This window comes from Talpa europaea (genome assembly GCF_964194135.1).
Source record: "Talpa europaea genome assembly, chromosome: 10".
NCBI classification, from domain to species: Eukaryota; Metazoa; Chordata; class Mammalia; order Eulipotyphla; family Talpidae; genus Talpa; species Talpa europaea.
The window spans coordinates 83,441,820-83,513,908 of NC_140077.1; the positions used below are offsets into that span (position 1 = coordinate 83,441,820).

Here is a 72,089-nt window from a genome sequence, read left to right on the forward strand (position 1 = left end):
TTATGGCAGAAAGAGTGTACAATTGTTTTGAAAGCATACTGTGAGCAGCAAGAACAATGAATGATACAAAATCGTCCATGGATAAAAGGCTGAAACAAAACAGAAGTTGTCACCTTCTAAATTCTGAAGGCAAATTGTCGACCCTTTGTTATATATGTGGCCCATTAAGCATGCTTAGTAATTTTAGTAATGACATCCTCATAAGTGCATGACGCCTATGTTTTATTCATTTTTTGTTTAATATTTTTACCATATTTTATGACTAAAATAACTTCCTTCTAGATTAAAAATAAATCTGTCTTGATTGAAAGAATATTAAATCTTTAGTTTTTCAACGTTTGTGCTGATTTGCATATTTGAAATGAAAGAAAACTGTGTGTTCCCACCTTTGATATTGTACAAGGTAATTAGATTATTTGCTAAGAAATTACTTTTTGGAATTAACTGTCTCTGTGGTTATTATGTTTTCCTTCGGCAGGACTTAACTGATTTAATGTGCTTCCAATACTTTTGGCAACCATATAAAATTTCCATGGTGGGATAAGTCACTGTGTGCACAAGTAGAACTTTAGAAATTATAGGACAGATATATGAACTTATGAAAACTAAAATTCTAGGAGAAATTATTCACCTTATTCGTATAGTGGTGCAATTCTCCTGTGGTGAAAGGATGTGGATTGCTATTAGTTTTCTAAACCACACACAAGTGCCATGTATATGGGCACAATGACAGGGTAATAGTGATCTGTGTCACAGTATAGCAAATCAGGGCAGCTACTGTGTGCTGAGCCCTCTTGCTCTTCTACCACTTGACCTCCTGGGAAATTGTGGGCATAAAGTTTATCCTTATAAAGATAGCAAATTTATATAGACTTGTTAGGGATTGTTAAAATATATTGCCACTGTATCTTCACACCAAGCCTGATGTCACCATTTTGGCTCCTTTTTGTCCCATATACATATGAAATCTCTTGAAGAGTCACCATTGCCATAACTGAAAGAGAAAGGAGTCCTTTATGTTCCTGAGATCATGTACTATTCCTTTTGTGGCAAAGTAGTCAAGTTCAACCCAGAGACTGTACATCTCACACCTGCCAATCTTTGAGATGTCTGTGAAAGCTTCCTGTATTGTTCTTGAAAAGATGTTTTCCCAAAGTCCCCAGGCACTTGTAAGAATCCAAGTATGAACTTGATTTCATAGTATGAGTGTGGTACAGCTGAGAGTATCGGGGTCCCTCCTCGGAGCTGGCATCAGTCTAAAAACACAATCTTCCTGTCATCTGTGGATTAACAAATTGTCTTCTGGGTAGATGTGACCATAAATACACAGGTAGCCTCTTGTGTGTATTTTTTTGCCCATTCTTTCACTTTCTAATTCTTCAGCATAATCCAAAATATATTATGCTAACTTGTGAGAGATTTTGTGGGTTTGCATGGGAATAAGAAGTAAATCTTAATGTTATTTACCTTCTCACTTTGATACTTTTTTGACTGCCAAGCAAAGGTGTGGGTGACATTTGAAGTATGGTTAACTGATTTGGAAGAAGATTTTTTTTTTTTTACGTAATTCTAGAAGCTTTTAAAAGTATGAGTGGGCTTTGCACAGCAGGTGGTGAATGACAGCTGTTTGGGCAGAATACAAATGAGAATATCAGACACCTCCACATTATACAAGTTTCAAAAACAAAATATGTTTCGTCTGATATATAACAATGTACTGAAATTGCCTATTACTTTTCTTTTCCTTTTTTTTTTTTTCTTTTCTAAAGTTCTGGTTAGATTAGTATATGTCTAAAATATTTCAGATAAAATTAACAATCTGAATTTGAAATTCTAAATAGCACTTTCATTGTTGATGTAATGTACTTTAATGTTTCAAATGTTACACATCTAATTTGTCATATGGACTGGAAAGTAATGGGGAAGGGACATCGTAATTGGGAAAACTCAAAATTTGGCTTGGTCTGCCTTCTAATCCCATTCAACCACAATTAACTAAAATAGTTAAAACAACTTTTAAGTTGTTGGAATATTTAAAACATATTTTAGTGTAGGGCCGCCCTGATGGCGCAAGGGGTTAAGAAGCAAACTATGAAGCTGTCTGCAGCCACTGCAGCACAAGTTCGATCCTTGGCCAGGGAGCTACCCACATGGTGCAGTTGACCTCTTCTGACTCATCCACTGCTCCCCTCAGCAGTGTATTTCGGTCAGTCTGCCTGTTCTGTTCCCCACTCTGTCTCTGGTAAATCCTCTCACCCCCCACACCTCTGGCCTGTACCCCAGTTCTTATATGTATAAATAAATAAATCTTTAAAAAATAAAAATAAAACAAATTTTAGTGTAAAGAATTGTAAAAATATATTTTTTTTTCTTTTCAGCTCAGACATTCACTCCTTTTTTGGAATTTTTTCCCAATTACCTATGTATGAGACCCTGTGTTGGATACAAAGATGGGTCAATCATAGTTAAAATCTTCACTGAGCCCTTTACATAAGAAGGATGAGACGACATAATGTAAATAACTATATGTGAAGAGGAAAATTGCTTCAGAATGTGATTGATGTGTTTTAGAATTTAGAGCATTTCCAACTAGCAGGAATTGAGATGTAAAAGGGAGGATATCATTGTATTGATCTTGAAGAATGCCTACTCTTTCTACAAAAGAAAAGACATGGAATGGGATGAACAAAAATTTGGAAATTAGAAAGTAATGAATATGTGCTGAGAACTGCACTATTTTCAATCAGAAGCAGGGAGGATTTAGCAGAGCATAGTGCTGAGACAAGGCTGGAAAAGGATATGAAGATTCCACCAGTACACAGCACAGACAATTCAAAAGGTGAGAAGTGGGTCAGACAATATAAAAAGCTTTTATTAATGATAAAATGAAAGGTCTCCCTTGCACTAAGTTCTATAAGTATTGAACAGAATGAATGTTAAGCAAATATTAATTTGATAAATGTATTATCTCATTTAGTTCTCCAAACAATTAAGTGAAGTAGGAATAATTATTTGCATTTTACAGATTAGAAAATTTATGCATAAAAAGGTAGTTAGCACCTTTGGTAAATCTATACAGTCATTAAGTTTTAGTTTAGATATTTAAAGTTAACTTTATTATATTCTAGTTTCTCAGCTTATAACCAGTATGCAATGCCCAGGGAAAGGAATCAAATGCCTTACTAATACAGACTCAAAGCTGTATCTGTCACTGAAGAACTAGAGACCAAAGCAGAGAAAACAATTGAGGGAAACAGTGTACAAGTTAGTGAGTTAGTGTCAGATCTCACAAGAATGGCTTAATGCAGAGCTGATTCAACCACAGATCCGAGGGTGCTAGTTTATCTGATACCAACAACTAAACATATATTGATTGTTCAGTCCACTCATACCTGATCTGTTAGAATGTGTCTGCCCTGGGTATAACTCTCTTAATTTATCCTGATTCATGACAATCAAAAGATAATAACTAGATAAATTAAGATGAATGGAACCCATATTAGAAAGAAAAAACTAAACATTGCTACCTCAATAGTTATAGACATGTTAATATATGTTTGTGCCATATATGAAAACATTACATAAATAAAATATTCCCATAAACAAAATTTAGAAGCACCTTAGTACGTACATGCTGAGTCATCCTTTCTTCTAGTCTACACATGTTTCATTTTAAGCCAGTTTCCAGTAACTCCTTGCAACCTGGACATAACTCTGCTTACATGACACTAATGAATTACGTGTTAAATAGAAGTTGCATATTTTCTGTTAAATAGGTTGTCCAATGAAACATATGACTGGAAAAAATCTCTTTTTAATTCAAACACTCACAAATGAACTTCTAAAATAGACATGAATAGAGCCACCCACCACCTTTACCACCTGGAAAGCAGTAACAGTGTTTTAGCAGGGTGTTTGTTTTTTTTTTTTTTTTTTGAGCAAATATATGTTCTATACATTCTTTGTGTAACTGATACTTATTCTGTGTCTGTGTCACTATGAGTCAGGCACTGTAATAGGCTTTTTATATCTAACACTTTATCATCACCCATTTAAAAATAATAAAATTGAATTCCAGTGTCTCTCAGCCGTCTGTGGTCATGGAACACAAGCTCTTCCTTTGGAAGAGTTTTGTTCCAGAAAGCAGAGTGATGCTCACCAGGGGAAAACTCTTCACTTTTGCTTCTCCACTCTCTGCTCGCTCTTGACCATGAAGACATAGAGGCAGACAGGATATTTCCCCTCTGCCTCTGGGTTTTCCTTGAGCTGGTCAATCAATCAAATTAACATCAGATAGGTTCACAGGAGGAAAGAACAAATTTGATTACATACATATGAAGAATCTACATCACCATAAATTCTAAAAAAATATAGGGCGACAGGGAGATATTTATGCTGAGCTTGTTAAAGTCACTGGTTCTGGCTCCTGGGTCTGGCTTCTTGCAATTGCAAGTGGAAACAAAAGTTCTTCGGTACAGCCAAAAAAAAAGAAGAGAGAGAGAGAGAGAAGAGAGAGAGAGAGAGAGAGAGAGAGAGAGAGAGAGAGAGAGAGAGAGAGAGAGAGAGAGAGAGAGAGAGAGAGAGAGAGAGAGAGAGAGAGAGAGAATTATTCTAACAGGGTAGAGGGAAAGGGAGAACTAGCAGAGTAGAGGAGAAGGGGAAGCCTCTAGTTACTGATGGGTGGTGAGAGGTGAAGTTGCCACTATCAGAGGTGGCAGAGTGGGGCCGAAGTCTGCTGCCGCTGAGGTGGGGGCTCTCCCACCAGACTGGGTGGCTGTCTTCCATAACAGCTCTGACATAAAGAGCAAATCCAAGAACTCCTCCCTCTTTTAAAGCCTTCCTCAACAATGTGGCCGTATGCCAACCTAGTCCCAGCAACCCCCAAGTCCCTAGCAGCCCCCTCACCTACGACTGATGCAGGAGCAGAGTTCAAGGACATCAGAAGCAGAGTTCAGAACAGGGGTCTGCTCCTAGCATGATATCCAGAAGTAATGGGGAGACTTGGGTCCATATTGCACTGCTAGTCCCCATGTTCTGTTGGGGAGGGAAGAAACAGCAAGGTTTGTACTCAGCTCAAGAGGCCCCACCAGTTGTCTAGCAGGCCCAGGGGTGCAGGACCACCCTAACACGCTAAAGAAATGAGATAGCAACTTTGGAATCACATGAACAAGGGGTACCCAGCAACCCCAAACTTTTAAGGGGTGCATGTTCTAAGAGTTTGGCTATCTGAAAACACAAAGGCAAAGAAAACAGATTCTTAGTGTGAAAAATTTTTAATCAGTTGGGGGACAGAAAGGGTTTCAAGTAACAGCAAGCTCTTAAAATTCCCCATCCTCTTGTGGGCAAATGCTCAAACAGGCTCAACCCAAAGTGGGGTGGCTGAGGGCCAAAAGCTTGTGACAAGTCTAAGGCTTTTTTTGGCAGGTAACCACAGAAAAGGGGTTTGGCAGATCTCAGAGAGTTGACACAGAATAAGAGACCCCAAATTCAAAACGTAGCATGTAATTCACCATGAGGTAAAATAATGACCGCCATTATCTGCCAAAATCTTAAAAGTCTTAGGAAAATCTCCCTGTTTCTCTCACCCATATGTTTTCTCTAAGTCTCTCCTTCAAGTATCTTTTCTGCAAGTCTCTCCCCCCTGTCCTTGTTCCAATGCAATTTATTTATCCACTTTACTACTTCCCAGTTGCTCCCCATCCCATTCATCATTGCATGCTGGGAATTGTAGTCTGCATGGCACTGGAGGTGAGGAAAATGGTGCTTGTTCCCTGTGCTGCGAGGCTCCTCCCCCTTTCACAGAGATGCATTCTCTAACAGCCTGAGACATCAAGGAGAAAGGATGGGAAGTCATGTCAAAATTCAGATGTTGTGTAATTAGATATTTGCTCTCCCTTATAGGCAGATTTTTTTCTCATAGAAAGATTTTTTTTTCTGGCATGAACTTTAAATCTGGGTAATATTTCCAATCTTCATTCTTCTAGGTAGTTAAGGGAGTGATAATACTTTTTCTCTTGAGTGTGTAAGATCTCCACTGAATTTAGTTCAGAATAATCTATGTGCCAAAGTGGCACTTCTTTGGGAATTCCTGTTTCAGACATCTTGGGAGGCCTATTTTTCAATGGCAAATGCATGCAAGATAAAATATAACCATAACCTAGCACACGGGTGACACATTGAACCACCAGACCAGTACTAGCCTACTTATTAAGAGAGCAAGTGATTTTTCTTAGCTATTTTTTTGTTTTTTTTTGTTTTTTAAATATTTATTTATGCATACAAGAACTGAGGTACAGGCCAGAGGTGGGGGTGGTGGTGAGAGGATTCACCAGAGACAGAGTGGGGAACAGAACAGGCGGAGTGACTGAAATACACTGCTGAGGGGAGCAGTGGGTGAGTCAGGAGAGGTCTGCTGCACCATGTGGGTAACCACCATGGCCAGGGATCGAACTCATGCTGCACTGGCTGCGGATACCTTCATAGTTCTTAACCCCTGAGCCACCAGGGAGGCCCCCTAAAGCCATTTTTTTTAAACCAATAAATCTCACGTATAGTAAGTGAAACTCAAGGCTAAAACCTGGATCTGGGGAGCTCCAAGTCAGTTAGTTTTTCTGTTTTCCCAAACTGTGTTCATATCATGGGGGATGAAAAATAATTTTCTTTCTTTCTAAGTTAGTGTTAAAACACCCTCATATAACAAAGAAATGATAAAATAACAAGAGAAAAACAAATAAGTGTTTAATATTATTTACAACTCCTGAATTGTGGGACTAGCCCAGGAAAACTGAGTAACTCTCTGAGATTATTCAAGTCTCTACCTTAACCATCATCTCCATCCACAGACTGAAGGAGATGTTGGGGGTAGGGGGGGAGATTATCAAGTATCCATTAAGCTACCTCCTCAACTGATAAATTCAAGGGGTTTGGTCATCCTCCACTTCCTGTAAGGGAAGGCTAACACACCTACAACTAGAGATTTCCCTTAAAATGTAAATTTCTTTGCAAAAGGGTAACTTCTGCTTGGTTTTCCTTTTCATATTTGATTTCTTTTAATAATAAGCCTAAAATAATCCTATGTCAGAAAGGCATAGTTTAAGGCAGCAGATTTTGTTCCCCTTCAATATTTTTTGTGAGGGTGCAAAGGAAATCACCCCTCAATTGGACTACATATCTGAGAAAAATCCAAAATGATGTTTAATGAAAACTTGTATACCTCCTGTATGTGTGAGAAAGACCCAGATTGACCAAATAACTCACCTAAGGGACTTTAGATACCATCTTCAGTAGTTTAGCAAAGACAAGGGAGTTTGAGAAAGAAAAGAGAAGTCAGTTTATGGGGAAAGCAAATTTAGGCAGATTTGAGTTCTGCCAAAACCTATATGTCCCCAAAACAGATGAGTGGCTCAAGATGGGGTATATAAACACACTGAAATACTACTTAGCGATGAAAAAGGATAAACTCATGCCATTTGCGGTAGCTTGAGTGGAACTGGAAAGGATTATGCTAAGTGAAATAAGTCAGAAGGAGAAAGATGAATATTAAATGATGTCACTTATATATAGAAAACAGAGAAACCAAACAAAGGGTCAGATAACAACAAACTTAAAAACGAACGCTTGAAAGCTAACTACAGAACTGAGGCATACAAAGGGGAAGGGGAAAGGATGTGAGTGCAGTGGACTATGGTGGTGGGCTATGGGTGCTTTGGTGGCTGGAACATTATGGTAACTACCTGAAAAGGGGGTATCCTATTCTTCCAAAATACCAACAACAATGTAATCAATGTTACCTCAATTAAAAAATAAAGAAAAAGAAAAGAGATAAGGAGATTAGGTCTTCCTGGGAGAGGTCTTTATAGAGAGAAGTTTACAGATATTTACAGATAAATACTGAAATCAACTCCACCCATCCTAGGAAGCCCTTCCCATGAAATAAACCTCTTGCTAAAAGGACATATTTTGGGGCGGCATATTTTTGCTGCCCTGCTTAAACTATCTCATAGATTTATAGAAAGATTGTCAAGTAAACAGGTGAAATAATGGTATGTAATTATTATAAGCAGTCACAAAAACACTTTAATTCCCCATGTTTGATTCTTTAATGGGAGAGACAAAGTTTTGGTCACGAAATGAAGCATAATGTTCATAAAAGTTAGAAAAAACATAGACGTTTACATAAAATATTTTTTTTTCTAAATTTATTCTTTTTTATATATTTGTTTTCAGAGGTCATAGAATCTCTTATGTTAATAATTTTTTAATGTACCTTAAATAATCGAGTAGAAGTTCAATTCAGAGGGCCATGCAAATTGCCTATAAGACACTTTTTACTAAGCATTGATCACCACACCACAGTGGCCACGGATGTTTCTGGAAATGTCAAGTGCTTTCTAGTTTAGATTCACTTCATAACACCAACAGGAGCTTCTAATTGACATTTCACTGCTTCAAAAGACAGATGGATGTGTGTGTGTGTGAGAGAGAGAGAAAGAGAGAGAGAGATGAAAAGCAAATGTTTTACCAATGACTTACAAATCAAGTCAGTCAGGTTTCACTGGACTTTTTGAAAAGATGTTTGTCTAGTCTTTATTTACAGTGCATTGTATTTCCATTCCCAATTACAACCTGACTTGCGGGTTTTGTTTCCTAGAGTCCTTAAGCATGGCAGGGGGCAATTGAAAATTAGAATATCAATATAATAAATGTCATTTTTGGAGGCCTGAAGGAATTGGCAGTAAAGCAATAATAAAGTGATTAGGTTAGACAGTAGTCCAGCCTGACATCTGTCTTGGGGAATACTCAATGTGAGTTTAAAGCTAGGATCAAGTATAAGATTGCATTTCCATTTATCCTAAGACTAGAAATTATGGACCCATAATCAACTGTCGGTCTTACACTTGTTGAAATTAGGTTAAAATAATGCTTATAAAAATATGTCATTTAACATCAATTTCTAGTGCTAATCATTGCCTAATATTGTTCGAAAAATTGAAGAAGATATTTGATCTGATAAAGTAACTTAAAATTAAATCTGTCCTTAAATAAACAGAACCGTATGGTAATACATTTGAATAAAAGTGAGTCTATAAATAAGATCATTAAAGTACCTTTTGTTAATAGCAGTCTTCTGTTGCATTTGCAAAGGTTCAAGAGCCTTAAAATACTTTTTAAATATCTTTGTACTGCTTCACATTTGCTCTGAAAAATGAAACAGATCTCTTATATAAATGTCATTGCAAGAAGAATTTTCACTATGGGAATAAATGACCTAAAGTTGAATAAATTGTCACCCTGCCCCCCAAAAAAGTCTATTGCCCCTTTGGTCTGCCTCAAAGTAGACATTCAGATCAATATGTTTATTGAACTTTGCACTAGTCTGAAATCAACTGATGTATTTGATCAATTTTGGGTATACTTTTTACCATTTTAAAAAGGAGTCATGCCTAATTTCTCAGTCCTGTTTCTTTCCCTCACGTCTTACTGCCATGTGCCCTGCCTCAAGTGCTAATTGGCTAGCTCTTTTATCCTCTAGGCACGAAGTCCAACACACTACTAGGGGTCTGAACTCGACCAGGGCATTGCTAAGTGGGTGGAGGTGGCTCCAGAAGAGAGGAATCTTTGAGAAGCAATAAAGTCTTTGTAAGAGGTTTAATAATTGTAACCTAAACCCACAGGAAGAAACCTGGAGCAGACTTGCCCTGCACTGCACTTTTTTTAGCCATTACAGCAATAAAAACAGAACCATGTCTCTGAATTAATATTTTGTAGGACCCTGCATAAAATTTCCAAAAAACATGTTTTACATGCTCAGTAGAGTTTGAGAAAATTGGATTCTTTATCAAGAAAGGCAGAGAATTGTTAGTTATTCTGATTTGAAGGGAACAGGGTAGGAATCAGTTGAGTGACCCTGAGAGAGACTGTAATTCTGATACTTTTATTAAAATACATGTGATTTTGGGATTAAAAAAATAAAGCAACAGATGTCTGCCACTCTATTGTGAATAAGAATGCAATTTTAATCCTTTTCAATTAAACATGGGACACAGTCAATAAAGAAATGTATGTTGGTTGCCATGGTTAAAAAAACTGTAATAAAATTTGGTGAGACTCAGAGACATCATCAGCATAAATATAAAGCTGACTTTGAATTACTTAAGTAGTAGAACTGCAATGGAAATTTTTTTTTAATTTTTTAAATTTTGTATTTTATACAAGAACTGGGATACAGGTCAGATGTGCAGGAGGGTGAGAGGATTCACCAAAGACAGAGTGGGGAGCAGAACAGGCAGACTGACTGAAACACACTGGTGAGGCCAGCAGCGGGTGAGACAGGAGAGGTCTGCTGTGCCATGTGGGTATCTCTGCAGCCGGCTGGGGATGGAACTCGCACTGCAGAGGCTGAAGACAGCTTCACAGCACTACGCTCAACCACCTGCACCCCCAGGGAGGCCCTGCAATGGAAATTTTTTTACTAATTGATAAACTTAGCATTGATAAATATTTTTAAAGTCAATGAACTTACAGAGACAATACAGAGGAGTCTTAATTCTTAGAATTTATTATTACATGGCATTATTGTCTCTTCATGGATCTCAGAATGAGAGTACATTAGTGGACACCTCAGAAAAAGCTTTTTTTTTTTTTTTGGTAATTATTGAGCCATTTCCTATAATAATTACTTTTCTTAGCCCTACAGTTGGTTTTAAAAGCTTGAATTATGAATATTATATTATTTTCACATTCTATGGGCATACCTCATACAAATTAACTTTCTTATAGCCTCACACTGGCCTTTACCTCATTGAAGGAAATTAAATTGTACAATGAATCTGCTTAGGAAAATCTTTTTCAGAAAATGTCTTTTCTTCATGGTTGAGGTTTGAGATAAGTCTTTGGCATTCAAGTCATCAATTCTATTATATAACATAATAACAATCTGGAAAATCGGTAAAAAATTAAAATATTTTGTCTTTCTTGGGGCGCAAATGAAAGAGCAATGTTTAAAATAGTAGGATACAGCAGCAAAAGAAAAAAGTGGGGCCTCCCCTGGTGGCGCAGGCAGTTGAGTGCCACGCTGTGAAGCTTTCCCAGCCTCTGCAGTGCTGGTTCGATGCTGGCTAGCGAGGGTCCCACATGGCCAGGCAGAACTCTCCTGTCTCGCCTGCTGCTCCCCTGAGCAGTGTATTTCATCAGTCTGCCTGTTCTGTTCCCCGCTCTGCCTCTGGTGAATCCTCTCACCCTCCTGCACATCTGGCCTGTACCCCGGTTCTTGTATAAATAAATAAATAAATCTTAAAAAAAAAGAAAAAGAAGAAAAGAACTAAGTGTCTGCAACTTTTGTTTTTCATACCCCATACTGGCATATTTGGCATTTTCCTCGTTACTTAAAATTGATGAAAAGCATTTATTGAGATAAAGGTGTTTCAATTCTGTAAATATCTGAAGATTTTCAATATGTGCTATCAATAATATATTCACATATTAAGACGCAAAATACACCTTAACTACCTAGAAACAAAAAAATATTTTGTATAGAAATCACCAACTATTTGCAATAGTTATAGATGTTATTTTCTGCTTTATCTGGGAGTGCTTTTAGAGCAGTTTTCTGTGTCCTGATGATTTCTAGGAAAACAAAGCTGCCGGTCATGTATTTTCTGCTCATGAAATCTAAGATGCTTCCAAAAATGCACAAATATGACCTCATGATTTCTTGGTGGTGCTGATGACTTGTCCACTAAAGGAGAAAACCTCCTGGCTTCCCATACATGTTCATATTAAAGTCACATCGCATCTTACTTTTAAAATTCTGAAAATAGTATTAATGGATTTTAATCCTTTATCTAAACATCCTGATTTAATTTTCATTTTAGAGTGTTTTTGAATGTACCATCATGCATGGAACAAAAAATAGAAGTATTGGCATTTCTTCTTGCACCCAGGAATAGTTTTGTTTGTAAACCAGGATTAAAGGGAACACATCTCTAAAGAGAGAGTTTATAGATTTTGGGATAATCTCAATAAACTATTATACTTGGTTGAAAAAGATAAAGTGTGAGAGTTAAAATAACCAAGTCAATAAAATTGCATGAGATCCAATTGGTTTCTCAGGCATTTTAATTTTAGAAGGTGTAGAAGAAAGAATAATAACACCTGAAGTTGTAAAATTGTCAAGTTTGTTCATTTAAGAGGTTATAAAACAAAAATGTAAACATTTAATAATTGCCTATAATCTAATTCAATAATTGCCCATAATTGTTGATAATTTACTTACATATAGCTTAATACCTGTGCAAAATTCCGTCCTACCTGAGGGAGTTTCATAGGGTTTAATTCACTGCTCTCCCACCTCATCACTTACCCTATCCCCCAGATTTCTATCAAAACTTCTATTTCTTCTGTATAATTCATTGTTTTCCAATGTCATGATTATAGTGCTCTTTTGCTTTATGTAGTATAATAAGAGCTTTAAAAATTGGGCCTTCCCTGGTGGCGCAGTGGTTGAGTGCTGGGTTGTGAGGCTGCCTGCAGCCTCTGCAGCGCCAGTTCGATCCCCGGTCACCGGCGAGGGTCCCACAAAAAAAAAAAAAAAAAAAAAAAAAAAAAGCTTTAAAATTTATATATTCATGAAAAATTTACAAATGTGTAATTGTAATTTTACATTTGATATCAGAACCTTATTATTTTCTTTCTTTTGATGAGACTTGAACAAACTGGTTTTGCCTCTGCTAAAAATTCAGCCTTATAACATGAAAGAAGGAAAATTAACCTCTGTGATCCAAATTTCTGATTTAAATTTCACTTTTTTTAAAGATTTATTTTATTTTTATGCATACAAGAGCTGGAGTACAGGCCAGAGGTGCCGGGCGGGGGTGAGAGGATTCACCAGAGACAGAGTAGGGAACAGAACAGTCAGATTGACTGAAGTACATTGCTGAGGGGAGCAGCAGGTGAGTCAGGAGAGGTCTGCTGCGCCATGTGGATTATTCCCTGGCTGGGGATCGAACTTGTGCTGCAGCAACTGCAGTTAGTTTCATAGTTTGCATTTTAACCCCTTGCGCCACCAGAGAAGCCCTAAATTTCACTTTTGATGCTACTAATTTTAACCGATCATAGTCATTCCAGCTTTCATTTTATATGTTTTATAATCATATGCATATACATGTATCATAATAATGATTAAGGAGAAGCAAAAGAATAAACTGATGGCAGCTCCAATTAACTCTTTTAAGAATCATTCAACCAAATATCTAAAATTAATTTCTATTTAAAAATTAGCATAACAGATTAATTCACTTAATATATGACACATATCTTCATTATAGAAGCCAAAGACAGAATTATCTAAACTTAAAATTTTATTTACTGACTAGAATTTTTGTATTCCTATGCGTTAAAACTAAAAAATTTGGATATAATGCCAATAAACATTATTAGTTTACTTCATTTCTTTCATAAAGCAAAATGACCTGAACTTTCATTGCTATAAGGACTACTGTTCAATTATAGTCTTTTAGCATTATATGAATAAAATAAAATTAAACAAAATAAAATTAAATCAATTGACCAGTTGGTATGTGAATGTGTATATTCAATAACACATTTAATATCAGCAAAGATAAATTTGAAGGAAAGGATCTACTTCTGTGTTAAGTTGTTATTAACATTTAATCCCAAGTAAAGTGAACAAGATGAGTTTTTGACAGTATGTTGTGTTTGGTATACTTACCTGGTACTGTGTTTAGTTAGAAGAGAATCCTAAAATTTTTTTAAGTAGTAATGAATCCTTGTTAATAAAGTTGTCTTGGAAATCCCCACCCTATCTGGAATATTCTAAGTTTGGAGAGCTGAGCAAATAAACATAGACATACTAGTTGGGTGGGGGGGAATTCAAAATTTAATGACATATTTATGGGTAATTTACATGGTTGTAAATTCTAAGAATAATGGAGCAGACTTGGCACATATATTCTATTTAGGGACCTGAGGTATCAAGGAAAGGGAGTCTTCACATGACATGTGATATTTAGTGGGGAGCCTCATCTTCATTCTAAGAGTAAAGATGAGAGTCTTGGGTGAAGAAGACATTTTTACTAACAAGCCTGCACTTGGAGAATAGCCCCCAAATTATTTTCCTAGGTCATAAAATAGGAGCAGGGATTGCTTCTTTGGTTGGGCAAAAGGACGAAGAACAGAGGGCTCCTGAAGTATTCACTGCTTTTCACATGAAATAATCTGCTTCCTCTAAGTAATGGTACTAGACTCCCAAGGCTCACATTATCTCCACTGACATTTAGTTCCTATCAAGATGACACTTACTGGAAAAGACCTCTTCTGATCTATTGAGAAAAGCCTATTTGACCATTCTTGGGGAGACTATTCCCCACAAATAATATCTGAGTTTTGATGAATAAATAGATGATATTGGTTGATATCTGAGTCAGTTTTTACTTACATTCTTTATTTTTCATCTAAATTAGTCTAGAGATGACTTCATAATTCTGATTTATAAAATGTGAATGCTTGATGGAACATTATCTTTAAATCTCCTTCCAGCACTAGTGTTTAGTGATGGAATGAAGTTTAGGAAATCTGCAGATTGTCTAATGTAGGCTTCCAGTAACGGAGCAGATTCCTCTTTACAGAAGAATGTTGTTCTTTAGGTAGAAAGTTTCAAATCTTGTTAATATTTTCTTATGTAAGAGCATCCTGCAATGCTTTCTTTGTAATAAGTTACTGCCTTTTAGAAACCATTATTTTATCTCTCAAGTCTTTTTTTGTACCTCATACATAATCTATCTAGGATGTATCTCAAATGTAGCGTGTTCTGTCAGTTTTGACATTTTGCTGTCTTTTATTCATGATTCTACTCTTTCAGTTTACATTCATATCATATGTTATAATTTTTAAATTAAGATAATTTTTTCAAACATTGACATCTAGAAATTATTTTTGTAATCAATAAGTAGAAATATCTGATAATTAGTATTCATGATCATAACCTATTGGTTGAATGATAAAAAATTTAAGAAGATTTTTTAAAGATTAGAAGGAAATATACATACATGTTGTAAATGCATATTTCTCATTTATTCTTTTCATATATTTGTCTTTAAGTCATGTACAGAATTAAGCATGGTTTCTCTTTGCTTGTCAACCGTTTAGTTTTTAAAACAATGTTGTGATATTAAAAAAGAGGTTGTAGTTCAGATTATCACATTTTCATTTTATAGGAATTTTTATGTCATATTATGATTCATTTTGCCCAGAATCTATATATTGTTTATGTTACTGATGTATATAGACAGTTGAAATTGAGATTTTTCTCCTATGAAAGGGATTAATCTTTATTGTTAGTGTCAAGATCACTTGGATATATCTCAAAAATATGTTGGACATTTAGCTTTGAAATATTAAGTATGTTGTAATAACTCTACCCTTAGAGAATACACTGAGCCACTCAATAAAATGATACCAGTCAAATACAAGTGTTTGATAAATATTTGTTCACTCACTCAACATCGTTGCATGGTTTGGATACATTGTTACCTTTTATCTTTATGTTTAAAAGACTTAGAGTGCTGTAGATAAACTGCACAAAGTGACAAGAATTTTTCTATTTTAGACAGATGAAAATTGAAGAGCAAGGAGATTAAAAATAAAACCATCAAATGTGACATGGTAAAAATAAATTTTATGTATTTAAATTTAGCTAATGCTGTGGTTAAGTCTGTGAGCATTTTGGGGGGGAGGGTAAATAGCTCCCGTAGGCATTGTCTTTTATTTTTTTTTCTGAAAGAAGGTCTGTACTGCATGTAAATAAAAAGTCTTTTTCAGCTGTCTTTAGAATAATTTTAAGTTTATAATGTCCCAATTTTTCACATGACTAAAATATCATTATTTACTTTTCCATGCAGTATTAAATTATAAAAGATCTGGTAAGAGCAATAGCTGTATCCCATATTTTATTCAAGGAAATCACATTATTCTAAAAGAACATTTGCTTTATTTGTAACCTAGATATTGTAAGAAAAATTTGTATTATAATTAAAATGTGATACTTAAATACAGAGAATAATTTCCAAAATCCTGTGCATGCACTAAAGTCAATTAATCTATAGTTGACACCTTATAATTATTTTTTAAATTTAATCAACTTAGGACACCATAATGTTTTATCCCAATATTACCAATGAAACATTAAAATTCAGACTATTGAGATAACTGTGCCAGCATACCGCATTTGGTAAGTGGCAGAGTCAGCATTCAAATAAAAAAAGTATGCCACATTTCAAAGCCTTTCCTCTGCTGAGATACCACCCTCCTTCCTTATGCTTCCATTTGATTCCAGGATCATGTGTTAAGCTTCTAGTATTATAGAAAATATAACAAGCTAGGTGTTGACTTTTGTCTGTGGGCTTCAAGATATGCCAGATTATCCAATTCAACTCAGCTCTGTCTTTAAACACATTCTGGTCTTATAGCTCGTCAAAAAATATAAGCCTTATTTCCTGTGATTCCTTTCACGTATTTCTGTCCACAAAATTGTTTCCTCCTAGACCAATATCCCATACTAATTTTTAATCTGGAAGTTTCTTCATTAACCACACTTGCTCTTTTTTCTTACTTGGACATCAATCAATAGGGGCTTTGGAGAATATCAGGTGATAGAATCAATAAGTGTGGGGATCATTAGAGTATGGAAGTGCAAAATCCCAAGTCTTTATTATTTAAAAATGGGGAGGATGCTTGGAAGTTAGCACATTTATGAGGATCTGAGTCTGGTGAGGGAGCCAGGTAGACCCCACTCACAACTTCCCTTCACTATTTCTGCAATTCCTTTGTCCAGAGCTCTGAGCGATCTGCGCATTGTCTCTTGACTTTCACTTTTCTAATCACTTCTTTCCTGCATTCGGTCACATTGTTATCTCCACAGATGCAGCAACTTGAGGTCAGGCATCAGATCAAAAAGCCTGGGCATGTTTTTGAAGGGTCTCATTTATTATTCTATAATTTAAGCAAGTGATTTGATCCTTTCAAAAAGTGTTCCAAAGGAGAAAGCTACATAATGCTTATCTGAGCTCTGAGAATATTACTATTAAAATCTACCCATGATTTTTCTGTTGAAATTGTAAAGTTTTTATCTTAACTCTGTATAAAACAATGAAGTTCTTTTTTTTAAGATTTATTTATGCATACAAGAACTGGGGTACAAGTCAGAGTTGTGGGGGGTTGTGAGAGAGGATTCACCAGAGATAGAGTGGGGAACAGAACAGGCAGAATGACTGAAATACACTGCTGAGGGGAGCAGTGGGCAAGACAGGAGAGGTCTCCTGCACCATGTGGTTATCTCCCACAGCACTGCAGAGGCTGCGGGACAGCTTCACAGTATTGCTCAACCCGCTGCGCCACAGGGGAGGCCCCAGCTTTTACATTTTATATGTTGATTAAAATAATATTAGCTGAACCAAATGTATGACATCTTGAAATACTAATATTTACAGACCATGCAATACATATCTAAAATTAAATACTCCCCTATAGTAGAGACATATCACATTTGAATAATATAGTATTAAATGAGTCAATGAGACTTGGAATGAGAATATGATCCATGTAGGAAGAGTTTCTGTAGATCAGCCAATGTGGCAAATGCATTAGTCTTCAAGATCTTCAGCTCTTTGCTTATTTACTATTACTCCTTTCGAATTCTGATCCCAATCAAAGTTCCAACTGCTGGTTTATAACTGGAAGTGATATATCACTGTTCATGATATAGGGTTAGTAACCCAAGAACAAATGATCAAATTATATACTGGATCATTTCTATGGTGGGGGAGGGGGAGGGAGAGGAAGAGGAAGGGAAGGAAGAGGAAGAAGGGGAAGGGAAGAGAAAGTGTTGATCATCATGGAAAATATTGTCTGAATAGATGGGTGTCTTTGTATTTTGTTGTTTACATCTAAAAAATTTCAAGCAGTTGACAATTTTCTATCTGTGTTTCAAGCAGTGGACAATTTTGCAAAAGCTTAACCTTAACTACAGTTTTATGAAAATACTGCCTTTTTTAAAAGATTTATTTATTTATATATACAAGAACTGAGGTAAAGGCCAGAGGTGTGGGGGGGGGGTGAGAGGATTCAACAGAGACAGAGTGGGGAGCAGAACAGGTGGATTTACTGAAATACACTGCTGAGGGGAGCAGAAGGTGAGTGAGAAGAGGTCTGCTGTGCCACATGGGTAGCTCAGTGGCCCGGGATGGAACTCGTGCTGCAGTGGCTATGGATAGCTTCATAGTTGTGTCTTAACTCCTTGCACCACCAGGGAGGCCCCAAAATATTGCTTATTTAATGGAGTGGTAAGTTTTTCTAATTATGAATGAAAGGAAGTCCAGTGGAAAACGTTAGCAGACACAATATATATTATTAGGATAATAGCTTTGATTTACATATTAAAACCCCTCTTGCTTGGTGTATTTTTGTTTAAAAGATGTGCCCATTTGTTAACATTAACATGCTATTTGTTGGAAGCAGATGTACAAGTTTGCCATCCATAAAATGAGCATAACTGATTTTTTTATAACCAAATGGCAACATCTGACTTTACATCCTGAAATTCATTGTAAGTAAATGAGCGAGAGCGTCTTCTAAGATTTGTTGGTCTCGGAGGTCTTCCTTCTATCAAGTCTAAATAGATGTCAGATTTCAGAAAACGTGTGTAACTGTCTTGTTCCATAAGCTGATATACTCTGCTTTGGGCAGCATCAAAACTGTGGAGGGTGGGTTGGGTGATGCTCTTAGTAATGACTTCTTTGGTGTGAAAATCAAGATTAACCTGTATCATAATAAGAAAAAAAAATTAAAAAGGTAAACTGTGAAGAGCCTGAGAATTTTATTTTTTTATTTTTTTTTAAATTTATTCATTTATGCATACAAGATCTGAGGTACAGGCCAGAGGTGTGGGAGGTGAGAGGATCCACCAGAGACAGAACAGGGAACAGAACAGGCAGATAGACCAAAGTACACTGCTGAGGGGAGCAGTGGGCGAGTCAGGAGATGTCTGCTGTGCCATGTGGGTAGCTCCCTGGCCGGGGATCGAACTTGCGCTGCAGAGGCTGCGGACAGCTTCACAGCACTGCGCTCAACCATTTGTGCCGCTGGGGATGCCCCAACAGCCTGAGAATTTTAAAGTCAAACCTAATCTACTTAAGCACCTTTTGAAAAACAAATAATGGAGAGCCACACCGCTGCAGGGGTGAGTGAGCAGTGTGTGCATGCGTGTGTGTGTTGAGGGGGGTATGAAAGAGAGAAAGAGAGATTGAGATTGGTGGCTTCTTGGTAGGAGTCTGGGGAGCTAATGATTTACTTTGGTTATTTCACTTGACTCTTTCCTCCATATGTTCCTGGTCCTTCTAGCTCTCTCTTAGTAATTTAGAATAATGGGATGTTTTCATGCCAAGCATTATTGAGATCATTAGGTCCAATTCATTTTCAAAGTGGAAACTAAACTCCATAGAAGTTGGAGTGAAGACAAGAGTGAGTGTGGGGACATATTTGGAATTTCAATGTGTGGCTTTTGTTTTGTACCAGTGTTCTTTTCATTGTGTTATTCTGCTTTCCTACAAGCAAATGCTTGCTGAAATTGAATATCTTTTAAAGATATAAAATCCTTTGATATTTTTTATCAAAGGACTAAAGATATATCCTGTTCTGATGGTGGTAATTTTTCAGATGGGTTTTTCCTTTTCCCACGTGGGAAAAGGAATTAGCTGCCCCTACCACACCCCTACTTTTTCTATCTGTGTTTGAGATTACTCTTGGGGTAAACAGACTTACACATTGAAATGCAGAACTTATTGAAATATATGCAAATAGGAAAACAATGATAATTTCATGTGGAAAAATATATACATAGACAATGCTACTCCACGGACATTCTAATTTATAGTCAAACAGAACTCTTAAAGTGATAGACTATCAGCTTATAACTTCAACAAAGAGATGCAATTTGTTAGCCACATAATAGAAATACTGAAACTAATTCTTATTTGGGAATAGTCAAGTAATATTTGCTACCTTTAGCAATTGTTTCTCATAATGATCTCATATTGAGCTTGAAGTCAAAGAAATTGTTTTTTCACTTCAACCCTTGGCACATTGGGTTGACCTTGTCTATTCTGAAATTTTCTTTTAATCATTTTAAGGTGGAGTGATAATTAGTTCAGGGCAAACAAAACTTTGTATGGGTGTATAACCTAGCATTAAAATTGCATATAATACAAACTTAGATTGTTCTTGCTTTCATCACTTATAGAAATCTTCATTACTATGAGATTGCTTATGCTAAGGTGCTTAATATGATAAATGAATGAATCAAAACATTATGATGAATTATATTTACTTTTAATCTAGAACAAAAACAACCTGAGGCGTGACTTTAATTATACCTTCCTTCCTTGGCAATGTGTTGCAACGTGTTCTCTTTGCTTGTAGAAATTTATATAAATAACCATCATTTTTGCTTCACCAAAATTCTGACTTTTCTGCAAGATCAGGGTACCAATTTGAAAATAACAGACTCAAATAATATTAAAATATAATTGTAAGTTTTTACTATCTTTACTATACCTCTTGTGGAGCATCATTCTGTATAAACTTCTCATATATTGCTTTTGCCTTAAGGAGAATTTGTTTGGGGTCTTTGCTTTTCTTGAAATCTTCACAGGCAATCCAAAACTCAATGTTTTCCTCACTAAATTCAGTTTTAAGAAATCTGGTAAAAGCCTCCAGTCCATCTACCAAGAAAAGAAGCAATATATTTTAATTACAAAATTTTTAATCTGAGAAAATATTCCACTTGATATTAAAATATCACAGCAAATATATAATAACATAATAGCCATGTTGTCCCTCTGATGCAGTGTGGTGGTGCACATTTTGCACATTATCCATGAGGGACCTCATATAAATTCACTGTAATCTCCATGACCATGGAAGGCAAGAATCATTCTTGTTTCAGTAAGGCTGTTATCTTAGACCTGGGTAAGAGGAGCCTCTTGCTTTGAGCCTTTTTAGCCTGTGCCTCCTCCTGGGGACCTTGAGGAGGGGGGAAGGATTCTATGGAGCTAGAAGCTGTTCCACCTGAAACTAATTACCCTCTTTCTAGATTTGCTTCTTAACTCAGAACCCTGGAATTCCCTGTCTAAAGGCTCTGTCTCCAAGGTTTGCATAGTCCTCTCTCCTAAGTTCATGTACTAAAGACACACTGATTCAGCGCTTTGCATATCTTTAGGCCTGAGTGTGCACAGAACTTGAATTGCCTAGGGGTATCCACCCAAATATGTAAAGAGGCCTCTTACACTTAGATAAAAACATGAACAGAAAGAAAAGAAAGGTAGGTCAAGCTTAGATGGCAGAACTGTGAAGAATTGGAGCATTTACAATTCAAACCTAGCCTTATAAGTGGTTATACACTATATTTGTCAACAATGGCAGGAGAAAATACATATTTTTAAACACTTCATTAGCCTGAGCTGTAACTCTTAAGTATTTGTTGTTGTTATTTTTATTTTTAATTTTTATTTTTTATATTTATTATTTTTTATTTTTTATATCATTGTTCATTTTAAAGGATAGAGTCTCCATTTTTACTTTTGCTTGAGAGCCGTAAATGTGTGAGGGGCAGGTATCATGTTTTGTGGAAGACTGACTCATTCAAATTTACATTCAGTTAGTCATTTTGTAGGCCTGAGTGGATTACTTTTCATCCTGTTCCTCAGTTTCTCAAAATTTAAAATTATGATTATGATGATTCCTATCTGAGAGGGAGGGCTGTTAAGAAAATAAAATGTGTTAAAATATGCAAAGTGCTCTGTTCTTGCATGTAGTGACTATTGTCCATGGGTTTGCTGATGGTGAAGATGATCTTGGTGATTGTCATTCATTTAAGGCTCAGTCATGTAGAGTGCATGTAACTAAAAATATGCAGAATCAGGGGACGCAGGTTTCAAGTGTAAGTCAATCTGACTTTAAAGAAAAGTGGTCTCTTTACACAAATTTTAATCTACTATTTTTTGGCTTATAAGCATTTTTTTTAAGTTCTTTATTTTGAAACATTTGAATTATTAGACGTTGTTATAGGAAATAGAGGAAGATCCCATGTACCCTTTATCCAGTTTCTACCAATGCAACATCTTGCAAACTATAGTAAAATATCACAGCTGAGATAATAATATTGACATAGTTAAGATATAGAACATTTCCACAATTTCAAGATACCATATATTCTGTTTATAGCTACACTCACATCACTTCAGATCCAACCCCCTAAACTCTGGAAACCATTCATCTGTTCCCCATTCTATAATTTTGTAAATTTAAGAAAGTTACATGTTTGGAATCATGTAGTATGTGCTGTTTAGGGTGACTATTTTTTCATTCAGTATGATTCCTTGATGTAAACATCAATATTTTGTCTCTTTTCACTGTGTATCACAAGCCAGGGTTTGGTTATATCAACCTGTGTTTAGACATTTATCCCTTGAAGGAAAATTGGATTGTGCTTTTGGGTTTTATTTTGATGTTGAGGCAATTATTAATAAAGATACTATAAACAAGCACATGTAGATGTTCTGAATGTAAACATTAGTCTTTGTTTCTCTGGGCTAAATTACAGAAAGTGAAAGTGTTTGGTCACATGGGAGTTATTCAAAAGTGCATTGTAGAAGTATTAAGAAAAGGAAAATAGGTTCTTTCTGGATTTTTCAGATCAATTTTCTTAGAGAAATTCACATTTGAGTTGGCTAGAAATGATTTTTAGCAATCTTTCTTTAAATTTGGTCTCACTCACTAGTTATAACCTATTTCTTTTTCTGCTCTCACAGATAAGTTATCACACAGAGAAATTTCTTAAGTCCTGTCCATAATTCTCACTTGACAGCATTTGAAATACTGACTCTCTCCCTTTCAAAATCCTTTTCTTCCTAGGATTTTGGGACACTGTATCTCTTGATTCATTTTTTGCAATCACCAGTGCTGGCCTAAAGTCTGTTCCCTAGTTAATTGTAATATTTACTGAAAATCTCTTCTTTATATAATTCTCCTTTTCTCCTCTCTTCATCTCTCTTTTCTATCTTTTATCCCCTATTTATTCTTCCAACATTTTTTTCTAAATCCCCCTTTTCCCTTATTTCCTACTGAATGCATGGCCAATGACTGCAAATCAAGGTATTCAAAGCAATTTTGGAAAGCAATAAAGTCTGAGTTAAATTTTGATATCATTTAAAGATTTTAACCTTATTGCAGGAAGTCATTAAAAGAGAAATTTTTTCAATTTCAAATATTCCTCTAGCTATCGCTTTCTCCTTACAAACGTAGTCTTTAGAGTGTTTTCTACACTTAGTCTTTTAATCCCTCCACCTTGTTTAATTCCAAGCACACTAAGATGTGCTTTCTACTCAATACTTTAGTAAGCCTTACACAAATCACTTACTGTTAAATTCAGTGAACTTTTTTTTTTTTCAGCCCACGCATTATTTGTCTCTTGAAAGCAGGCAGAGTTGAGCTATGTCTGTAATTTTCTGTACAAATTACAATCCTGACTTTCCTCTTAACACCTTTGACTATTGCTTCTCTGAATACTTCTCAGTTTATCTTTCTTCCCTCTAATTCTATTTCTTGGACATTGACTTCAACAGTTAGATACAATGATGATGCTGAATGATTCTTATAACTCATCTCCAGCCCAGACCTCTTTTCTGAGCTCTAATTTCTTCTCCACCAACATCTGGTAAACATCTCCATTGAACTTTCCCTCCAACTAATCATGTGCATTCATTGTTTTCACCCAAAAGCTTTCTAGCATGTTTCCCATCCAATGACACCATTCACTCAACAATTTAAATCACAAGCTGGAACTTATCCTCACAAAGCCTCAATTTTCCTCTCACCCCCTCACTCCCAGCTTATAATCAAATCTTGCCAGTTTTACATTTTCATATATCTGGCATCTGCTTTTTTGATTTTTATGATGCCTAAATTTACCTTTGTTCAGACTAGAATTGTCTTTCACATAGAATATTTTAGCAACCACTTAATTGGTGACTCTGCCTCCAGGTCTCTCTTGTCTCTACACCTACCTTCTCGCTTGTTATCCACTTTCTCGTGAGTATTATCTTTCTATACCATAGATTTCACTATGTTTCTTCACTGTTTGAAATTTCCAGTAATGCTCTTCATCTCTTCCCACTCTCTTTTTCACACTCTAAGTTCCAAACATAGAGAAATACTTATAGTTCCAAGCATGTGCCACATTCCCACACTTCTTAACTCTAGCTTCTGTTGGAAACACTTTTCCTATTCCAATTTTATCAATCTAATCTTCACTATACACCCTGGTGTAAATTAGAGATTATCTCATCAGGAAAGATTTCACCCATCCCTTACGAGTAAGTTCTGTGGCCTTCCTACATGACTTCCGAGTCATCAGGTAGCACTTAGAGAATATTGTGCTGCAACTGTTTTCCCATTTTTGTTTCTCCTACTACCCTGACAGTCATGAGATGAAAATCCTAGTGTAATTTGCCATCAAATCCTCTGCATGAAGAAATCACTCAATAATTACTGAAAAAAGAAATAACCAATAAATAATTGAAGACTTGAGGAAAATATGAAATTTTCATTGAAAATAGGAAAGTTCTAGGAAATGCTTTGTTTTAATGAAATATCAGCTCTATAATATTTATACGAGAAGTTGTCAGTCAGTCACTGAGCTTGAAGAAGCACAAAACAAATAAAAAGCAAGAGTCTTGTCCTATTCAAATGTGACCACCAGTTATATGAAATAAATCCTATACTAGTCCATTTCAGAAGGCAATACTCATCTTAGCCTGGTGCCATTAAACATTTAATTAATGTTCTAATGTCTAGCAAAATTTGTATTATCACATGCCTCCCTTGGTTCTACATAAAGGAAGAAAAATGGTAACCAGACAAGTTTTGTTTCTGAATCTATATTGTTACATTGAAACTTAAACTTAGCCAAATGAGATTTGCGAAAGTGTCTTCTCCTGAGCGTTGAGTGTTGTGCCCTTCCTGAATGCTGTTGAGATCACATCATTATTCAAAACTGGCAAGTTTGGAGTTTGAGGTAAAAGCCAGCTGTTCAGACAAGCTGACAAACATTCCCGAAAGTATAGTGCTCTTTTCGGTATCACTGTGGTTATCAGAGCACATTCCAATTCTATAGAATATCCCTAATTTCCCTGTATTTGCACTGGTTATTTGTCTGGTGGCACCTTTAGGACTAGAATGAGTGGAAATAGAGCACAGGCAAAATAACAAAAATCTTTCTAAATTGAGGAGTCATAGGAGTTTGGGGGCTCATGATGTATTTGAAAGTTGTAGGTCAGCATACTGAAAAAAAATGAGAGAGGGAAAGAAGGAAACGTGCAGAGATGACCTGACAGGTTGCATGCAAGCTTCCTGTTGATCCTTGACTGCAGGTTAAGACCGTGTGTGCAGGGGAACCCTGCAAAGCCAAGAGTGTAGCAAGTGGGGGCTGGGAGGGGCACGGAGATAGGGAGTTTGCACAGGTCTGGAAGACTTTGGGATTCTGACTCAGTGGTAGTAGTCAATAAAAAACATACTTTTGTTACATATACTATGCCCAAGGGGAAGAGTCTTGTCCTTCTACTAAGGTAAATTGGAAAAATAATTTTTAAAGCTTTTAAAGGTTTAAACTGGACCCTCCAATAATTTAACTGACTTCCAGAAAACATAATCCATTAAAGGAAGGCAACATAATCCAGGCCCTCATATCCTTCTCCATGCTTATATAATAATACTTAATAACACATAGTCATGCCAATAAATATTTATTAGACACACAAATGTTTACTATGCCATTCACAAAACAGTGACAATAAATACTGACCGCTGGATTCTAAAATGTTGGAAATAGCATGCAAGACATTAAAAATACTATTAATACATTGAAGAATGTCAAATTTTAAAAAGGCATGATGTGTGAGATGCAAAAACTCAGCAGAGAAATTGAAAATATAAAAAAAATCAAAAGAAAATTCTAAGCTGAAATCGAAACTATCTGAAGTAAAATTTTCACTGGATGAGTAGAGATTAGACTAGAGGAAGCCTTACAATTGTAGCTTTTAATTCTACTAACTTAATCAGAAGTTAATAGAACAAGTAGACAGTATCAAGGAAAATATATCAAACTAATATATTATTAATCAAATTGACCTAGTTGATGACTATAAAATCCTCTACCCAACACATCTTTTCAAGAGCATGAGGGATATTATCCAACACAGACCACATGGGAGAATGTAAAATGAAGCTAAATGAACTTCAAAAAATGTATCTTCCATAGAATTTGACTTTTGCCCACAAGGACCTTAACAAAAATTTAACACTAGTAAGAAACCCTGACTATTTAGAAAAAAAAAAAACAACACAATTATAAATAATTAAAGGAAGGAATCACAGAAGAAATTAGAAAATGTTTACAGTTGAAAACTATAGAAATTAGAAAATGTTTACAGTTGAAAACTATAGTATATCAGAACTTGTAGGACGCAGTTTAGGCAATAACCAGAGGGAAATTTATTACATGATGACATACTAGTTGAAAAAAAAATATGAACGTCAAGATCTAAATTTTTACTTTCAGAAGCTTGGAAAACAAAATTGAATTAAAGACACCATAGGCAGAAGAAAAATACAATCAGCGCAGTCTATATAAAAGAAAACAAACCACAGAAAAAGTTAAAAAAGTTAGTTGTTTATAATATTAATAAAGTAATACCCCTAAGACTAATAGTTGAACACAAATCAGATATCACCACAGCTCTCATAAGTATTACAAATATAAAGTGAATATTATGAGTGACGTTATGTCAATAAATATAATTCAAATAAAATGGGAAAATTGTTATTAAAAAAAAATGACCCAAACTGACACTGAAGAAGTACAGAATCTGACAGTCCTAATTTCAATTAATGAGTAGAATTTAAATATAAATCCCCACACCCCAAACCTTTGGACCCAGATTTGATCTGAAAACCATCACATGTTTAAAGGAAAAAGTACTTTGATCTTACACAACTTCCTCCAGAAAACACTGGAGTGATGAACTTTTTCCATTTCAATTTAAGATGCTAGGATAATTCTAATGCCAAAACTAGATGAATATATAATAAACAGCCCTCACCCAGGAATAAATAAAACAAAAACTAAGAAAAAGTAAGTAAAGAAAATTACCGACCAATATCCCTCATGATCTCAAAGACAAAGATTTTGAACAAAATATTAAAAATTTAAGTTCAGCAATTTATAAAAAGGGGAAGCAAACATTCTAACATTAAGGCTGAAAATTTTGTGAAATAAAATGGCAGCTTTTTGTCAGATAACTCAAAAATATTAAAAATTTAAGTTCAGCAATTTATAAAAAGGGGAAGCAAACATTCTAACATTAAGGCTGAAAATTTTGTGAAATAAAATGGCAGTTTTTTGTCAGATAATTCATTTTCAATATATTCATTTTTTATATTAATTGCTCTCCAGACTATTTCTCATGGTCAATAATTATTTCTAATTAAAAAAAAAAAGTTCCATGTAAAGGGAGCAATAATGAATCCCTCTTGTTAGAATTATGGTAATAACTATTTAAAACACATTTACAACAATGGTTTTGAGGCTTAAAAGCTATTTTATGTACATTACCACATTTAATCTTATAACAGATGTCTAGAATATGTCTTATATTCACTTGCATAAATAAGGAAACTGAGTTTCAGATAAGTTCAGAATTGGAGAAGGTGTCACAAGATTTACAAGTAACTCCAAATTTGTCTTATAGCCAGTAGATACCAGTAAGATAATTCCAGCCAAACATAACCATTTAAGGAGACCTTAGGGCTCAGATGAGTCAACGCATTCTAATCGCTGAGAAGAAGCACGGATGATGATTGTGGGTGATATTTAACCACCCTTTTTCTTAATTCTCTAGTTCTTTTATTGTTTGATTTTCAAGATTTATTTCTCATGCTAGCAGTGTGCTTTTCTCAGAACGTAGAGGGGAAATATAAATGGACAATGATTCTTTGAAGCATTTTGATAGATTTTCCTCAAACACCTAAACGTATCCATTTCAGAGTAGAGTTAATGTTCTACCTCTGTTTTTAATACCTTTAAGCCAAAATTTACTGCCAACATGAACGGCCCAGAGTCAGACAGGCTGGTTTTATCACCACTCAGCTCTCATGGGTATTATAGCTCTTTAATGTGTTGCTTTTCTTTTTCCTTTCTTGTAATTCCTTCCACCCTCTTGAAGCTCAGTACCTGAACTTTTAAAAGAGGAGCCTAAGTCAAAGCTATTGTTAAAAATCACTTTCCTTCCATTTTGGAAAATTATATTGCAGCATCCTCTTAAGACTTTGAAGAAAGTAGAGCCTTAAATTGATGACTTTAGAGTCATCATTCTTTGTTTAGTAATTGGCAACAGCTTGAAAACACCTTCTTTTTCCATTTATCTGACTAGAATGAAGGTTTTGTTGTATAATCTCTGGTTTTACTTTTTGTCTTCCTCTATAAAGATCCTGGCAAGAAAAAGGGAGACTACAGAAAAACATGCATATCAACCCTTAAATCAAAATTAGAGTTTGAAATGTAGGCAATGCTAACGTCTGTAAAATGAAAACCAAAACCACAAGCAAACAATAACCTGTGGACCAACTGGCTTGAGCTGAGTTTTAGACAGTATGTGGTCATGTCCCAGCCTCTGTCAGGACTGTGAGCCAAATTCTTTCTTTTTTTAATATTTATTTATTTATGCATACAAGAACTGGGGTACAGGCCAGAGGTGCAGGGGATGAAAAGATTCACCAGAGACAGAGTGGGGAACAGAACAGGCAGACTGACTGAAATACACTGCTGAGGGGAGCAGCAGGTGAGACAGGAGAGGTCTGCTGTGCCATGTGGGTTGTTCCCTGGCCAGCCTGGGATGGAACTCCTATTGCACTGGCTGCGGATAGCCACACAGTGCTGTGCTTAACCACCTGTGCCACCAGGGAGGCCCCTGTGAGCTAAATTTTTAAGGGCTTTCCCCTCGATGAACATTTAGAATAATGGGAAACCACTGCTTAGCACCCATCCCTCCTTCCTCTTTCATGTTTCTAAAGTGTTTTGTCTTTTTATCCTCCAAATTAATATCCTTTTTTTAAAAAAAAAAACTGGATTGAATTCTAAAAAGAAAAATAAAACAACTTAAATTCTCTCAATTTGTCTCTAGTAACTATCTTCAGAACTGCTTTAATGGACTTCTGAAATTTCTTTGCTTGGTAGCTGTATCAGTAGATTTCTGAAGAAAATTCCTAGGCTAGATGTTAGGATACATTTGGAAGCAGGACAACAAATGGAGTGTGAGGACATACTCAGGTAATTCTAAGTAAACAAAATCACCATGTAGAAGTGTGCATGCTGCTAACGTGTAGAAGCAAATGTTTGGGTGTTACTGTGCTGCTCAGTGTAATTTAGACCCTGCTCTTCCCTTTCTAGAAAAAGGAACTTTGGCTTGATTTTATTTACTGTTACTCTCTCTCTAAATGGGAATAGAAATAAAGTTGGAGAAATAAAATGCCTAATCCCTTTCAAGGGGAGAGCAGTCTGTCAGGGTCAGATAGTTTGGATTGAGGAAACTAAGTACATGTCTTGTGATTTAGGAATAAAGTTACTTTGATGAGATTTCAATTTATTTTGCTCATTTATCATGTAGAGGTGGCAAACTGATCAGCTCTTATTTTTTTACTTTCTTGAAAATATTTCTATTTCTACTGAGAAATAATTGATACACCTCACTGGCTAAGGTTAGGGCATACTGTCTATGGTTTGATTTGTGTATGTATAACCACAGTAGGTTCAACTAACATTTATCTTCTCATAGATTCAAATAAGAGGAGGAAGGAGAAAGATTTTCCTTGTGATAAGTCAGTTTTTAAATACCAAACTATTTCTAAAATGGGTTAATAAATAGTTGTGATTTTAGAAGAGAGTGGCCATTACTTGTATTACTAAATTTCAATTTCAATAAATTTTTTTTTGTTTTGGCCCCTAAAAGGGATCACCCACACAGCAGGTAACTGAAATTGTTACTAAAAATAACATCCTTCATCTATCTTTTCATTATTTATAAAACAGTAGAAATCTGACGACTGTATTATATACTGAATATGCAGTAATATCAATTATTCTAGCTAGAAGCTTTGAGTGTTTGCTAAGTTTTGGTATGTTGCTGTATACATTTTATTGGTGCATGTCCATTTAATTTTTATTTCATTCCTTTGGAATATGGCCTATTATACCTATTTATACAGATGAAGAACTTGAGGTTCAGAGAGTAAAGTTACCCTAAACCCTACAGCTCATAATAGAAAATTCAGGAACTTGAACCCAGGTTTATCTTGTTTAAAATTATAGCATATTTACTACAAAAACTACCATGAAGATAACAAAGTCCCTAGTGTTGAGGAATATGGAGACTAATGGTCAAGACAGGTATGTCATACTGTGGGATCAGTCTGCCCCAAAAGGTCAGGTAGGATTTTTTCAATATACCTAGAGAAGCACTCTTGTCTTCCTGGTGTGGGAGGTAGAGGCAAATCAAAGCCCTTTGAACTTTGGGAGATCTTTCATCATTACTTAAAAAACGCTCATTGTGGGCCTCCCCTGGTGGCTCAGGTGGTTGAGCGCTGCGCTATGAAGCTGTCTGCAGCCTCTGCAGAACCAGTTCGATCCCAACCAGCCGGCGAGGGTCCCACATGGTGCTGCAGACCTCTCCTGTCTCACCCGCTGCTCCCCTCGGCAGTGTATTTCGTCAGTCTGCCTGTTCTGCTCTCCGCTCTGTTTCTGGTGAATCCTCTCACCCTCCCGCCATCTGGCCGGTACCCTGGTTCTTGTATAAAATAAATAATAAATCTTAAAAAAATGCTCATTGTTTTGAATTGAGAGCAGTGAGTGTCAGAAGGTTTGAGACGCTTCTGTCCTTGCCTAAGTCCTTCAACTCTGTCTAATCAATGAAAAAATCATTGCATCCTAAATTTCTGGCTCCTTTCCCATTTTATGACACAATCACCACTCCCCCCTTGGTGACTTAGAACAATATGATTTTGCGGGGAGATCTCATCCTGTCATAGGTTTATCAGTGAACATGCCTTCTTTGTCTAAGAATCTCACCTTCCTCCAGAGTAAGAATATTGTCACCCCCCTTCTTATCTGTCATGTGAAATTCTCCCTTTCTCTTTGATGTCCCTTGTCCCAAAACATGGGATAAATACTCCTGGTTCACACATTAGTCTTCAAATTTGTCAACCATATAGTGTCTCCATGTGTATGTTATTCAGTTGATGTTTTTTTTTTTTTTCCTTTGCTAATCCACTTGGAGCTGTTTTGATGACGCATCCAGCCCCAACAGAACCCACTGGGATACAGAATAACTTATTTTGCTCCCCCAAAATATTGAGGGCAAAAGGACATATGCAGAGGTGATTTATTCTGTTTAGAGCCCAGGGAAAATCAACTTGCATAGAATTCAGAAGAAGTCTCCCAGAATGTAAAGTTCCATGAACATTATTAAAAATACACAAGTTACCAGTGTTGACTCTGCCAACATTCTTCTCTGGAATGTCGTGGAAAAGCCCTTTGTTACCGTGGATAGTCTTGATCTTGATACAAACATTCCAAATGAAGTCACAGCATAGGTAATTTTTCCTAATATCAGCAAAAGTGCTGCATGCTAAAAAAATGCTCATGATGAGTTAACCAAAATGAGTGCATTTTGTTGGCAAAGTATGAATATAATAGAGAATATTAGAGAGTGATTCGAGAAGTAAATTAATGATGAATGAGAAAGTCATTCATCTACTTCAAAATTTAAATAAATTACTTTTTAAAATGTAATATGCAATGTTGTGCAAGATTATTCCAGCAGATTAAGTACTTCCTGTTTCTTTTCCTCACGTCAGGCAGCTTCATTAAGTCAGGTCACAGTGGAACCATTTCTCACACAGAGGCAGGGACTTGCTGAACAGCCCATTAGAAGGCAGCAGTGGTGAAAGCAGCTGCCAAAAGCGTTTGATAGAACCTGGGACTAGAATTCGCACTGGAAGAAGCTGGCTCAGTGTGTCATACAAATATGAAATGCTTGTAATTGTATGTTTCTAATTCGAAACTCTGGCATCTGTTGGAATATTTTCTGATGCCAAGAAACCAAATGAAATATAAAGTGAAGAAACTCTGAAGTTGGAAACCCAAGGACAGTATAATATCCTCAGCACTAGGTTGTATTGTTTCTGCTTTAATTTCTAACTTCATAGCTCTTGACCTCCCACAGAATGCTCATGTTAATTTTCTAATAATAATTTATTTATGTGATCCATCTATAATTTAGACAGGATTTTACTTATTTTATTGTCTAGACAGATTAAGAATTGGGGGATGTTATGGGTTAGCTTGATTGAGAAGTTTAACTGTGCAGAACACCAGAAGCCCTTATCTTGCAGAAAACTGGTAACTGAAAATTGGGAAGAGCAACTTGAAAAAACACAAGGTGAAAAGTAAGGAGTATTCATTTCCTTCCCCAAAGTGAATACCTTTTTCCTTGTTCTTTACTGAGAGTCAGTTTCCACAATATAGTCAGTTCATAGTTTTAAATGAAGGGAATACAATAACATATATATTCTAATTCTGTTTCCTATTATGAATTTTTCTCGGAATTAAGTTTAGTAGAACCACATTGTGTGGTTTAAAAAAGTTCAAGCAAATGGTCATTAACAAAAAGCTTAAAAATATTGAAATTATTTTAATTGACTGGAATATAGCAGTCACTGGGGAAAGGTTATTAATATTTTTAAGATTTTTCTTAATTAGTAGAAATTCCCTTCATAAGAAATACTATTCTCTTACAAATCTTTAGTTATCAACTATGTGAAATGCTTGTAAAATCTTTATCTAAATGCAATTGCTTTGTCATAAACTTACTTTAAAACTATAGAAGGTTTATTAGCAATTAAATAAGTTTAACCTCTGTTGTTGTCTCACAAATCTTGTTCTTTTTCATTTATAAAAGCACCATTATTTTCCTATTGTAAGGCATAAAATCTAGGAATTTGGTTCATCAGTTTTCTTGGTCTCTTATTTCTTCATCCTCTCACTTGACACCATATGTACACATTCAATCATCAAATCCATTTTCCTTCCAAAATACACCTTAGCTTAAGATTAATTTTTATATTTATGACAACTTTATAGGTCATCCTTATTACATGCATAACTTTCTAACTGTAAGAGTTAACTTTATAACATACAATCTCTTCCAAAGTTTGTCTCCAACTAGAATGTCCAATGTGTTTGTTCACAACAGTTTGTCTTAATGAAAGTAGACTGTTGGTACACAAAAAAATATCTCAATTCTCTCACCCTGTACATGCCTTTTTCTCTTCTCAAGAAAGACTTTTCCTTCTGCCTAATGGAATCTTGTGCAAATCTATTTAATCTCTTTTAATGATTTCCTAAAGCCTATTTGTAATTTTGCAAGTTCTATAGCATTTTTTAACTATTTAGCCAAATATCTTCTAAACATACATATTCAGAAGTATTATTTTACTTTTAAACATACCTTTATACAAAATAACATGCCTGAACATATATAAACACACATGTGTATATATGTGTGTATGTATAACTTTCATGGGAATTAATTGAATTGCTAAGTTAAAAAATGTATTTGCTTTTATAAAGTCAGTGAGAAGACTGGTGACTAAATTTGAAATTGACTATGAATGACTGAGTCTGACTTGAAATGTTTTTAAATTTATGTCTTTTGCTTTAAAAAACATTTAGCTATTGTTGATGTATACATAATTTTAAATTATGGATCTTTATGGTTCATTTTGCAATCTCAGATAAACTTGTCAGTAAATGGGTATGGCAGAAAAAATTACTTTAATATCTGCATGGAAAGATATAAACAGAAGTTAAATGATTAATAAATGTCATTGTAGTATTAAAACCTACTATATAAAAATTTATTTTTTAAATAAACATTTCATTCAAAAATATTTAGGTTTACAGAAAAGTTACAAAGTTGGAACCAAGTTTCTACACACATTCAGTTCCCTTTTCTTAATATTTTATATTGGGAAGGTATGTGTGTTACAATTAATGAGCACATATTGATATGTTATTGACTAAAGTTCACAGTTTATTTAGATATTCTTGGAACTTACCATTTGTGTTTTTCTTTATCTTTTAAGAGTTAAACTGCACTTTCAGGATCAAATTTGAATAAGACAGAATTATCAAAACACTCCATGGAGTCATTTGTTTCTGTGAAATACAGCAAGAGCCACATTTTTTTTTTTTTCTGATTTAGTTACCTGCCTACTGTATGTTTGTCCTAAGCCAACCTTTTATTTATGAAATTATACTTCTCAATAAAAATTGCTTTCTTTTCCATTCCCTAAATAAATTGTACTGTTTAATGCCCCATGCCGATGTTGGCACTCTGCTTGCATGGTCTCTCTCCTTGTTCAATAATAGATTTTGATTAATCCCCTAAAATCATCTCTACTATGTGGCTTCATTCCTAAAGATGCTAATAATCAGTCCACAGTAGATTTAATGTCAGCAAATTTTGCCAAACTGAATGTTCACATTTCCACTCTATCTTGTTTGATTTGTGCCTTTTTTCCCATTTGACTAAATTTAATGCAATTTCCATTTCCTTTATATAGATATGACATATAGAATTTGAGAAACTTACACATTTAACTGAAAGGAAATTCTATACAATTTGATAAAGATTTTTTCTTGAAGTGTGTATATGGGTGTGCGCATGAATGTGCACAAGTAGAAGATAGTTATTATTATTTTCTTTTTTTTTTTTAACCTAGAGTCGAGTCGATAGTCATGTACTGAATTTAACCATTACAACCAAGAGATTTTTTAGGCAGTTGTCTTAAATTACATTATTTAATGTTAAAAAGTTTCAAAATTAAAATATATTGGATTTGGGGATTGATTGAAAGATTATTAGTTACATAATTTCTTGTAAATTCATTGTAGCTTAATTAGCATTCTGATTATGCCAGTTACAACAATGTCCAAGAAAGTCAGTACTCATATTTGTGCTATTTGTATTACTCTTTCTTGATACAATTTGTTGGTGTTTTATTGTTCTTTAACATTTCCATCAGAAGAGAAATAAAAAAGAAACAGATTCAGTGTTTTCCATTTGATTTTGACTACATGTAAAACAGAACAATTGCAGAATGCCAGAGGAAGATTTTCTGTAGGACTAATTTATGCACTAAATTCTTCTTCTCTCTGAATGGGTTTTAAAAGTATAATGAAATTATTATATACCAACTAATTAAGTTAGAGAAGTAAATTCAACTTATATATTATATTCAATTGACCTATGATTTATGTTTATCCACTTGGAGAAGACAGGAAATAGAAAAAGATTATTACATTTATTATTGGTATTTACTATTTTTATAATAGCAGTAACCACTTATTTTAGTGTTGTTGTTGTTGTTATTATTATTACTATTATTTTAGTGTCCAACAATTGTTGGAGTCTTATTTAATCCTTAAAGAGTTAATTTCTATTGGTGCTAAAAACTTCGTTATCTCCATTTATAGCTGAGGAAGCTGAAAGTCAGAGTGATTAAGAAGTTTAACTAAGAGCATATCATTATTATTATTATGTCACAGAGGTGAACTAAAATCCAAATATCAAAGGAACCCTAGATTAAATTTTCCCAGCAACAAACTCAATTATATTACTGGACAGTTAATATTTATCAGGTGATGTACTGGTTTTGGGGATATGCAGATGAAAAGTCATCTAATTCCTTCTAATAAAGAGTCAAATTACCAAAAAAAAAAAAAAAAATGAATTCCACTCTTCCTGTTCATCCTTACTAAGACTGGAAAAGGGTTGGGGAATAACAATTTTTGGAATTAAAAAACCAAATTTTGGGGGGCTGTGAATTATGAAAGAAAGTTTTATAAAGACTGTCATTAGTCTTGAGAACCGATAAATACCAGAACCAAACAGTGCTAGTATAAGTTAGTGAGGATGGGACAAGTTCAACAAATATTTGGCAAGAACTTTAAAAATATCTAAAAGATGACTGGGTATTGAGAGAAGACAAGTGAATAGTTGAGAAATCTTGTTTACCTTAATCTTTTTCAATTAAGAAGTGATGATACATTAAGGTAAAATAAGGAGTTACAAGTTGTCTTTTTTTTTCAGCATAAACTTCCTTTCTTACCATTACCCTCCATGTTCATTGATCCTAGTCTAAATTTAATCCTGCATTTCTCTTTCTCTGAGTCAATATTATAATATTACAATTTGGAAGCAGAATCTATTTTCACAGGAAGAGGGAACATTTTCAGGGACAGTCTTCAGAATAGAATTCTTAAGTTAGTAAATTCAGGGAAGCATGACAGGTCACCAAGATCCTGAAGTGAGATGGACGATGAGGGAGGAGAAAAATACAGAAAATGAGGGCAGACAGGAAAAATCGGTGTTTCATCAAATAGAGCACAGTACTTGAGAGTGAATTACAAGGACTGCACTTCCAGCTTCCTCAGCAAAAGGATTCCTGTAGTCAAGTAGATACCTGAGAATCTGAAACCTACTAGCAATGCTATAAACAGTAATTACACTTAAGTAGCTTCTTTTGGATGGTCTGAGGATGAGCTATGGAGATTCTGTGTTTCTAACAAAGGGTGAGTTTACAATATAGGAGAAAAAAGTGTTTGGATATTAGTAATGATAAAATGTTGCTTCTTAAGCAGACTGCCTGTCTCCAGTGGAAAATAATGAACCACATGGTTGCCTACCCCCTTCTGCCACTCATTTCAACTTGTTGATTTGTTACCTAGAAGAAATCATGCATTGAAGAAAAAGCAATACGAAAAAGAAAAGCTCACTGTCCTTTGTAGGTTGACCTTAGGGTAGCTCTCTGGGCAGCCGGCTCTCTAACCTTTGATTTATCATAAGTTAGGAAATCAAAGGGAGATTCCATATTTGTCCTTCCATTTCATCTCATATACAAAACTCCACTTTAAGCACTCACATGATTCTCAAGTCTCCTGTAAATTTCTGCTTTAAAATGGATGATAGAGCCTTCCTGGTGGTACAGTGGTTAAAGACAGCACTATCAAGCTATCACCAGCCACTGCAGCATGAATTCGATTCCCTGGCTAACCAAGGAGCTGACCCACATGGTGCAGCAGACCTCTTCTGTCTAGCCTGCTGTTCCCCTCAGCAGTGTATTTCATCAGTCTGCCTGTTCTGCTCCCCACTCTGTCTCTGGTGAATCCTCTCGCTCCCCTCCCCGCACCTCTGGCCTACACCCAGCTCTTTCATGCATAAATAAATTTAAAAAAAAAATCTAAGTTTCTTATTAAAAAAATAAATAAAATGGATGATAATATGAAAAGTGACATGTTCATAAAACTTTAAAATATTCTCTTCATGAGTGTTTCCTGAATGGTTATCAAAAGAACCACGTTGTATTTTAGATAATTTAATAATAAAAGTAACATGGGTGATCTGGGATTTAATAAAAACAAGGGTCTCATTCAAAAGTTAAAATAAATAAAAATTAAATGTGCTAACCACAACAGAAAGAAAAATATTTCAACCACAATAAATAATTCTTAATAAAACAAGGCTATTTAAAAATTTTTATTAATTCACTATTCTATTATATAGTTATCTCTATTGATCAGAAACTAAATTTTTCTATGCAGTTATATGTACTTTGTATCATTTTCCAGTAAGGAGTTAAGAATTGGGAAAAGCAGCACTTACCTTTATGGGAAAGCAGTTTGTCAAATGATTCACCCCATATCACTGCTTCTTTGGGGGAGACTCTGTTCAAGAAACAAAATGTTTTATAATGGTGTGTGCAGAAAGTCTGTCTGTGAATCTGCTCTAACATATGTTATAATACTGCTCTTTTCAGGCATATTTCACAGGATTTCTCCTTTATTATACAATGAAGTTATATATTGGAAACCTCAAAATCACTGATCAACTTTCCTTTGTATTTTGCCTATCAAATAATGTGTTAACATAGCATTAAATATTTTCACATAGGGGGATGAATTATTTTGCAGGAAAAATCACTCATGTGTTAGGTTAAAAAGCACAAAAAACCCAAAAAGTAAAAAATCAAGTCAATTATCTGTTTTAATTCAGATAGAAGAACCTAAACTGACAATATCTTTTAGTCAACCTTTTTTTTTAAACTGCAATTTCCTTGAAGCTCTTACCACAATGTGGTGCAATTTTTTTTTTAAACCATACAGGAAGTTTGACTAATGAAGTTTAAAGGGATAAAAAGCCTAAGTTAGTTATTTTGTCTTAGTTCTCTTATTGGTATTTCAAATTTGGAAAAAATTTATATTATGCTAGTGTATAAGGCTATAACATTTTCTATTTGCATTAAACAAATTGCTAGAAATTTTTTAAAAAGCATTCTTTTTTGTGCTTTACTTACTATTATACCCAGGACATTTATTTTCTAATTACTGAGAAAAAAATAGTTCTTCCCTATGACATTATTTCATTGTGAAGCTTTATGTAATAATGAGTGTTTCATCATTTTATAAGGACTAAAATATATCACTTAATATTGACGAGCTCATTATTTTAAAAGAGTACTGCTAAATTTTTATAAAATTATTTAACTTAAGCTATTAAAAGTGGTTTAATTTTATGAAATATTCTTCATTTTTAAAGATGAGATCTTAACCTCCCTTATAGTGCTGTGTAATTTCCAATAAAATAGATATATCCGTGATTTCCTCTTTCTTAAAAATTTAATGATAGAATCATCAAAATCTCCCACAAATAATTAAAAGCTATTCACCTTGTTTCTTTGGCCAAGTGCCCCGATCTACTTGAGTGGGTTTCTTCGTGAAACTCAAATTTCTGCACAAGAAGACTTAACCTATTTCTCTTTTCCTTTGCTCTGTAAAGAAAGGGTATTAGTTTCCAGACAATTTGGATGACAATCTCTCTTTCTGACTATCGCACAAGTTCAGAACTGGTCATCACTTGAAAATTGCTTCTCATCCACTTATCCATTCCCCACACATTCACAATGATTTTTCTAAAGAATCTCTTTTAAACACTATGTTTGTGGAGGAAACAGCACATGTGAAATATGTTTCTTTTTCTCTCTCTATGACTATAAAGCATTTGAGATTATATTTCAATAAAATGCCACTAGTTCTTCTGTGTTAGTAAAACTGTTGTGCTTATTTATGAAAACACTTAGGATTAGCAGTTGTTAATGTCTAGTAAGTAAAAACATTAATTGTAACATATATTATTACTTGTCAATCTATATTTCAATCAAATATTTTAAAAACAGTGCTTATTTTCAACATTTTCCATGTTTTTTTTAAAGCATAGGCTGATTTAAAAAATCATGAGTTTACCTGATTTTGTCTTCTTTGCTTCCTTCTTCTTTGCTTGAACCATGTATTAACTTGAAAAAAGTTTTTTCTTTTGATTCGCACATATTTAGTTGAGAAAAAACCAGCGGTGTTTCCATCTTCTCTCTAAAACGAAGAGATATCTAATTTTTCAGATCCATCACTTTTTAATGCTATTCCATAATTATGCATGGTAGAATAAAAGGTTCTCTCAACTCTGTCAGTAAGTCTTCAAGACTTTTAACGAAAATCAACAGCTGGGTTTCTGCCTCTGTGAAATGCACAACTGAAATGACCGAATGCCGTGCAATTCGGTCCTGAGCTGTTTTGGGAAATGATACTACAAATTTGCAAAATGACTCTTGGTCTACAAGATAAAGCCTGGTGTTACCACAATGCAACTTCTCTTTCAAGTTTGTGCAACCCAGTGATGCTTTAATAGACACAAAGGACAGTGTCACTTCCTACAGGAACTTTTTAAAAAAGGTCTTTAATGTATGTGGTAGGGGTTAAAATGTGCTGTAGTAGACTACTACATCAAACAAACATTAGGAGATATTTCCCCATGTTCTTAAACTATTTTTACTTATTTTAATTGCATTGAATTAAGTAAATTATATTTGATTGAGATGTTATGCAGTGTTAATTACATTTGCAAAATATATTGTATTGTTATAAGACTATATAGATTATAGAATTTTCCAGTTATAGAGCTAGTAGAAAGCTTTTAATTAATTTTTAGGCACAATCATGTGGAGTGATTTTTGACATTTATGAAACTTTTACAAGTCCATGATGAACAAAAGATAATATGGAATGTCTTTTTTTCTTAGGGTTATGCTTTAATATTTCTAATATAAAGGATTTTCTTATTTTGAATTTGCCCTTTTGCCACTTTTTTTTTTAAGATTTTTTTTAAATTTTTTTTTTTTTTTTTTTAATTTATATAAGCACTGGGTACAGTCAGAAGCACGGGAGGGTGAGAGAATTCACCAGAGCCAGAGCAGGGAGCAGAGCAGGCAGAAGGACCGAAGTACACTGCTGAGGGGAGCAGCGGGCGGCAGGAGAGGTCTGCGCGCCATGTGGGACCCTCCTCCAGTGGCCGGGGAGCAGCCGGGGATCGAACCGGTGCTGCAGAGGCTGCAGGTAGCTTCGCAACCCAGCGCTCAACCACTGCACCACGGGGGAGGCCCCCTTTTGCCACTTTTATTGTTAAAATATTCTCTTTTAATGAAATATTTTAACTAAGATGGCAGTTTGTATGCTTGTTTTATGTTCTTATTAAAAAAAGAAACGTTGACAACTCCAAGTCAGTTCAGCTTTTACTTTTTTCATTGTTTCAAGAAACTCAAATTTGTAAGAAATGCTGATATTGTCCATATATCATATTTTATGTAAAAAAGTTTGAAACTGAGGAGCACAGATATTAAATTTATATTATTGTTAAGTCCTAGAGGTCTGGGGAAGAGTAGATGTGGAATTATCACAGCCTTTTTTTTTTTTTGTATTTATACAAGCACTGTGTACAGTCAGAAGCGCGGGAGGGTGAGAGAATTCACCAGAGCCAGAGCAGGGAGCAGAGCAGGCAGAAGGACCAAAGCACACTGCTGAGGGGAGCAGCGGGCGGCAGGAGAGGTCTGCGTGCCATGTGGGACCCTCCTCCGGTGGCCGGGGAGCAGCCGGGGATCGAACCGGCGCTGCAGAGGCTGCGGGCAGCTTCGCAACCCAGCGCTCAACCGCTGCGCCACCGGGGAGACCCTATCACAGCCTTTGATCACGAGCAGTGTATGCTTCAGTCTGCCCAAGCCACTTGCTTTCTAGTAGCAAGTGATTTAACCCCTTTCAAACTGTGTGTTATTTATACGTATTTTAAAATGTAAATACAAAAGAATTTTTACAATTTCTGTACAAATGCAAAAAAATACTCATTTTTAGTCTTTTCAGTGATTTCTTTTCTTACCAAGAAAATTGTTGTTAGGGATACCAGCAAGAAGATCAGATCTTTTGCTGAATTAAAATTAAAGGATATATTTAGTATCTATGTAATATACCCTCCTAGTTTCATAACTTTTATTTTAAACATCTTTTTCAATTTGTAATGACTGAAAGTTGACTTAAAATTATGAATTAGGACATTTTATGACAAGCTGAGCTGGAACCGGATGCTAGTAATGCAGATGACACTTTGTTCTGATGTCTACTATTTGTTAACACCCACACTCTTTTCATGGGATTTATTTTTGCAGTGGTGAATAAGGATATCAAAGGGGCACAGACATCATACAGTCCATAGTTTATATCTGAATTTCTACCTGCAGAGGCATGATAGACAAACTTACTGAACTATTTTTCATAAGATTTGTTGACATGATGTGCAAGATGTGCAAAGCTTAAAGAAATAGGGAGATAGATATTGTGAAAATATGACATAAACAAACTACTTAAAGTCTGCGCAAAGGTTTGAAAGCAAGTTGGGAGCTATGCAGTTCTGTTCTTTGTGAATAGAGACAGGTGGACGTAGGAGAGAAAACAAAGATCTGAACCTACATGCTGACTTCAGCTAATAATCATTTTTTAAAATTTAATTTAATTTATTTTTAATGGAGGTATTATTGGGATACTCCCATCAGGTATTACCACGATTGTGCACCACCACCCACAGACCACTTGCTTCCTTCCCCCTTTGTTATTTCCTCTGTCCCACGCTCTCCCATGTGGTATTTCAGTTCTCTACTCCATTATCAAGGTTTAGTTTTTCAGCTTGACTTTAGCTGACTATAATATTAGTTTACTTTATGTCCCGCATGTTAGTGACACCATCGGGTATTTAGCTCTCTCCTCTCCTGTTGACTTATTTCACCTAGCATTATCCTTTCAAGCTCCATCCACATGGCCACAAATGGCATGGACATATCTGTTTTTGACTGCTGAGTAGTATTCCATTGTGTACGTATAACACATCTTGATAATCAGTTTTTAGGCAACTGTTTTCAGATACTGAAAGTAGATGGCAGAGACCTGTGATCCTTAACATAGGAAATACAGATAAAGTAAATCCCACAACTTCAATAACTATATTTAAAGACTTCGGTGCAAGAAAGAAATGTCTCAATAAGAGTCTGAGAAGTTTATAGGAGTGATCATTAAAATAGAGCAAAGGGTACTATTTTGAGGAAATAGTGAGCTGAGTTTAGTAAGAGCAACAGAACTGCAATTGGAGAGAAAAAGTACTAGAAAAAGGAGCTAAAAAAAACTGTAAAAAGGAATCTGAGTCTGGCTGAATGCTCATATGCAGAATGAAATGAGTTATGTATCTCTCTGTTTCCAGTTGTTTATGTTATAAAATAATGTGCTATATTAGTTATGGATATGGCCATCTTTTCACATGGCTCATCTTTTTTCTTTTAAAAAGATTTATTTATTCAAATGCATGTAAGAACTGGGGTTCAGGCCAGATGAGCGGGAGGGTGAGAGGATTCACCAGACAGAGCCGGGAACAGAACAGGACGACCGACTGAAACACACTGCTGAGGGGAGTAGCTGGCAAGACAGGAGAGGTCTGCTGCATCACATGGCTCATCTTTTAACGTGATACATGTATACACACATTCATACATTTTATTACCTTTTGAATTCTAGTATTGCTCATAGAATTCTCTTCATTTTCCAACTGATTTTCTTAGATTTCTTTTTTTTTTTCAGATTTATTTATTTATGCATACAAGAGCTGGAGTGCAGGCCAGAGATGGGGGGGGTGAGAGCATTCACTAGGGACAAAGTGGGGAGCAGAACAGGCAGATCTACTGAAATACACTGCAGAGGGGAGCAGCAGGCCAGACAGGAGTGGTCTGCTGCACCATGTGGGTCACCTCACTCGGTGAGGATTGAACTCGTGCTGCAGTGGCAGCAGATAGCTTCATAGTGCTGTGTCTTAACCCCTTGTGCCACCAGGGACACCTGATTTTCTTAGATTTCTTAATAAATATTAGATTCTTTATAAATATTCATTGCAACAACCTCTTTCCAATCATTATACTCTAATTTATTTATATTTTTTTAGAGAAAGAAAAGGTTTATTGAGGAGAAAAGGAACAGAAATTTTAAAAAGTCTGTTATACTCTAATTTATTTTTAACTTTATATTATTGGTTTTTAGCTTCATTATAATAAGTTCATAGTTGTCCTTTTTACCTTGGATTGGGAGAAATCAAAATTCACTAAAACGAGCCTTGGTTTCAGAATTATATTTTGTGAACATGTGCATTTATGTAATTATGGTCTTTATTCTCTTATTTTCTTATTATAACTTTGCCTGTAATTTGAATTTTTTTCTTGTTTATCTTCACATGAAATTCATTTTCTTGTAGTTTTAGAATGAGACAGGATTCAAGAATGCTTTTTCTAGCTTTAGTTTATTAAACTTCAGTAATTACAGTGGTAATAGTGCTAGTATTCTGAGAATAATAAAAAGTTAAGTAATTAGTGAATATCCTCATATATGATTTCCCATGTCCGTGAAAATAAAATTCATAGTGTGGGATAGGAACATAGAGATTCAATTGAAAAGATTTTAATTAAAGCCTCTCTTGTTTTGAAGTTTGATTGTATCACTATGAACATGGGATGTTGAAACTGTTTTGGTTAGTGTTTCTAGACTTTTATGGTAGATAGCATTTGGATATTTACTTTTTCATACCTGTAAATATTTTCTATTTCTTTCCACTATAAAATCCTACATAGAGATACTAATGCAGTAACAAACAGACACAAATTGTAGCCTTGAGATGTCACTTCTCACTAAAAGCATCCTAGACTTAAAGAAGACAGCACTGATTCTAGGAAATGTGCAAGCTGAGCCTGGCAAATCTTGCCCTATCAGTTAGCAAGTAACCTCTCCAAAGACTAATGAAATGAATTCAAAATTATTCAAGGGCCAACTTACACTAACCAAAAAGAGACTATTTAAATTTTAATAATTTTAATAATTGAAGTGGTTTGAGCAGATCAAATGTATTTACATCTATGAGTGCATGGTAATACTACAAAAGAATTGTTTCTCCTCAGATTATTATAGAAATGAATCTGTTATCATGAAAACTGGTTAATATATGGAAGAATTAAACATACAATCTAAATGCCTTCTCAAATTAACTGCCTATTCACCTAATTATTTCAACTTGCGAGAATTAGTTTTATCAGTTTTATCTAGGAAACACTCAACATTGGGTAGATGATAGCTGAAAGGCCAATAATGTATAGATACTGTGGCCAAGAGTACTTAAGGAAACCCAATGTTGAGTGAAGAGATCAAAACAAGGACACTTGAAGATGTTGAATTTAGAATCTCAACTGTCTCATGGTAATGTTAGACATGTAGGGCAGGGAGGGGATGCCCAAGGAGAATTAACCAGCCAACATAACCAGGACCCCAGGAAACACTTGCCAGAGCTGATAAAGCCTGAAGAAAGCAAAAGCACCAACCTGGAAGGCAGGTCCCCTCCCCAGCCTGCTGCCAGGGCTAATAAAACTGCTTCCCCAGGGCCAGTGGGAGGGTGAGTGACTTAGAAACTGCTGCCTGGACCCATATACCAACACCTGGGAGCATCTGTGCAGTCCACCCCTGGAAGGCACGGAGAAAGCAACTTCCTGCACCCCATTTAAGCCAGGAGCCCCTCCACCTCCCCTATAGTTGTTCTCAGCTGGACTCGCCAGCCTGGGACCTCTCCTTGCATGTCCTTTGAGCCTGTCTCTAAATAAAATTTGCTTTTGCTTCTGCTAATAACATGACTTTGAAATCTTTCATGGCCACGTTCAAGGACCAAGATCCCCCAAACCCAGAAACATCTAGGAACCCCCAAACCCAGCAACAGTATATGAAATCAGATATGACTTTCTTCTCTATAAAATAACACCTTTTAGTAGACCACATTGTGTCATCCTTACATGTTCTGTTCCGAGAATTAAGAGGCCACTAACATGGCTTTTTTTTTTTTTTTGAGTAAAGAGGCAGGTAAATAAAACAAGCACAATTTCATATTATGAGAACTTCTAAGGGAAGGACAGAAAACCTAGAGGTTTAAAATCCTGATTGTTATTTATTATTTCACTGAAAATATCCTTTATAGATGTTGAGATCTTGCAGTATGTAAATTCACATGTGCTATAAATTAGTGGCTAAATCTGAAGAGGCCATTTACAACTAAGCAGGTATTGTAGTCATATGCATCTCTGTAGAACATTTTTTGCATAATTTCATTGTTATTTTTAATTCCACAAGCATTTCACACTGACTCCTAGAGTGTTTTTATCATGAAATCCTCACCCAACTCCACATGCACATATTCACTGCCACCACTCTTTTTGTTTGTGTAAGTTAAAGATGCTCTTGGTTTGGGTGATGATTTTACATTTCTTTGGCTCCTTTGCTGATGTTTCTCAGTTAACTTCTAAGACTCCATTTTCCCTTCTGTGGTGAGTATCTGATCATTTAGAACTAGGAACAAAGTGACCTTGAGAAACAGTCTTCATGAAAGTGTTGTTTGGTCATAGTTTCATGCTGCTTTTTCAGCCTTTCAAACCATATTCCTTAATCGTCAGCCAAAAGCTTTTGTTTCTTTTTTTTTTTTTTAAAGATTTATTTATTTATTTATTCAAGCACTGGGTACAGTCAGAAGCACGGGAGGATGAGAGAATTCACCAGAGCCAGAGTGGGGAGCAGAGCAGGCAGAAGGACCGAAGTACACTGCTGAGGGGAGCAGCGGGCGGCAGGAGAGGTCTGCGCACCATGTGGGACCCTCGCCCGGCGGCCGGGGAGCAGCTGGGGATTGAACCTGTGCTGCAGAGGCTGCAGGCAGCTTCACAACCCAGCGTTCAACCGCTGCGCCACTGGGGAGGCCCTTTTGTTTCTTTCTTTTTAAAAAATACTATAAAATAGGTGACTAAACAGGTATAGGATACAATGCCAATGTCAAAATCAAGAAGAAAACTAATAATAATAAAAATGTCAATATTTTTATTTTTATAATATTTCAAAATGCAGGTGTTCTTTTGAATCAATGTTTTTGTGTCCTTTGGGTAGATCCCTAAGAGTGGAATTCCTGGGTCGTATGGTAGCTCCATTTTTAGTAGACTGAGGAACCTCCACACAGCTTTCCATAGTGGTTAGACCAGTTTGCACTCCCACCAGCAGTGTGGGAGAGTTCCTTTTTCTCCACGTCCTCGCCAACATTTGTTGTTGCTTATTTTTTTGATATGTGCCATTCTCACTGGTGGAAGGTGGTATTTCAATGTGGTTTTCATTTGCATTTCACTGATTATAAGGGATGTTAGTCAGAAGGAAAAAGAAAAATATCGGATGGTTTCACTTATAGGAGTAATATAGGGGAACCAAATAAGACATCAGTGTAAGACAATAATAACAGTACCAAGCACAACAAAACAAAAACTGACAATTATAAATCAGAGACATTCTGCAGGGGAGGAGGGAGAGGGGTCAGAGGGAAGGAGGGAGGAGCACAGGGGACTGATGTGATGGTGCACGGGTGCATTGGTGAAGGAAACTCTATGGGGACTACACCTGAAGTGGGGAGAAGCAAATTTTGTTTAAAAATGAACAATGATGTAAAGATAAATTTAAAACAATTGTTTAAAAAATGTCAAAATACATGTGGGAGGAGAGAGAGTATGCAGAAATCTTTCAACTTAAAATATTATTATTGGATTTTTAAAAAAGATTTATTTATTTATACAAGCACTGGGTACAGTTAGAAGCACAGGAGGGTGAGAGAATTCACCAGAGCCAGAGCGGGGAACAGAACAAGCAGACCGATGAAATACACTGCAGAGGGGAGCAGCGGGTAGCAGGAGAGGCCTGCTCGCCATGTGGGACCTTTGCCTGGTGGCCGGGGATCGAACCGGTGCTGTAGAGGCTGCAGGCAGCTTCGCAACCCAGCACTCAACCGCTGCGCCACCAGGGAGGCCCTATTATTGGATTTTTAATGAAGGCAGAATACCTTCACATATCAGGAGATAGGTTCTTTCTCAGCACAGAAATAAAATTAAAATAATAAATATAGCAAATAAATTATAGTTTATGCTTTAAACATTTTTTCCACAATAATTTTGTATTTAAAGTATGAAGTTCAAAGAAATGACTTAAATACTAAAATTTGACATTTTCCTCCAGCCTAGTTCAAGTCCAAGAAACTTGATCTAAAAGATAAATAGTATTTCAAATGACATTAGTGCTAGTGCTCTGCTAACTGGAAAGAATTTTGAGCAAGAGTGGTTCATCAAGTTTTTTCATGACTAGATAAAGTATTCTTTCAGGCCCTCTAATTCTTTTGCTCTTATTCTCTGCCCATCAAGAAAACTCAGTCTTTGAAGCACCTCAGTTGCCTTGACAGTAAGAAGGATGTGCCCTTGACAGAAGACTCGGGGAAAAAGTGTCCTGGTTTGAACACATAAATGAGATTGCTGGTTTATTGCCAGTCTTTCTGAGTTTGATTGTAGAAGTCACTCTTCTCAGGCCTAACCAGCTCAGATGTACTATACAATTGGGCTCCTCAAAAAAAATGGATATCAGATCTGGGCTTGAAGCTGCCCTGCCATCTTGAGAGACTCTGTCAGAGTTAATGGCTATTCTTTCTCTAAACTGTCTTTTCTTCCTGGAAACAGGGATTTCTTTTGTGTCTCCTCCTTTGATTTATCCATTTAAAAAAGACGAATTCAAGTGTAAGTTAAATGACTGGCCCTTTTTATCCTTGAGTAAGTGACTCTTTTTTTTTCCCCTTATCATTTTATTTTATTTTTTTAATATTTTATTTTATATAATTCTTACATCATTGTTCATCTTTGTACAATGTATGCAGTTTCATTTTGGTTATATTCCCCATACAATTGCACCCCCCCTTATTTTGACTGTAGTTCTTCCTCTCCCCTTCCCTCCCTACACCCCCCCCCCCAGTGTGTCTCTGGTTTATAGTTGCTTGTTGATTTTGATTATTGCTTTGCATTGATTAGTCTTTTTCCTGGTCTCTTATTTAGGTTTTCTAGATTCCTGCTATGAGTGAGACCATCCGGTATTTTTCTTGTTCTTTCTGACTTATTTCGCTGACCATGATCCCTTCTAGCTACATCCATGTTGCTGCAAACTGCATGTGTTAATATTTTTGATTGCTGAGTAATATTCCATTATGTATATGTACCACATCTTCTTGATCCAGTCATCTATTTTTGGGGCATTTGGGTTGTTTTCATATCTTAGCTATAGTAAATAGTGCTGCTATAAACATAGGCATGCAGGTGCCCTTTGGAATTATTGTTTCTGTAAGTGACTCTTTTTAATTATAAATTTATGGCTTTCCTTTCTGAGGACAAGCAGAACATTTCTTCGCATTATATATCTGCTTTAGTTCTACAACAAATGTTCTTATGCTTCAGCAATTATTTTGGTAAAGGGCTAACCTAAATCAATGTTTTTTCATGAAAATTCACATATGTATCAAATGCATACGTCTTTGTATACTCTTATCATGTTACTATTTTTGTTGTAACAAATCATCCCAAACTTAATGACTGAAATTAAACCAAATATCCTCTTTTACTGTTCTGGAGGTCAGAAGTCTATGATGTGCTAATTTAGCCCAGATAGGGCTAAAGTCAAAGAACACAGAGCTTTGTTCCTTTCTGGAAGCTCTAGGGGTAAATACTTTTCTTGCCGTTTCTAGCTTTTTTTTTTTTTTTTTTAAGGCTGCTAATGACGCTATTCCAGAGTCTCGACTGTCCACTGAGTCCTTCTACTGTGGCCTTGATCCCAGATGCCAGCCAGTCTTGGTGATGTGGCAGCATTCCACATTTAAGGACCTTGATGATTACTTTGGTCCTGCCTGGATAATCCAAGCTTATCTCCATATTGCAAGGTCAGCACATGAGCAATTTTAACTCCTTCTATGATTTTAATTGTCTTTGCATATACAATAACTTATGCACAAGTTCTGAGACGAGGGTCTGGACATCTTGGGGTCATTATTCTACTCACCACACCTACATTCATGACAAAAAAAATCCAGAAAACAGGAAGGGACTAACATTCAATTATCCTTATAGTTAAAAGTTTGATAATATATAATTTGGAAGGTAAAGAAGATTTTGAGTTCTCATATATTTCATGGCTTAAATGGTTTTCTTCTATGACCTCTGACCAATATCTAAATTTTAGAGTTCAGGTCTCTAATGAAAATGTAAATGTGGATTTAAGAATACATTTTGTCTCCACAGTCCATTAATGTCCTTCAACATCTTACTCTTGGTTAAAAAAAAGTGGTTCTTTTAGTATGATGACTTATTAAAGTTATTTTCTAAGTCACAGTTAAAATGTAAGATGAATACTCTGAAATTGAAAATATAATTAGACTTCCCATTGTAGTAAGCCATTCAGTGTTTCCTAAGTGTTTTGAATAAAAAGATTTCTGAATGATTATCAGTACAGTTGATATCATTAACAAGCTGTGCTACTTTCAACATCTGTTAATTAGGAAATATACCATAACAAAAACCACTGTGAATTAACTAATGGTTTTAAATACATACATTATTCATCATGGCACACATACATTTCAGATAATGGAACAAATAAGTATATAGTATTATTCTCCACATTCATTTTAAATAACTGACTTTGTACAAATAGATCCTCAGTTTTGTAGACCCCTTGTAAGAACTCAGCTCTCCATGATAGAACCAGAGTACAACTGCTTTGTAAAAACCTCATACATCTGTCTCCCTAATCTCTATCAGTAATTTAATTTTTTTATTTAAGTATTTCAGGTTATGGCTAAAAACCATTGCCTCACTTTTGACACTTAAATAAGGATCTAGAAACTGAAAAGGAAAAAGTGTTTAAAATGGGGCCTCCCTGATGGCCTAGGGGTTAAGTCTCAGTGCTACCAACACAATGGCCCACCACAGCAGCCTGAGCTCAATCCCCAGCCAGGGAGCTAACCCACGTGGCGCAGCAGACCTCTCCAATCTTGCCCACTGCTCCCCTCAGCAGTGTATTTCAGTAGATCTGCCTGTTCTGCTCCCCACTCTGTCTCTGGTGAATCCTCTCACCCCCCATACCTCTGGCCTACTCCCTCGTCCTACACAAAAATAAATCTTTAATAAAAAGTGTTTAAAATTGTGAAACACAGATGTGCAAATCATTTTAATTGCCATCTCTAATATCTGTCTTATGTGAAATAAAGATATAATTTAAATAATTTAATTTATGAAATGAAGATAATCTAATATTACTTCATTACAATCTATAGTCTTTTAGAAAAAAAAATCCTTAAAAATCTTTGCTCCAAATGCATATTCAAATTTATTCCTGATTTAAGTCTTTAAGATTTAGGATAGCCACTTGTGGTAAACTCCAGCTCCATTTAATTCAGAAATATTTTGTAGTCATTTATAGTTTTATTAAACTCTGCCTGAAATCTGAAGTACGTTGTTTCATTGTACATTGTAGCCTATGCTGAAGATACTGCTGTTTTATGGGAACATAACTGGAAAATGACTTTCAAGAAATTAAAAGGAATGCATTTCATGAGATACATAAAGCTTGATTATAAGGAGAAAATATTTTATTCCATGTATAGTCATAGTCTTTCATATGCTATTTCTTTTGCATTCCATTTTTGGTATAATTACTATTTACATATTTCTTTGAAAAATAATTTTAAAACTTTAAACAATGATCACATTAAAAAATCATCTTTGCTTGTTGAGATTTACTGAGAATAGAAGCATGTGGAGAATAAATCATGCACTCAAAATAATAACTCACAAAATATAGGTTAGAAAAAAGTAAAGGCAATGATAAGTTATATGGTTTGATTAGCAAAAGAATCTATTCACCTTGTGCTGTTGGTTTTATTTAGATAATTCTTTTAGAAATTTTGTCTCTCATTTATGATTTAGTCAAGGACTCCTACATCTTTAAATAGTTCCTTAAGCAAACTTGAGATGCACTTAATGATGTTTTTATTTATTTATTTTAAAGATTTATTTATTTATTTATACATACATACATACATACAAGCACTGGGTACAGTCAGAAGCGCGGGAGGGCGAGAGAATTCACCAGAGCCAGAGTAGGGAGCAGAGCAGGCAGAAGGACCGAGTACACTGCTGAGGGGAGCAGCGGGCGGCAGGAGAGGTCTGCGCACCATGTGGGACCCTCCTCCTGTGGCCGGGGAGCAGCCGGGGATCGAACCAGCGCTGCAGAGGCTGCGGGCAGCTTCGCAACCCAGTGCTCAACTGCTGCGCCACCGGGGAGGCCCAACTTAATGATGTTTTTTAATAAAATCTTTCTAGGACACGTACTGTAGGTTTTTCTGACCAGATGTCTATGATCTGTTTATACTTTAAAATAACACTTCCTCTGGATTTAAGTTTATCAGGAGCCTATGACCAATGCAGAAATGATATTAACAACTTAACATTTCTATGAAAGTTAACCTATCCTCACATCTGACTGGGGAAGGAGATTATATGAGAAAAAGATACTGGCATATTTCCATTGCTAAGGGCTAAGGACACAGTACATTTGCAGATTAAATAGTGCATGAATTTTAGTTTATGTGCCCATTATAGCCACTGTGACAGGAAACAGGAAGCACAGTGTGGAACATGTCTTGGGGCTTCACTGGAGGCTTGTTCTCTGAAATTTACCAAGTCGGCTGCCATTAACCACATGTGTAGCAGAAGCCTCACGTTTTAATTTTACTTACATAGCTAAACAGTACATTGAGAATCGATCATTTATCATTCACTTTTCATAAATAATTATTGCATTTTTCTCAAAAGAACAATAATCTCAAAAAAGTACTACCTATAAAGAATCTCTTATTTTTTCATGAGCATTAGATCAATGTTTAAAGTAAATCTCTGATTGACATTGGTTACTTACAAATCATATGCTGTTTCAGAATTCAGCTTTGATGAAAATATTTTCTTACTAGCGCTCTTGTAAGTAAGTTTGATTTGAGAGTTATTTCAAAAACTACCTAGAAAGTACAAGGGTGAGGCTGGATGAGACATCAAGATCTCTAAGAAAATGATAAGAGAGTGTGTGTTAGATACATCAGGTGTTACTGTTTGATATTTAATAAAGCAGAAACGATGAGGGGTAGCTGTAAAGAACATAGATTCGAGCCTCACCCTGTCTAAAGCTCATCAGTACTGGTTGTGAAACCTGCAGGTCACCCAGTCTTACTCTGATTCAGTTTCCTCCATTTTTAAATGGTGATAATAAATACAAACCTCAAGACGTCTTGAAGATTAAAGGAGTTAATATAGGCAAATTATTGCCTGACATCTTATAAGTACTTCTTGAAAAAAAAGAAAGTATTAACTCATTTATTATCATAAGTGCCTGGGAATGCCAGACACAGTGCTATCTTAGAGTCTTAAAGGTGACAAAGTTGTGCCTTCTCTTCTCAGTGAACTTACGATGCAGTATGGGGGCTTGAGCCATTGTAGGGTCAGGAATGGACACAGTGCAGGTTTTCTGATCAGGCAGACCAGGTAAAGGAGGAGTCAGAGTCCTCAGTGGTTTTGCAGGTTTTTATTGGGATTACCAGGTACACAGCAGGCAGGTGTGCTGGGGGGCTGGTAGGCTGGCAATCCTCCCAGCCCCCAGCAGGTCTTCACTCTGGGCTCTCCGGCCTTCTCTTGGCTTCTGCTTCTCTTGCTTCTCTCTCGGCTTCTGCTGACATCCCCGTGACGCCGCCCTTAAAAGCCCAGTCGAATCCCATCTACCTATGCCCACACCCTACTCCAGGTGCCCGCCATCAGGCATGCATTTAGAACCACAGGGTTCTGTCATCCATCCTAATGGCGGGAGGGCAGAAAAGCCTGACACTTTTTCCTTACCCTACAGCCATCCATAGATCATCTCAATAAAATGTGTGAAGGGTTATACTGTGAAAGTGATGCGGGTTGCTATGGGAGAAGGTTGGCTCTGAAATTTCTCAAACAGAATATCTTAGCTGCTTCTTGAAGAAGTGATTCGTTAAAAAGCTGGGAAAGGGCAATTCATCTAGAAAATAATATGAAAGAGGACAAAGAAGCATGAAATAATATGATGTATGTAGGGAACTTCTAGTAAATCAATATCAGAAAGTTCATCACAGGAACCTATACCTCCACAATGTCCACACTTCTTTGGCCTTGGTGTGTTCAAAAGAAAGCAAATGCTTTTACCTTGGTCATTGATTGTCCTGATCAACCCAACGCTTCACAGACCTTTCACGTTAAGTTAAGCGAACCCAGAACAAGGAATTGGAGACAGGCACTTGGCTTGGGAGATAATCCCAGGAAGCACAGAGGAAAACATTCTGGTAAAGAAACAGTAGAAAGACATGCAAAGAAGTTATCTGTTAAGTGAGTTTCTGTTGGGACAACTGGGTTTCAGTCCCATTGGGAACTTGCTGATAAAGCAGCACTTAGGACACATTTCTAATTGCCCCTCAGGGAGAGGAGAGATGGGGGGATTTTTCACCAACTTTTTCCCTTTCACAGACACAGTTGGTTAAAGTTTGTACCTTGAGGCAATCACTTCAATTGAGTTGCACCTGCCCTTGGTGATCAAGCGTCCTGGAGCAGAATTAGTTTACATGCCAGGTGATAGGGGCAGTGGAATAGCATCGACAAGCTAATCGTCACATGCAACTACAGGTGACTTCAGCAGAGGGGGTTGGGGGGGGCCTTAGGAATTCCGGAGAAGGGGTCAACTGTGAGCACATTTTTAGGTGAGTTACCTGACCTCCAAAGTCTTTCAATTTGGGGGATCTTGGTCTGAAAAATGACGCAGAGGCTGACTGGAGACCTGAGGTAATGATGAAGACATAGAGAGAGGAGAAACCATTGAGCAATTTAGACTGTTTAATGCTTACATTTTTTTCTGGCACTCTTCTAAAGAAAGACCTTTTAAATGGTTTTAATAGAAATGTAAATGTTTCCATTTGCATTTTGGATTGTTGTCTCAGATTGTAAACATCATCCTTAACTGGAAAAATAACATAAATTTCGCTCTTTTCTTTACATGGTTTAAAAATGGGTCTTGGCCCACACATAGAGATCTGGGATTTAGCCAAGGACAAAAGAATTTTATTTTCTATTATAATTTAATTCAAACTAAACTTTACTTGTTAACATATTTTAAATTGCTGAAAGACTAAGTAAATCACAGTATTTTTTATAGCACGGAGTAAAATTTACATATTTTTACATATTTACAGATTTTGTCAACCTCTATCTTGATTTCACATACTGGGTGAGAATACAAAGATGCACGATCTATACTGATGAATGAGAGCTTTTTAGGGCCATATGTCATGTATAATAACCATGAGTGCAAACAATCTATCTTTTTGATTTTTATTATAACCATATGCTATTTTATTTTCCAGTTTTATTGAGATATAATTGACATATAACACTGTGTGAGTATAAGGGTACAACATGTTGATTTGATGCACCTATATACTGTGAAATGATTAGCACAGAAGCATTTACTAACACCTCCATCACGTCACATAATTACCATTTCCTTCTTGTGGTAGGAATATTTAAAATGTCTTTGGCGACTTTCAAGTATTTAATAGTGTGTTGTTAACTGTAATCACAATGCTGTATATTAGATCCCCACAACTAATTCACCTTATAACTGCAAACTTGTTCACCTTGACCAACATCTTGCCAGCATCCTGTTCTATGTCTCTGCTTCTATGAGTTTGGCTTATTTAGATTCCATATAAATGTGATATCACATGATATTTATCTTCCTTTGTCTGACTTATCTCATTTAGCATGTCACCCTTAAGGTCCATCCATATTGTTGTAAATGACAGTATCCTTTATTTTCATGACTGAGTAATATTCTGGTGTTTATGTGTATATTACATTTTTGTCCATTCATCTATTGACAAACACTTAGATTATTTCCTTATCTTGCCTATTGTGAATAATGTTGCAGTGCAGATATCTTTTCAAGATACTGATTTCATTTTCCTTGGATATGTGTACCCAGAAGAGGAATTGCTAGATCATGACCATATGCTATTTGAAATGTAAGAATAAGATTAGACAGTTTCATCATGTTGCTTTAGGTGTATTTCCGTTTGTCCCCAGTCAGTGTCAATATTCCAGAAAAATAAGGCAGAGGAAAAAAAAATCAATAAAACACTTATTTGTTTAGAGGATAGCATCAGTTACAGTATTTATTATTGATTTATGCCAATAAATTTATTGTTATTGAATGAATAATTATTTTGAAAATGATTTCTATATAAAGTAATATTAATGTATAAAGTATAATCTAGTTACTTTAATTCAGTATTTTGAACTTCTGTTGATAATCCCAAAAATGTTATTTTTTGATTATTTTATAAATGTTCTGTTTACTCCTTTCTGATGCTAAATGCAAATTCTTTGAAAGAGGAAGACATCATTCTGTACTTTCCATAAGCATTTTTTAACATGCATATGGACCATATTGAATTATTTCTTATGGTACAGATAATTTATATGGGAAATCATAAATGAATCAGTTAGAATAACATTTGAATCCATTACTGAAATATATTTAGTTTTACAGACACATGAACCAATGGAACCAAATAGAAAATCCAGAAATAAACCCACAGATTTACAGTCAACTAATCTTTGACAAAGGAGCAAAGAATGTGCAATGGAGCAAAGAAAGTTTGTTCAATAAATGGTGCTGGGAAAACTGGGTCACTACATGCAAAAGAATGAAGCTTGACTACTACCTTACGCCATGCACAAAAAACCAACTCAAAATGGATTAAAGAACTAGGCATAACACCTGAAACCATAAAATACATAGAAGGAAATATAGGCGAAACACTACATGATATGCACATCAAAGACATCTTTATAGACACATCACCCAAAGAAGTTATAGTGAAGGCAAAGATAAACAGCTGGGACTACATAAATTAAAGAGCTTCTGCACAGCAAAAGAGACACTAAGTAAAACAAAGAGACACTCCACCGAGTGGGAGAAAATTTTTGCACACAGCACTAATGACAAAGCTTTACACAAAAATCTAAAAAGAGCTGACGAGACTCAACAAAAACAAAGTAAACAACTCAGTCAAAAAATGGGCAGAAGAACTAAAAAGAAACTTCTCCAAAGAGGGAATGCAAATGGCCAACAGGCATATGAACAAATGTTCAACATCACTTGTAATCAGGGAAATGCACATCAAAACTACAATGAGATACCATCTTACACCAGTGAGAATGGCACATATTAAAAAAACTAGCAACAACAAATGTTGGTGAGGATGTGGAGAAAAAGGAACTCTACTGAACTGCTGGTGGGAGTGCAAACTGGTCCAACTACTATGGAAAGCTGTGTGGAGATTCCTCAACCTGCTAAAGATGGAGCTTCCTTATGACCCAGCAATTCCACTCCTAAGTATTTACCCAAAGGACACAGAAACATTAATTCAAAAGGACACCTGAACCCCTGTGTTTACAGCAGCACTATTTACAATAGCTAAGCTATGGAAATAACACAAATGCCCAAAAATAGATGACTGGATCAAGAAGATGTGGTATAGAAAACATTCAAAGGAAAACCAATCAGACTGACATCAGACTTCTCCGAAGAAACACTACAGGCAAGGAGAGAGTGGAGGGACATAGTCAACAGACTCCAAGAAAACAGATGCCAACCAAGAATACTCTATGCCACAAAGCTCTCCTTCCTCTATGAAGAAAGAATAAGGAGCTTCCCAGACAAACAGAAACTCTGGAATTTCATTACGACTAAACCCCCATTCCAAAAAATACTACAAGGAGTCCTAAAACCAGGACCTCAGAGGGATGAATAACAACGAAAGAAGGCCTAAAAAAAAAGTTATTAAAAGAATAAATAAATAAAATCAAAGGAAAGACAAACACAATGGCAAATAGAGATGCTAACATATCAGTATTAACTCTAAATGTAAATGGACTAAACTCTTCAATAAAAAGACACAGAGTCGCAGGCTGGATCAAGAAACAGAACCCAACCTTTTGCTGTCTCCGGGAAACACATTTAGCTACAAAAGATAAAAATAGACTCAAAGTTAAAGGATGGAAAACAATCCTACAAGCAAATGGACCAAAAAAGAAAGCAGGAACAGCTATACTTATATTAGATAAAACAGATTTCAAACACAAAAAGGTAAAAAGAGACCCCAATGGTCACTATATTATGATCAAGGGGATAATACTTCAAGAAGAAATAACACTCATTAACATATATTCACCAAACGAAGGAGCACCAAAATATATCAGACTACTATTGTCATCTTTGAAAACAGACATCAGAGAAAACACATACATAGTGGGAGACTTCAACACACCACTATCAACAGTGGATAGACGAACAAGACAAAAAATAAGTAAAGACACTAAAGCCCTAAATAAGGATCTAGAGCGCTTGGGCTTAACAGACATCCATAGAACACTAAATCCAAAAAAATCTGAATACACATTTTTCTCAAGCACACATGGATCATTCTCCAGGATCGATCATATACTGGGACCCAAGACAAACATCAACAGATACACCAAGATTCAAATCATACCAACCATCTTTTCTGACCATGAAGGTATCAAACTAGAAATAAACCATAAAAAGAAGGCAAGGAACTCTCCCACCTCATGGAGATTGAAACCCACACTACTGGAAGACCACTGGACTAATGAGGAGATCAAAGAAGAAATTAAAAAATTTCTTTGAGTTGAATGACAAGGAGGACACCAATTTCCTAAATGTATGGGATGCAGCAAAAGCAGTAATTAGAGGAAAATATATAGCAATAGAGGCTCACATCAAGAAACAAGAAAGGACTCAAAGAAACAACCTCATCTCGAAGCTCAAAGATCTAGAAAAAGAGCAACAAAAAAACCCAAAACCAGTAGAAGAAAAGCAGTAATAAAAACCAAAACAGAAATAAATGAAATTGAAACTAAAAAAAAAAATCCAAAAGACCAGTGAAATCAAGAGCTGATTCTTCAAAAAAATCAATAAAATAGACAAACCCCTAGCCAGGCTCACAAAGGAAAAAAGGGAGAAAGCACAAATAAATAGGATCATAAATGAAAGAGGAGAAATCACAATGGACACAGCAGAAATCAAAAGAATAATCAGAAACAACTATGAACAGTTATATGGAAACAATTTCAACAATCTAGAGGAGATGGACAAATTCCTACAACTCTACAATCACCCAAAGCTAGATAAAGAAGAAATAGAACACCTAAACAGACCAATTACAAGCAGTGAAATTGAAATGGTAATCAAAAACCTCCCCAAAAACAAAAGCCCAGGACCTGATGGATTTACAAATGAATTCTACCAAACATTCAGAGACGAATTAGTGCCTATCCTTCACAAACTCTTCCAAAAAATTGAGAAAGAAGGGATAATACCAAACATGTTCTATGAAGCCAACATTAAACTAATACCAAAACCGAACAAGAACAACACAAAAATAGAAAACTACAGGCCAATGTCTCTAATGAACACTGATGCAAAAATCCTCAATAAAATTTTAGCTATCAGAATCCAACAATGTATCCATAAGATAATTCACCACGACCAAGTCGGATTCATTCCAGGGACACAAGGATGGTTCAACATCCAAAAATCAATCAACGTTATCCAACACATCAACAAAAAGAAATATAAAAATCATATGATAATATCAGTAGATGCCGAGAAAGCTTTCGACAAAGTGCAACACCCATTCATGATAAAAGCCCTTGAAATTCTTGGGATACAAGGAACATACCTCAACATCATAAAGTCCATATACGAGAAGCCAACAGCCAGTATCATTCTCAATGGCGAAAAGCTGAAAGCATTCCCATTAAGATCTGGAACAAGACAAGGATGTCCACTCTCACCACTGATTTTCAATATAATACTGGAAGTCCTAGCCAGAGCAATAAGACAAGAGAAAGATATACAAGGAATCCAAATAGGAAAAGAAGAAATCAAACTATCACTATTTGCAGATGATATGATAATATATATAGAGAACCCCAAAAACTCCACAGAAAAACTAATTCAACTCATCAATCAGTTCAGTAAAGTGGCAGGATACAAAATCAACATGCAAAAATCAGTAGCCTTCCTATACACAAACAATAAATCTGAAGAAGAAGAAATCAAAATAACTATCCCTTTTATTATTGAAACAAAAAAAATCAAATACTTGGGAATAAATCTAACAAAAGAGGTAAAGGACCTATACAAAGAAAACTATAACACTGTTATGTTAAAAGAAATAGAAGAAGAGAAGAAGAAATGGAAAGACATCCCCTGCTCATGGATTGGAAGAATAAACATTATTAAAATGGCCATCCTACCAAAAGCTATATACAGATTCAATGTTATTCCAATAAAAATTTCAATGTCATTCTTCAAAGAAATAGAACAATTATTGATGAAATTCATATGGAATCACCCAAACCCGAATAGCCAAAGCTCTCCTGAAAAAAAAAGAAGGGAATGGAGGCATCACATGCCCAGATTTTAAAATATACTACAAAGCCATAATCACCAAAACTGCATGGTATTGGAACAAGAACAGACACACAGACCAATGGAATCGAACAGAAAATCCAGAAATAAACCCACAGATTTATGGTCAACTGATCTTTGACAAAGGAGCAAAGAATATGCATTGGAGCAAAGAAAGTTTGTTCTATAAATGGTGCTGGGAAAACTGGGTTGCTACATGCAACAGAATGAAGCTTGACTACTACCTAACACCATGCACAAAAACCAACTCAAAATGGATTGAAGAACTAGGCATAAGACCTGAAACCATAAAATACATAGAAGGAAATATAGGTGAAACACTGCATGATATGCACATCAAAGACATCTTTAGAGACACATCACCCAAAGCAGTGATAGTGAAGACAAAGATAAACAGCTGGGACTACATCAAATTAAGGAGCTTCTGCACAGCAAAAGAGACACTAAGTAAAACAAAGAGACACTCCACCGAGTGGGAGAACATTTTTGCACACAACACTAATGATAAAGGACTGATCACAAAAACCTACAAAGAGCTGATGAGTCTCAACAAAAACAAAGAAAATAATCCAGTCAAAGAATGGGCCGAAGAGCTAAAAAGAAACTTCTCTGAAGAGGAAATGCAAATGGCCAACAGGCATATGAAAAAATGTTCAACATCACTTGTAATCAGGGAAATGCAAATCAAAACTACCATGAGATACCATCTTACACCAGTGAGAATGGCACATATTAAAAAAACTAGCAACAACAAATGTTGGCGAGGTTGTGGAGAAAAAGGAACTATGTCCTGCACTGCTGGTGGGAGTGCAAACTGGTCCAACCACTATGGAGAGCTGTGTGGAGATTTCTGGACCTACTAAACATAGAGCTTCCATATGATCCAGCCATTCCACTCCTAGGTATTTACCCAAAGGACACAGAAACATCCATTCCAAAGAGCACCTGCACCCCTATGTTTATAGCAGCACTATTTACAATAGCTAAGTTTTGGAAACAACCCAAATGCCCAAAAATAGATGACTGGATCAAGAAGATGTGGTACATATACACCATGGAATATTACTCAGCATTCAAAAAAGATAAACACATGCAATTTGCAGCAACATGGATGGAGCTGGAAGGGATCATGCTCAGTGAAATAAGCCAGAAAGAAAAAGAAAAACACCGGCTGGTCTCACTCATAGCAGGAATCTAGAAAACTTAAATAAGGGACCAGGAAAAAGAATAACTATAAGAAAGAAAATATCAAAATCAACAAAAAACTATGAACCAGAGACACTCTATGGGGGGTGGGGGACGGGAAATGAGGGCTTGGGGTCAAAATAAGGGGGTTGTAATTGTATGGGGAGTATAAAAATAAAATTTAAATAAAAAATTAAAAAAATAAAGTTATGAATTAACCCCCCCAAAAAAGACATGTTACACACACACAATGGAATATTACTCAGCAATCAAAAAGATAAACTCATGCAATTTGCAGGAACATGGATGGAACTGGAAGGGATCATGCTCAGCAAAATAAGCCAGGAAAAAGAAAAATTCTGGATGTTCTCACTCACAGCAGGCATTTAGGAAACCTAAATATGGGACCAGGAAAAAAACCTAATTATAATAAAGTAAAAATCAAAATCAACAAGCAACTATAAACCAAAGACATACTACAGGGGAGGGGGAGGAAGGAGTAGGATCAAAACAAGGAGTGTGGGAATTGTATGGGTCTATAACCAAGATGAAAATGCATACATTGTGAAAAAATGAAAAATGGTGTAAAAATGTATAAAATAAAAAAAGAAATAAAAAAGAAATATATTTCTATAAGAACAGTCTTAGATATGTTATATTCTGTATCACTATATAAAATTACTAAAATCCTATTTCACTTATATATACATTTTTGGTTTGTGTATTGTGTCTTGGAGTATTTATTAATGTGTATGTTATGTGTGTTTATATAGAGATACATAATATTATTACTTTTGAAGATGTCACTTTTTGTTTTTTTCTCAGTTTTTCAAAATTCCAAGTAAATAAAATTTTCTTTGAATAATCGATTGAGAATCAATTGTTGACTGAGAAACTCAGTAATTACTAAGAATCAAGCTGAATACTAGACTTTGATTAGGAAAGTTAAAATTTCTAAGTTCCCATAATGTAGATGAAAAAAAATGCTGAGAATACCAACTTAGAAGCACTACATGTTTCTAAGATGTGGAATGAAGAGCTGTCAAAATATTGGGAGTTAAGCAGCTTAGCAGAGACCTCTGTGTAGCTAACATGGAAGAAATAGGGCTTCCTTATCAAGATTCTTATTCTCAGGTCAATTAGCCACATAGGCAACGTGCAAATAGTTTTATACAAAAAGTATATATAGAGTAATGCAAAGCCCTCTGTTGTAGAAACAGTACACAGACACAAGTCACAGTTACAATGACAGTCCATTAAAAATTTTTATTTTTTAATCTATTTTCTATTTTTTTGTGTAATTCTTTCCTGAGGTAATATTAGTTTACAACACTGTGTATGATTAAGGTGTAGGCTTGCAGGCTTGCACCTCTTTGAGATGTATGTCACCATACTATCCTCACTGCCAAATCAGCCATAGTCCTCCTCCACAGTCCATTGAGCTCCTTCCTTCATTTGTGTCCCACTTTGTACCTTCTTACAGCCTCAATTCTACAGTCAGATTTCTAGGCTTTCTTTTGGCTTACTATTGTCTGACCCTTTGTTTTGTTTCTCGATAGCCCCATGTTAGTGAAACCATCTAGTATTTGTCTTTCTCCATCTGACTATTTTGCTTAGCATAAACCCCTCCATTTCCATCCATGTTGTTGCAAATGTCAATATTTCCTCTTTTTATGGCTAAGTAGTATTCCATTGTGCATATATATCACATCTTCTTTATTCACTTTATTGTTATTCAGTACTTATATTGTTTCCTTAACTTCTATATTGTAAATAGTGCTTCAATAAATGTAGGAATGCATATATCTCTTCAATTTAGTGTTTTTGCATTTTTCAGGTAGATTCTTAGGAGTGGATTTGCTGGATCATATAGTAGATCTATTTTAATATTTTGAGAAAACTCCGTAATGTTTTCCATAAGGGTTGGGCAATCTACAGCTCCCCCGACCCCCAAAAAGGGTACAAGGAAGGGTTTCTTATTCTCCATACTCTCACCAATATTTGCTGTTTCTGGTCTTTTTGAAATGGGTCAGTCTCAAGGGTTTAAGGTGGTATCATTGTGATTTTTTTTAAGATATATTTATTCATACATACAAGAACCAGGGCACAGATCAGATGTGCAGGAGGGTGAGAGGATTCACCAGATACAGAGCAGGGACCAGAACAGGCAGATTAACTTAAATACACTGCTGAGGGGAGCAGGGGGCAAGAAAGGAGAGGTCTCTGCGCCATGTGGGTATCTCCCTGGCTGGGGATTGAACTTGTGCTGCAGTGGCTGCTGATAGCTTCATAGGTTGCGTCTTAACCCCTTGCACCACCAGGGAGGCCCAATATCATTGTGGTTTTAATGTACATTTTCCTGAAGGTTAGTGATGATGACAATTTTGTGTGTGTGTGTGTGTGTGTGTGTATTGGCCATCTGTATGTCTTCTTTGGAGAAGACATTTAGTTCTGTATCCATTTTTTGATTGGGCTATTTTTGTTGAGTTATTTTCTCTTTGTTGAGTTGTATGAGCTTTTTGTAGATCTTGGATATCATCCCTTTGTCAAGACTATACTCATTTAGCTCAGTGATTAAAAATTAATCTTACTAAGCTATAGTATTCCTCAGTTATTTTATTTTATGATCTGAACTGCTCTATCCTGACGACAATCAAAAGCCTATTGACCTACATTACATTGTTCATAAAGAGTATATTTTGAACACAACGTAATACCTTTTTGTTGTGTTTTGGGCACAAGGAACATTACTGTTCTATAATATAGTCTAGTTTTTACATGCTCAAGTTCAAGAGGAAAACTACTTGCACAACCAATAATTCTGTTCCTCTCGGGGCCTCCCCGGTGGCGCAGCGGTTGAGCGCTGGGTTGTGAAGCTGCCCGCGGCCTCTGCAGCGCCGGTTCGATCCCTGGCTGCTCCCCGGCCACCAGAGGAGGGTCCCACATGGCGTGCAGAACTCTCCTGCCGCCCGCTGCTCCCCTCAGCAGTGTACTTCGGTCCTTCTGCCTGCTCTGCTCCCCGCTCTGGCTCTGGTGAATTCTCTCACCCTCCCACGCTTCTGACTGTACCCAGTGCATGTATAAACAAAACAAACAAACAAGCCAGCAAACAAATAAATAAAGCATGCCTCTATTTAAAAAAAAAATAAAATAAAATAAAAAATTAAAAAAAAAAAAATTCTGTTCCTCTGTCATTTCCTTTGGTTCATTCAGGCATTCTTAATCATTTTTGTAAGAGGCTTTACTCCTCTTAGTCTGATATCCTAATGCAAGTAATTTATATTTGTATTTTATGAAGATTTAACTAGTATGGAGTCTGTGTCTACTTTCAGTCAGATCACTATTTATAGAGCTTGCTTTGCTTTCTCATCGTCCTGCATTAAAACCATCCAAACCCCTCAGAAAAGTCCATTTATCTATTACATGTTCAAGATGTAATTCATCTACCAATTACTCATGCTGTGAATTATACTCAGTATTGATACATACACCTTGATGTATTATTTATTTTTCCAGAATTCCTGACTCACTTTTTTCAGGACAGGCCACCATGTTCTAGCTTTGACCCTGTCAAGCTAGGTGAGCAGAAGGTAATGACTGGTCAGAAAGGGAATAAAGGGGCTCTTTTTAGCTTGTTAACATACCAAAGTTAAAGCTAAGTGGTAAATATTCTTAGTTATGGTGAGATATGTTTACCTTGAAGTTGTTTCATTTCCAAGTTGGACCTGGAAAAGTCATCTTGGTGACTCCTTACCAGCAACCCACTCCCCCCTCCTGAATTCCTAAAACCTTTCTCACCCTTGCAATACTGTTGTGACTACCTAGCCTTGGTCAGAGGCTGGAAAAATGAACACGTCAGATTCTAGGTGAAGGGTGGAGGAGTTAAGGGGTGGAGGGCATCCTGAAGGGACTGGAGAAGACACAGAGAGGCCCTGTGTTCTCTTTTATGCCAAATGAATAGACAAACAATAAACTGATAGACAAATATTTATACATGTGGCAATATGTGTATATTATTTTATTAAAAAATAGAGATCAAGAGTGAGAGGCAGCATCTGTTGTGCATCAACAATGTGCCAATCATTTTGCATATATTTTCACATTTACTCTTTGAACACACTGAAGGAAAAGCACTACAATTAGCCCTTTTGCAGATAAAGACTGTGGTGCTCAGGTTACTTCAGGGGCCTAAGTCAGCTAGGAAGTAAAGGAGTAAGGATTCCCACTCAACTATCTCCTATTGAACTAATTGTTTGAATTTGAACTCCTTAGAAAGATTTTTCTTTTGGTAGATAAAGTTATTACAATTTCCCTGTGTTATGAAAGTGTTATTTTCCTAAAGGCAATAATTTTAATTTTCTTTCTTTTCCCCAAATCCCACTCCATTCAGCTCTATTTCATTTGTACCAACGAAATTACCAATATGATTTTGCTAGGCTAGCATGTCTAAATGCAAGTTAAATGACTTGGAATTAAAAGATATTCAGGAACATTTCCTGAGGTATTTCAAAATTGCATAAACTTTCAGTTTTTTATGGATTTGTGAGAAGGTATATTCAGCAAACCACTCACTGTTTGTGTTAGGAAACAAATCCTCTTCTCTTTAACTTTCTTCCCGCATTAAAAAAAAAAAAAAGCTCTCATTAAAGACTACCATTGTGAGCTTATGTCCTGGCCTTTCTAGAGCTTTTGTAAAGTGTGCTGAAGAAGCAGGAACAACACTTGGGTGAACTCCAAATGTAATGAATAAGTGTAAAATTGTTCAAGGGCTTCTCACCACTCTCATAAGATCCAGGTTCTGCCTGTAATTATCAACTTCTGATGGTCACAAATCCTGACCCAGAAAAGTCCTACTCAAATAACCCTTCCAGTACTAGAAAGTACTTCCTGATTTTGTTAACTTGAAACAACTCTTCACAAGAGTTCTTTTATATCAGGAAGTTTCTGAAACAATCTTCAGAACACTGTTGAAATTAATCATACATCGTTTGATACCCTGCTGTCAACAAATCTTAAGCAATGATATTTACTAAACTACCAAACTTATGTTTTAAAACTATATTTCCCAGAGCCTCCCTGGTGGTGCAGATGGTTGAGTGCAGTGCTGTGAATCTGTCCCCAGCCTCAGCAGCACTGGTTAGATCCTAGCCAGCCAGGGAGATACCCACATGACACGCAGACCTCTCCTGTCTTGACCGCTGCTCCTCTCAGAGGTGTATTTAAGTCGGTCTGCCTGTTCTGTTCCCAGCTCTGTCTCTGGTGTCTGTCTGTCTGTCACACACACACACTCACACCCACACCCACACCCCCACACCCACATCCCCAATCTGTTCTATACCGGGCTCTTGTATGCATAAATAAATAAATCTTAAAAAAAAAATAAATAAAACTATATTTCCCAACAGCTTTCAAACTAACACTACCGTAATTTATAAAAACACATTTGGCTCTATTTTTAATTCTTATGTATTTGATAGTAAATGAATCGATCTTTCGGTTTTACTGAGTAATTTCTCCTAGCTCCTCCCAGAACAACATAGATCACAAATGAATCCTGCAATAAGCAGGCCAAATACACAAGTGGTTAAGCGGCTGCAAAGTGAAAAAGATAATCAATTTTGTATAGTTTATTTCAACCTAAATAAAATGAATTTTGTTAAAAAATAAAATGAAAATGAGGAAGGAGGCGGGGCAAGATGGCGGCAGAGAGACGCCTGTGGCCTCGCTTGCCTGGCATACCCACAGCTAGATCGCAGCCAATAACAAAGCCAATAACCCCTGAAGAAAAAAAACGACAATCATAGCCAAATATCAACAGGAGGGGACCCCAGGGAGCAGTGGAACCGCCAAGCAGGTAGCCAGTACCCACGAGGTGATCCCGGTGGCCTTGAGGGCCCTGCTGAGGAGAGTGCAACTGGCCAGGCCCTTACACAGTAGCCCTGGCCAGACTTCAGCAAACCCCATGCTCTGAGACGGGACCTGGAAGCAGACCCAGCACAGTACGCCCCCCACAGACCTGGAGCAAATCTCCATGAGCCACAGATGGGATCTGGAAGCAGAGCTGCTCCAGTACTCCCCCGAAGACCGTGACATAGACTTCCACAGGCTCCATGGCGGGTCTTAGAAGCAGCCCTGCTGGCCGTAGTCATCAGCAGACCTCAGGGAGCCCAGGACAGGACCCAGAAGCACCCAACAAGGTAACAGCCCCCAGAAACCTCAGGGAGCTCCAGGGAGGGTTTTGGAAGCAGAGGCAGCACGGTCGGCCTCCACAGACCTCTGTGAGGGGACGGTTTCTGAAAGCTGTCCCACTGCTGGTTAACCCTCACAGAGCGCAGTAAGCGCAGGTTGGGGCCTGGACGCAGATTCACCGGGAACACCTTGGTGGCAGGCATTGGCAGAGGCACTGCCTCCCATGGTCCCCATGGACTGTGGCTCAGGAGCTATGAGCCAGAGGAACACTGAACAGATAGTGTCTGGCATAGGAATGGGGTTGATTGTGCCTTGCTGGGTGGAGACCATTGCAGACTTCATCAGAGATGATACTGCAGAGTCTCAGGCTATACTGAACAGGAGATGAGTGGAGGGTGGAACCTGTGACTGTGGCCTGGAGTAGGGGATGCTGGTGAAAGGGCAGCCAGCTCAGCCAGAGGGTCTGGGGAGAGGAAGCAGTGGTATATGGAGGCATACTCCACTGAAAGAAGGGTTTATACCTTGTGGAGGTGCTCAGATGCTGCACACAGGCTGGGTCCCCAGTTAAAGTAATAGCAGAACAGGCATTCTGATCTGTAGCCCCCTTTTCTATCCCTCTTGGACAGGTACTTGCTATTTGAAGTATACTGAGAGCACAGGGCCTGCAGAGTCTCTCATCCCAAACCCCAGAGAGGAGGGTTATCAGAGCTGCCATAGCCCCAGTAAGTCCTACTCGAGCTCATCCACACCAACACATGGGTCTCTCCAAGTCCTGCTCCACCCTCTGCACTCAGTCATCACAAAACAGATCTCAGTACATAAAGAAGCCAGCAAAAGCCAAAATATATACTTATATACATGCTTGCATGCATACATACAATCAAAAACAATAATAAAGTAGGACTGCAAGTCACAAATGAAGACAAAAAAAATAGAACACATGGAAATAGGGAACCTCAAGAGAGTATGAAATCAGAAGATGAGAATGGTGCTCCAGAATCCAAACACAAAAAAGAGAAGATTGTATCTCCCTATCAGATAAAGTGTTCAGAAGTACTATAATAAACTCAAAGAAATAGGAGAAAACTCAGGCAAGTCAAGGAGGTCTAACACAATTCAGAAAAACAGATTATTGTTCTCAGAAACAAAACTCATGAGCAGGAGGTAGAAGATCAATTTTTAAATAGGAAAAAAACAAATTTAGGAGGTAAAGAGCTCAATCAGTGAGATCAGGCACCCTAGAGGAAGCTACGGAACTAGAATAGGTCAACTGGACAGATCAAAAAGCCCCTCCTAAAGCCAAATAAATACCAGATAATTTTCCCCATATGTGGAATATAAATAAAGCAAAGAAACAGATAAAGCAGAACCAAAGCAAATCCTTGGTTTCTGACAACAGAACTGAGGTTAGTGTAGGGGGTTAGGGTAGGAGAAGAGTGTGGAGGGGTTCAGTGAACTGGGTGGAGCAATGTTGGTAGTTGAGGTGGGCATGGTGTGATACATTTGCAGAGGTTTAAACCTGTCTTCATGTAAAGTATTGCAAACTAATTTATCTTAATTAAAAAAAATGCCCCTTCTTTATGGAAGGAGAAAATGGGAAGTAAATTCATAAATAAATAATTTTAGAAAATGAAAAATATTGGTAAGAAAATTAGTCAGGGGCCTCTCTGGTGGCACAAGGGTTAAGACACAACCTATGAAGCTAGCCACAGCCACTGCAGCACAAGTTCAATCCCCAGCCAGGGAGCTACCCACATGGCAGCAGACCTCTCCTGACTCACCAGCTGCTCCCCTCAGCAGTGTTTTCAGTCAATCTGCCTGTTCTGTTCCCCACTCTGTCTATGGTGAATCCTCTCACCCTCCAAACCCCTGGCCTGTACCCCAGTTCTTGTATACCTAAATAAATAAAATCTTTTTAAAAAAAGAAAGAAAGAAAATTAGTCAGGGAAATAAGGAAATATGGATCTTTATCTCACACAGATAGGATTGTCTTTCTTAAAAAGTGATATTTAAGCTGAGAAGAAACTAATCAAGTGCATGTCTGGAGGAAAATGCCTGAAAAGAGGGAACAGCCAGTGCAAAGGCCCAGTGAGTACCTCGGGTCATCAAGGACAACTTTAACACTGCTTTAAGGAACTTTCTCAGGAGGTGAGGAAGCTGTTACTAGAGACTTGAAGGATATTCGTGCATGTTATGTACTGAAAAAAATACAGGCTAAAACTTTCAATATGGTCATTTTTATTGGAAATAATTTGCCTTCTGACCTCACACCTTAGGGAAAGTGGGAAATAAAATTTTGGAGTATGTGATGGTTACTGTTGGCTGCTTGTGGGACATACAAAGGTGAAGAGATGAAGAAATAGATTCAGAAATAATTGGCCAGTTTGTAAACAGGAATGAAAAAGTGTAGAGTCCAAAAATGTGAAGTATTGTAGGACTGGATAAAAGCAATTGCTTTCAGTCCTGATCAGTAAAAGATAATAATGAGAAATTCCTTGAACAACAAAGGTTGATCAAAAGTCAACCATGCAGCAAGAATGCAATCAAGAGTCTGTCTGTCATATCCATTGTTATAACCTCTTGATGGATTAAAGTGAATGGGAGAATATGAATTTGACCAGACAGAATAGCTGCAGGAAAATTGTCTAAGGGCATCACTCTCTCACTGAAGTTGAAAGGCTTACGCTAACAATAGTCAAGTCAAAGGGAAAGGCTTATTTCCAAATGAATTCTGCATGTAGCTCATAGCACATGGGAATGGCTGATTCAAATAGTTTAGAGCTCAGTTGTTGAGAGTGTTACATTGCCAAAGGACCATGAGTCCAGGCTAAAAAATCATCTGTTATTATTTGGAACTTCATTATTATGTCACCAACTTCCTATTTGCAAAAAGCATGTTGAGAAAGCTAATAAGCCACTAAGGGTGTCAGAGACCTTCAGATGTGCCAGAGTAACAGAAGATAAAATGTATCTCTAGAGGCAGAGCCGTGGATCAAAGTGCTCGCTGGCCAGCACATCCAGAAAGTAGAATCAAGTCCTACCTGAGTTTTGCCACAACCGGAGGAAGGGTCTTGTAGCTTTTGCTATGAGATTTCTGGTTTGCTGGGATAAATAATATCTGTGTGTTTTCATTTCTTCCCGTTTGTGAATGAGAGTGTCTGTTTTGTTTTTGTTCAATCACTAGAGTTTGGAGAGTTGGGGCATTTAGTTTTCTGATATTTATGAATCAGGGAGGGTCATATCTTCACGTGAAATAGTGACTACTATTTATATCTCAAAGAACATGGACTTTGAGGTTTGCTACATGACTTTGTGGGGATTTGAGTATTGACTTTTTTGAGTCTTTGGAGTTAGCCCTTTTGAAGAAGGGAATAACTCCAAAAGGGAATAACTTGAAAGTCCTACATACTCTATGAACCAAATAGATGGCTAGAGAACCAAATAGATGGCTAGTTTCAGTGCTGTTCAACAACATTCTGTCTCTCTGATTCCAGACTTACAGTCATATTATATTGCTAGGTCACTGTTGATGCCGTCACATCATTAGTTAATGGCCAATGAGTTGTGCACAGAGGTGATATACATAATTCTAGGACTGAGCCTTTAATTGACAGTGGCACAAACTTCAGAACTCTCTGTGTTGTCCTCAATTTAGATAAAAATATGGTATACTTCTCAGAAACAGGAAACTTCTAAAAGGAAAGATAATAAATAAAGCATCAAATTCTAAATTGAGAGTAACAGGCTGATGGAGTTAGAGACAGGGAGACAATTGAAACAATGAGGAAGAAAAAAGACAACAGCAAATATAAAAAGAAGACTTCACTTGGCAGTGAGATTGGATAGGAGGCCAGTAGTAGGACAATATTCCTAAATACTACGATCAATGAGATGAGGTGACTGTTGGGACCTGGAGGTGCTGAATCCCCTATTGTGCCTCTCAATAGACATGCTTTGCAAGTAAAAACTATACCGCTTTAAATTTTTTTTAAAACTTTATAATTTTTTAAAGATTTATTTATGCATACAAGAACTGGGGTACATGCCAGAGACACAGGAGGGTGAGAGGATTCAACAGAGACAAAGTGGGGAACAGAACAGGCAGACTGACTGAAATACACTGCTGAGGGGAGCAGCGGGTGAGCCAGGAGAGGTCTGCAGCACCATGTGGGTATCCCGGCCGGCCAGGATTGAACCCACACAGCAAAGGCTGCGGACCGCTTCACAGCACTGCGCTCAACCGCCTGCACCACCAGGGAGGCCCACCACTTTAAATTTTAATTACTGATATTTGGAATTCAAGCACTGAGAATCACACACACAGCACATACACACACACACACATACACACACACACACACACACACCCCTACCCCTCAGTTTCCTCCCAAACACATCTTAATAGGGTAAATATTACCCTGTAAGAATTACCCTTTAGGTAGATTCCTTCAAAAATCGATAGAATTTTGATATTTAAGTAAAATTTTTTCCACAATAAGTTATTATCATCCCATTAAAAGTTCTACAGTGAAATAGCTCTTAAATATTATTATATTTAAAT

At 36.3% G+C, this 72,089-nt stretch overlaps 1 protein-coding gene across 1 annotated transcript; it reads right to left on the reverse strand.

Moving 5' to 3' along the window:
• Positions 1-18,574: 18,574 nt before the first annotated feature.
• RGS18 (regulator of G protein signaling 18) lies at positions 18,575-39,657 on the reverse strand (the record flags this gene model as incomplete). The annotated part of the gene is made up of 5 exons (XM_084245400.1): positions 18,575-18,832; positions 20,626-20,792; positions 37,905-37,966; positions 38,968-39,069; positions 39,542-39,657. 5 exons carry the CDS (start codon positions 39,655-39,657, stop codon positions 18,575-18,577), a joined length of 705 nt encoding a protein of 234 aa, XP_084101526.1.
• Between the last annotated feature and the right edge of the window lie 32,432 nt (positions 39,658-72,089).